The following is a 72,089-nucleotide window of genomic DNA, read 5'->3' as shown; positions in this document are numbered from 1 at the left end:
AAAAAGACCTGCGGGTCAGGGAGCAGCGGCAGGCCACGGAGAGGGAAAAGGGCCTTCGAGCGGAGATGGAGAGTCTGAGAGAAACTGTGACCAACAAGAATCTCATTACAATCAAGGCTCTCCAGAGGGAGAGGGACAGTTTATCGAAAGAGTTACTCGGCCTTAAAATGCATGTTTCCACTATTGGTGACGTAACTGAGGAGGCTGAGACAGCAGGAAAGGAGTCCGTCACAAAGCGAAACGAAGATCTGCAGAAAGAAGTTGAACAACTTAAACTGCAGCTTCATGACGTAAAAGATCTGGGTGCTGAGAGGCGTCTGAGGGACTCTGAGCGGGAAAAACTCCTCCGCAAAGAAATCTGTTACCTCAAAGAGCAGCTGCAGAGGGAGCGGGAAGAGTGCGAGGCTTCATTTGAGCCTAGAGTCAAAGCTTTGGAGAGAGAGAACAAGGCCTTGATTACTCAGATAGAAAAACTTAAACTGAGCCTCACCCACAAAGATTTGTCCGAACAGGACGGGGCCGAGAGCGCAGAGACACTCGCAGTGAAACAGCAAGAAACATCGACCCAAACAGAGAATGAGGTCAGTGCAGATACTGAACAACTGAAACTGCAGCTCAAAGAAGAAAAAGATCGGCGTGCCGCAAGGCAGCTGAGGGATTTTGAGCGAGTACATTCCCTCTACAGAAAAATCCGTGAGCTCAAAGGGCAGTTCCAGAGGGAGTGGACCGAGTGTGGATCTTCAACCGTGTCCGAACTCAAAGCCGTGGAGCTGCTCTGCGACCTCGGAGAGCAGCTCCAGAAGGAGCAGAACGAATGTGCTGCGTCATTTGTGTCTACAATCAATCTCTTGGAGAGGGAGAACAAGGTGTTCGTTAGTCAGATGGAACAAGTAGGAGTGAGCTGCAGAGAGAATAACTCCACCCTCCGAGACTTGTCCGAAAAGGACAAAGCCGAGAGCGCAGAGAAAGTCGCCGTTGAGCATCAAGAGGGCGAAAGTCAGGAGCCCAACACATCGGCACAACAAGAAGATGAAGTTTGCGGACAGGAGGCGCTCGCAAACACCAAGGAGGAAAAGGTCCCAGAACAAGACACGTGCAACTTGGTAAAGAAGCTCAAAACAGATGTTTCGCAGAATCTGGATAAACTTCAAACTCTGGACAGAAAGTCCAAGGTCTTGAGTAATTTCTTAAATCAGCTTAAAATGAGCTTCGAGTGTTTGGCTGAGAAACACAGAGCAGAGAAGGCAGAAAACAAGGCCCTGCTAAATGTAATTGAGGATCTTAACAGCAAGCTCCAAAAAGAAATGGACATGTGTACGCAGCTGCACCTGAAGGACGTGGAGAGGGAGAGGACCATCGTTAAAGAAATGAAAGACTTCCAAGAGACTCTCCATAAAGGGTGTGAGCAGGACGGTAAACTCCAGGCCTGGGAGAAGCAGAAGGCGGCCTACCTCGAAGAGATAGAAGAGCTGAATGTGATCTGTGAGGGAAAAGGCTTGAGAATACAAGAATTGTTGGATAGGTTACAGGACGCAAAAGCTCACAAGGAAGCCATCAAGGAAGAACAGTTCAAGAGAATCCAGGCCCTCAATGTTAAGACTAGAAAACTACAGGATTCAAACGCCCAGCAGAAGCTGCGGGCCTCGGACAGGGAGAATTTCCTTTCCCTCAAAATTCGGGAGCTGGAAGAGAAAATCTCAGACTATGAGAAAAGGGCTCACACAAATGTCAGCGCCTCCCAAGACCTGTCTGATGACGAGCCCGGATGTTCCAACGGAAAGAAAAAGACCAAAAAACGCAAAGGGTGGAAGAAATTTGTTCATAACGTCAAACCATGGAATTGGAGATAAACACAAGTAGATCTTTAGTAATAGTTTGACAATTTGGTAAATGTCTGTGAAGACTCTCGGCCATCCAGGTCATGGTGTTTCTAAGTCTTGACCACGAGGCTTCTTCAAACCTCTTGGTCGAGAGGTGAAACGTCCTCAGGTACCTGTGGCCAAGCCCGGTTGCCCTCGATCCAACCCTTCTTCACAGACAGATACAGGACAGCACGGAGGCTCGGTGGTTAGCACTGAAGCCTCACAGGAAGAAGGTCGTGCTCTTCCACCCCGTCACCAGCTGCCTTCTTCCTGTGTGGAGACCACACCTCCTCCCCGTGCTGGTGGGTTTTCTCTGGATGCTCCAGTTTCCTCCCACTCATCGTTTCAGTACAATAAAAAAAATATAAATAAAACTGAAATTAAATAAAACCAGAAAATATTCGCATTTTAATTTTTCTGCTGCTTTACTGTGTAGAGAATAAGTAAAACAGGTCCTTCACCAGTCTGTCTCCAGTGATTCATTCACCAGGTGGAGACACAGTGTAGAAGGCTCCAACAGGTGGATCCTTTGCGGCCCTTCATATCCCATGATTCATTGCAAACAACGCTGACCGAGAGCATGAGGATTACACTGTTTAAAGTAAGTATCGGGTTTCAGCTCAGTTCAACAGCTAATGGCACAACTGCTAAAACCAAGCGTCTTAAAATCTCAAGATTTTGTGAAAAAAAAAAAAAAGGTACGCGTTGCCAAGGTTGCTAGGCGACAGGAGCTGCGCTTTGCGACCCAACGGTAAGGGCAGGAACAGCTGGTGACGCAAAGCAAAATTCCTCCCCAGGTCAGACCATCTCATTTCGGTTCGGCCTTCACGGTTTGCGGCGGAGACGAAGGTCCACACCTGAGTTGACACATACATATTGATTCATATTTGCCATCTCCGTGGTAACGCTGGCTTTGCCCTGCACAATTATACACCTGTGAGTTGGGCACCTGTACTGGGTCGGTGCAGATTGATCCCCAGAGGAGTGTGTTTTAGTTTGTCATCCCTCCTCTTCACTAAAGTGTCTACGTATCCATAAGTCTATTCCTGCTCCGTCTTCCTGTCTCTCGTCTGAATCTCCTCCGGCTTTGCCAGAGGAATTTAATTAGTTTGGGTTTCAATGACTCTTTGTTTCCCTTAATGTGGTGAGAGAAGGTAATTTGTGGGATGATAAAAGTAAACCATAAAGAAAAGCCACTGGCAGCTTCAGACTTTAAACCAAAAGTTAAAAAAAAAAAAAAAGTAAAAAGTAAAAACCCTCAATGATCAAATCCAGTTTTACTGTTGACTGTTTAGAAACCAAATCAAAAATAGAAGCTCTTACCCTGAACGCTCAGAGGAGAGTTCACCCAGTGATCCTGTGGCCGCTCACTTCCCATCGTCCTCCACCTCAAAACCTAAAGAACAAGAGACTGATCAAACCGAGGCTCAGTTTCTCTGCAGGGAAGCGAAAGGCTCAGGCAAAAGCTCAAGAAAAGCAAAATAAAAACGGCAGAGAAACCGTTCAACCGAGGCCGATAAAAGACATAAAAGTCAAAACAGCTCGAACAAACCTAATAAAAACGAGAAGAATTCAAACAGAGCCGAGAAAAACAGAACCAAAAATAACAATGAAGAAATCAGAGCAATGAAAACCACAAGAGAGAGACGCAGGGAGATTATAACAATGTTTTTATGTGACAGACGGTTTTAAACGCGACTTGATTTGACAGAGATGGCCTTTGAGTTCAAGCGTCAGTGGTGCGTGGTGTTCGTGTCCATGTCAGGAATAAAGTTTGATTTCATGGCAGCAGCTCAGTGGATACAGAGACAGGAAAACAACAAGATCTTTACTCACAATCTGCTGAAGGTAGATGGTGGAAAACGTCTCTGGTGAGCAGATGTGGAGCAGCTGAGCGGGCAGGTGAAGGGGTCAGGCCGTCGGATGATGAGACTCGATGAGGGGCTCCTGGTGGACAGGTGTGGAACCGCAGCAAGTCTGTGGATGAATCACCTCCGCATGTTTCAGCCCCTTTTCTCAACATACTCAACATATAGAATATTACAAAACATTTTTTGTCAGTTTTTTTTAGTTTTTTTTTTTAGGTCTCTGAGCAAAAGACGAAGGTGGAAGGTGTGGTTACTCTGGCCCCGACACAGAGACGATTATTACTCTTTTACTGTGTTTCAGCATTAAAATCTCACTGGAAACATGTTTCGTTTTTCAGAATTAAAGTTTCTCTGCTATGATTCATATTTAGCTTAACATGATTTTCTCACATAAAAACTGGGTCTGAGGCTCATCTCCCCTTACTTCCTGGTTGAGAAGTCTGGATCAGGTCTTATGCACCGCCCACCACCTGCTTGCTCCAACAGCATGTCCAGGTAATCCAACATCTCACTGTGTCCCTGTCTGTACCTGAACGCACCAGTTGCACCAAACACCTGAAGTATGACACTTACGGTTTAATTTCTACATAGCTGAGGGAGTTACTTAAGGAACTAAAGGAATCCTTGAGGAGATTTTGTGCAACACCCTTAAGGAAAAAAGTTAAAAAATTTACAGCAGTGAAAGGGATTTTACAGCGGTAAACTTCTGTTCCCATGGAGACTGTTGATTAGCTGCCATTAGCACTTGTGATAGCTGTGATCTCATCCTCCTGTTTTGACAGGAACTTCACCAGGTGAACTCTGGTCATTAAGGGCTTTTGTGCAACAATTGAACTGTCTTTAAGTGATTCCTTAAGTATAAGACTAAGAGAAGGAGAAAATCTTAAATACTTAAGTGAACGTTTTAAGGAAACCTTAAGGAGAAGACTTCAGGGTGTTTTGTACAACAGTTTTTATTTGAAGGAAACCTTACCTCAGACTTCAAGTAAAATCTTAACTTAAGGTGTTTTGTGGAACCAGGCCGAGGTTCATATACAGGTTCAAGGAATCCAATGAACCATCTCAAACTGCATGAAGTGGATCATGATCACAGACGCAGAGCTGGTTGCAAACGGCCTCCACCAGGTGGCTAACACTGGCCCAGTTTGCAGGGCCCGAGTTCAGTCCAAGAAGAAGATAATCAGAGAACAGTGTGTGTTAATATAGATCTGATATTCATTAGAGGAAACAGTGATATCTGAAGTGAATCTCACCTCTGGAGACTCTCCTTCCCAGGACAGGAGGTGTTCTTCCCCGTTGCTGCCTTGAACTATCACCTGGGCTGCCTCTCCTGGTCTCTGGGAGGGAAGACAACTCGCTCTTCCTCCTGCTCTGTCTGGCAGGTGTTGCCAGGAGCTTGGAAGTACTTGGCACTGGCTTGAGGAAAAAGGTTTTGGATCAAAAATGAATTATATATATATATATATATATTATATTTTATTTTGTGTTTGCATGAAATGATAATACACAATATACTTAACCACAAGCTATGAGAAACACACATGTACCTGGGATGAAGTGGTGAAGGTGGAAACCAGAAGGCTGACCCCGCCCTTCTGTCAGTCTACCAGTCTCTGTACAGCTGCACCTGCTGGGTCCTGAATGCAGCTGGTGGCTCCTCTGTGTCTCCATATGTCCTGGATGCAGAGAGAATCCAGCAAAGAGACGCCTCTATGCCTCAAACAGGCTCCTCCGGGGGTCCACCTCGAAGATGTGGCGTCATCAATCTGGCCGCCACCTTGGAAAGTCAACACACCAACATTGGTAACCCAGGAAACTGTTTCAGAAGCAGCAGCAGCAGCTTCTTTGTCACCTGGAGGGAGAGAGAGAAAGATTTCACATGTTAATGTTAATATTTGTGTGTGAATTTAGGACACACACAGCAGTGGTGTGAAAGCAGCTGTAAGAACATAAACTGCCTGAATGACACCTCATCCTAGAGAAACTCCCTGGTGGGAAGCAGCTGTTGGGAAAGAATACTAGAGATGGCTGNAATACACAATATACTTAACCACAAGCTATGAGAAACACACATGTACCTGGGATGAAGTGGTGAAGGTGGAAACCAGAAGGCTGACCCCGCCCTTCTGTCAGTCTACCAGTCTCTGTACAGCTGCACCTGCTGGGTCCTGAATGCATCTGAGGCGGCTCCTCTGTGTCTCCATATGTCCTGGATGCAGAGAGAATCCAGCAAAGAGACGCCTCTATGCCTCAAACAGGCTCCTCCGGGGGTCCACCTCGAAGATGTGGCGTCATCAATCTGGCCGCCACCTTGGAAAGTCAACACACCAACATTGGTAACCCAGGAAACTGTTTCAGAAGCAGCAGCAGCAGCTTCTTTGTCACCTGGAGGGAGAGAGAGAAAGATTTCACATGTTAATGTTAATATTTGTGTGTGATTTTAGTACACACACAGCAGTGGTGTGAAAGCAGCTGTAAGAACATAAACTGCCTGAATGACACCTCATCCTAGAGAAACTCCCTGGTGGGAAGCAGCTGTTGGGAAAGAATACTAGAGATGGCTGCTGGACAGATCAATCAGTGAGACATACAGTGCATTTAGAAAGTTCTCTCTTTTTTACATTGTACTATTCTGCAATCTTAGAAATCGCTAAGTTCATTCATCAATGAATAATGCCAGCAAGCTAGCTGTTAATGCTAGCATTATAATTGTTATCAATAACCATTATTATATTTGCCATTATTGTCATTATTATATTCAATAACAAACAAAATGTCACTTTATATACACTTTGTCACTTGTCTAAAATGTCTTCTATGTCACCATTTGTCATCAATAAAGAAAAAGAAATGCTAATTCTAGCTATCCCCCCACTTTTTATTTTGTATTCTTATGAAATTGTTAAATTCATTAATCAATTAACAATGCCAGCAAGCTAGCCCCCCTCTGTGTCACTTTCTGTTTGTCCCTGTTTTTTTCACCAATAGAAGGAGAAAGCTAATGCTATCACAAATAAAGATGATAGCTATCATCAATGAACAATGACAGTAAGCCAGCTGCTAATGCTAGAGCTAATGAAAACGGGGGGTTAGGTCTATATACTGTACCCGCACACATATATTGCCGCCATGTATATCCTTGTTAGCATTATAATTGTAATCAATGTCATTATTGTAGACAAGAAGCTAATCCTGATGATGAGTGCTAATGCTAGCAAGCTGCCCCCCCCTCTGTGTCACCTTCTGTTTGTCCCTGTTTTTTTCACCAATAAAAGGAGGAAAAAAAAAAATTCGATATGACGACAACTTAAATGTAATAAACAGAATATCGTTTAAAATGTTAAGACTATGATCTATGTGGAAATGTAACTACACAAAATACAAACTACTTTTAACAATAATTTTAACTCACTTTGTAGTTTAATTCAACCTTTTTAAACCCTTGAAATGAATCTGCATGAAAAATTCAAGTTTGTCCATGTGGGGAAAGAAAAAAAAAAAAAAAAAATTGTGTTTGGTGAAAAGATTTGTATTTGTTCAAGAAGAATATGAATCAAAGCAAATGCTCAGTGGTGAGGTTAAACAAAGACAGGGAAAGAAGAAATGCTTTTGTGGATGTCTATGTGCAGGCACAGCAGAAAACTGTAAAACTCAGCACGCAACACTCCCAGTGTGCGACACCGACAACTGCAAATTTTGACCCTTGTAACTTCAGTGTGTGGAAACTTTTGGGCACAGCGTTTTACAGTTTTCTTCTGTATCAGGACACAGATGTTGACAAAACCATTTCTTCCTTTTACATGTTTTTGTTTAACCTCACCACTGATCAATTGTTCATAGTTTACATTCAGACTTTAACAAACACAAATCTCTTATACACATGCAGAATTTTTCCACATGCAAAAACTTGAATTTGTCATGCAGATTTATTTTACAGGTTAACAAATATTGATTTACAACTACAAACATTGGAATAATTTGTTAAGGTCACGACATTTTGACCCTACATACACGTATGGGGTGGAGTAATGCGCATGACTTACCATTTCTTGCTGGTTTCCGGAAGGTGTGGTTCTGTCCCGAGGTGGATTCTGCCATCCCTATGAAAACACAAAAGGAAAAATAAGGACATGTCAAGCAGCTCCTCTTTAGACTATGAAATGTTTTTGAAGCATTCTAAGGACATAGAAGATGTATCAATCATCCATTTAAACCTCATTTAGCATATACTGTAATAAAAACAAGACTTTATGAACAAATGATACGTGAAGAATTTGTTTTAGAGATTCCTTCATTTTATATACAAACACACACACACACACACACACACACACACACACACACACACACACACAACACAGCACAACACCAGTGGTGAGCCAAAGCAAAGACACTGGAAGAGTTAGAGCTTCTGTCAACGTTTGAACACATGCAAAGCATAAAACTGTAGAATGTAGTGCTCAAAATTCCTGCAAGTGTGTGACACTGAGGTTACAAGTAGAATTTAAATTCAGGCGTGAAAATAGGATCTAAATTCTACTTGTAACCTCAATGTCATACACTTGCAGATTTATGAAGGAAAGGGCACACTGCAGGACACATGGGTGGGCCTGGGCAGGCTATAGCAGTATGAGGAAGGAATGATGACATCATCACAAAGGCCGTTGGTGAGACAGGTGGAGGCGGTACTGCATCTGTACTGGCTCAGGTCCTGATAAAGACAGAGGGATGCTGAAATCTCCTGAGAAATGACCTAGACCTAGTGCACTTTCAATCAAGGCTGATCTCCTAACAGTAATGTAAAGTGGTTACAACATGGTGAACCGATCGACGTGTATTCACTCGGTCTACTGGGTCCATACAATCTCAAGTTACAGTCATCAGTTACAAGATGAGCCTAAAGTTACTGACGTCCTTGAAACCTTGTAATATTAGCTGAAGTTACTGTGTGTAAGCTAACTGTGTGGTGTAACCGCTTGTATTAAAACCATAGACCGAGGGAAAACATGTTATAACGTGTTTTAAAATGAGTTCTGCAAAGCGAAGGTGACGTCACCGACCTTAGTGTTAACAGAGACAGCGGGTTGTCAATGTCGGTAAGTCACGGTCACTAAACGATCCCGTTATTACAGTGAACTGTCGTGTCTGGACGAGCTGTTAAAGAGCAGAGCAGCGGACGTGTGTGTCGTGTTTGTTCATATTAAGTTTGGTTCAGTGTTAGTCGGCTAGTTTTCAGCTCTAGTTCATTTCATTATTGATGACAGGAGTCAAAACATCTGTTGGAATGATTCTGTCTCTGTCAGAATAAAGAACATCACTGAGAGCTGAGAACCATCATGACATGTGCACCTGCACAATGACACCAAACTGAGTATTAGTTTCTATTCTATTGTTATTTCATGTAAAACGGTTCAGCAGACTGTTTATTACAACTAAGCTGAGGGAATAATGTATTTCAGATATCTGTGATCATCTAATCAGAGTGCTGTTTCTTTTGTCTTTTTCTCTGTACTCTACAATATGATATTGATATGATTTCTCTCTATTATAATGTTTTTTTCCATCCAGCCAAGGTCTGGATCTTTGGGGACACCTACAACCTCTTGCAGCAATGATGGAGGCCCTGCACCACCTCCACCTGCAGTGTCCACACATGAAGATCTTCTCTTCCCAAACATACACACAGTGTCTTATATGATAATATAGTATTTTTTAATGTAACACTTGTGGCCATAACATTGTTCAGTCTGATCAGCTGTGCTCTTCCTTGTTCCCTACACCCTCACTGTCGTATTACACTCTCTGCCCCATGTCAGACATACAATCACATGACTTTTGGACTCCACTGTAGCTGTAACAAACTGTCAATAGTTTAAAACATTAGAGTTCATATTTCATAGTCCTCAGCCATTATAGTTAATATCAGTGTGCTGTTCCAACAGCATCACTTATTTAGAGGGAGATTGTTACTGGAGCAAATAAATATTAACTGTCTCACACATTAGGACTCATGATGAATAATGATTATACTTGTTACTAAAGATTCTGTTGCACTGTTGATTCAACTACTTCTTTTTATTAAGCAAACTTACATATGACAGTGAAATTCAGCTTTAACTTCATCCACAACTATTTTTTGATTTTAAATAGTTACAGTTGATTGTAAATTGTACACTACAGTATTTAATTAATCCATTTATTATTCTTTTATACATGTTTCCAGTGTTGTAAATTGTTTAAATTAATGTAGTTTATAATGTCCAATAAAGTTATTTATGAAGCTCTTGCTTTAACTTTGTTGATGGTTTTTATAGAACACATCTGGTATGAATCTTCACAATAGTAACACGTACAGCATTGTGTGACTATTTCTATGTTAGCTTTAATCAACAACATAAATACTAGAAATATTTAAATGTTGTCTGACAACACTGACAATGAAGGATCAAAAAACATGCTGATGTTAATTGGTAAATACTTTCACCTGTGGAGGTGGTGACAGTGCTAGAGATGATCCATCACTTAATCACAGTTTAATATTTATAAATTCTGATCTTAAAAGTGTTGCTACCATCACCTGTCAACAACAGCAGAAATGAAGTTGCAGGTAAGAAACTGAACCTGTGAATCCTGAAGACAGAGAATAATAAACTAACTCATCAGCAGTTAGTCTGTCATTTCATCAGAGGAAGATGAACTGGGAGAGGTTTTCTACCATCATCATCATCACAGCACATTAGAGAACTAAGGATGTCCATGCAGTCTCCCTTCTCCACAACCAGATGAATGGAAACAAATGGGCTGCTCTGTACATGAGGTCCTCCTTCTGTTGGCACAGATCACTCAGTTTTCACAGTGTGGAAACCTTTCAAATGACAATAAAACACAAACACTTGAGTTAAGATGCGGTGGATCACAGTTAATCACAAATATCGATCAGCTGTCAGGATAGGTGCATGAATGTCTGCTTCAGCTGAGGACTGGTTTGAGTATTAAATCAACAATCTTCTATATGACAAATATTTGTCAACACATTTTGTATACGTCACGTTATCTTAACTTGAACTATCACGACATCTTGATGGACAATGTATTAACCAACATTAACGCTGCGCATTACACTAACGCAGATCACTTAAACTGGGTCACATGTGGAGAAACACAAACCAAACGTCGTTAGATTAACGTCGATTAAATTCACCTTTTTATTGGGCTTTGACTGAACACCTCCACGGGCTAACCCAGGTTGACACAGGTTATCAGCCCAGCGGGGCCAGGTACCGTTAGCATAGCAATCACTAAGTTATCAGCTAACGCTAGCACTAGCTGGCTAGCTTGGTTAGCAAGGTGCATCTTCACCTGAACTGTGATATCAACAGGGATGCTAATTTTGGCTAGCAAAGAAACAGGCTCAAAACAAAATGTACTTACTGGAAATAATTCAACCCATGACTCCTCCGAGTGTCTTTTAGAACAACTGAACGCAGAACAAAACATTTTCAGGTAAACAACATGTTGGAGCTAACTTTGATGAACTGAAAACACAATGACAAGTCAAATGTGTGACACGTCGCTCTGACGTCATATCCGGATTAACAGGCAGGTCCCTCTGTGTTTCAATCACGAAGTAGCCACGCCCTAAAGCCACTCTGCTTTAAAGACTATTTTCTTTTAAATAGGACCATAATTTAAAAAAAATTAACATGTTGTTTTGAGGAAAACTTCAAACTAGAGATTCAGAGCATAAACACATAACGAATCAAATTTGAAAATACGTGTTGAGTGGGAGTGCTGCTGCTGGGTGTCTGTACTCCGCACTGCTACTCGGTCTCCTGTTTCCTGGATCATTTTATATCTGATGAATTCTTATTTTGAGTGAATTTGAGTTGTAGGGTTTTAATGGAGAACTGGAATATTAGGAAAGGTCGGACGGAATCTGTTCGGTCACCTAAGAGAAGTTAAGTGAATTTATATCCTGCAAAAATATCAGGTAAGAAAACATTTACTCTATTGTTTTGGTGACGTTGTTTGTGTTCATGTCGTTTATTTCAGATTAAATAATGCTATAGACGGATAAACAAATGTCATTAAGTATGTATGTTTATACTGCGTCATTAACATGTGTTAAAGTGAAAAGCTAACCGCGATTAGCGCGCTAGCCATAACAGCATTTTATTCAATGTAGAAGAAGCTAATTTTACTGTGTGTTGCTAGTATGTGTTAATGTTGTCAGCTGGTTTAAAGCTTAAACGAACTGATGAGAGGTAAATGAGTGAAGTGAATGAGTGAAGTGAAAACTGTCTTGTACACACTTGTGCACTTAGACAGAGAGGACCAGGAAACACATTGAGGAGCAGAAGTCTCCCGCGCAGCTATCGCTTGGTCTGGACTGTTGTCTCCAGCCTACCACTCATGGTTCCCATCGCCGGGCATCACCCAGTTCCTCATTGTTCACCATGTTCCAGATGACGACTCAGGGATTAGTGAGTAATAGCTAACATGCTATCTTGTTTGTAGCTCCGGTTAGCGAGCGGAGCTGTGTGTCCACAGCATGACAGCAGACATCGCTGAAGTTGTAATAAACATCACAATCCAATATTCTGAAGATACAAAAACACAACACTCTTATGAACAAGTTAATTTGTTGGTCCGAGACACACACTGAGCAAGAGAGAGAGAGAAGCCAGAGCTAACTGCTAAGCTAAAGTAACAATCAGTTCTAAACAGCATGTAAACAAATGCTGAATCAGTGAAGTTCGCTATAAGCAGCAGAGAGCTGTGGGTGCTGGAGCAGAACTGGTCAGTTTAAATGTACAGCAGGTAGTTAGTCACTGTAATGAAGAAAACAACAACATTAACTGTGTTCAGATAGAGCAGCAATAAACTCTACCGGAAACAGAAACTCCAGAGACTGGCGATGAGACACTACAGTGACGTCAGCACGTAAACGGTCACTCACTGCTGTTAATGAAAGGTGACGTACTCTGAGTAAACTGTTACTCTGCTTCATTTTTAAAAGGGGAAGAGGAGGGTAAAACATCTTATATGGGGATGATAATAATAATATATGATAAAAGTATTAAACAACATCTTTAGGCTGTTATTTCTTTTCTCCCCAGATGCTCCAAGGATCCAGCTGATTACTGGCAGTTTGAAGGTGGATTTTTCTTCATCTGCTCCGTTGCACCGTCACTTCTGGTAAAGATTCATTGACCTTTGTGGTATGTTTAGATTTGACTTATTAATACACTGTATAGTTGGGATTCTGACATAAAAGATAGTATAATGTTTGTCCACATATGTTGTCAGAACTATATGGAGAATACTGTGGAAAACAAGATAAAACTGAATTGGAAGATACAAGCTAAAAAACAACAGACCACCCCCCCTCAGCTCCACAGCCCCCCCTCTTTCAGAGGTGACATCATCACCTCCTCATTATAGGAACCTTAACAGGCAAGATAGACCAATGGAGAAATGCCAGTTTTAGTTCTTCAGATCATCCCGGGGCTCTGAAGAACTATTTGTGAATAATTGGTTGATATTGTAAATTTACATCTGAATATATTAAATAAAAGTGTTATAAAGTCAATAGTGGTGTGTATATTATTTGTTATTAAGTTTCCAACCCCACTTTAGTTGAAAGACTACATACAGAGACTTAACAGTTTAATTTGCATTTCTTCAGTTTATTATATTTTATGAAAAATGTAAGAAAATTGATCTGAATCAGTAAATATTGTATTTAGATTGTGCTTCTACAGGTTTTAACATTACTTTACAAACTTAAAGATTCAATGTTAACACAAATACTGCAAGTTGAAGTTTGAGATGATTTTAATGTTTTACACAGTATTTTTTACTTTGTCTTCAAAACAAAAGGTTTACTTTACAATATTAAGCTTGTGTTAATATTTCATTGATTGACACTTAATTTTATTATTAGGAAAAAGTTTCTCTGCAGAAACTTTTGTGACGTCACTTTATTGAAGGAGTTTGATCATAATAATTTAGGAAAAATCTGTAAAATAACAGTTTTTCTCTGTAGAAATATTAATGAAACTTTACGTAAATTTATTGTTTTACACTTTATTTGAATTAGGATATTTTACTTTAATTTTACGGTTTTGTTTGGCAGCCATTTGACCGTTTTTTTTACAACTTTCTTTTTTACAGTGTATGTCTGCAGGCCTGGGGATGATCGATGACCCTAATCGTCTGTGTAATGAGAAAAAGTAATTGAATTCTGATTCAGCAAAAAAAGAAAAAAAACACACCTAACACAATCTGCAGAGTAATTATGGAACCTGCAAAGTTATTGATTTGGAGAATAAATCAAATACGGAAAGGTTTTTAGCATTTTTAGCCAAGCTAGCAGCAGCTAGCGCTGCAGACTGTATCTCCCTCTGTCCACCACTTTGGTCCAGACTGAAATATCTCAACATCCTCCAAACTAAACTTTATTTTACAAAGTGAACGCCTCAAGATGTAAGAAAAGCTTTAGAAAACTATTCTGACAGTCAAATCACATCAAAAACAGTTTGTTGCATGGTCAAACTGATGTTAGTCTGGGGGTTTTTAAATGAAACGTACACGTGGATGTGACTGATCTCAGGACAGCAGATTGACATGTTTTCTGTGTGGGTGATTTAATACAGAGAGAATTCATCTGCAGCTGACACACAGTACACAGCTCCCTCTACAGGAAGATCAGGGCACTGCAACACCTCAGGAAAAACACCCAGAACACTGTTTAGTGTAACCGGCCCCAGTTTCTCCTCTAATCATGTCAAACCAGAGCTCTGAAGTGACATGGGAACATAACTCCAGTTTAAAAAACAGGGGGCGAGCGAGGAGGTGGTGAGAGGACGAACAGATCCAAAACACTGCACAGAGGATTTTAATACCATGAGACAGGAAAAATTAGGCGTTTAAAATCACCAAAGAAAAGTTCTCCAGCAGGAATGTTGAGCTTGTGTGTCTTTGATTAGCCAACGCGGCGTTTTGATGGATGACATCTGCTTTTTCGCATCGACACAGCGGCCCCATTAAAATGAATGAGAGGCTGGATTTGTGCTAGCAGCGTTAGCATTGTCTTTCAAGTTAAACATGTTTTAGAATCACACTTTACAGGATGTGATCTGAAGCCATCGTTTTTGACCTCACAGCTGCTGGTGGCTCTTTAAGAACCAGAACATTTACATTATTTATTTATTTTTATACTGTATATAGAATCTATTTTATCTAATTTATTTTAGATTCTGTTTCTATTCTTATTTTATTTCTTATTTTTCCCCTTTGTGCTGCTGTGTCAAATTAATTTCCTCCACAGGGGATCATTAAAGGTTCCTCTTATCTTAACGCCCTGGAGTCTGTCTATTGTTGGGGAATACAATGAACACATTTTATTTACATGAACATAAATTTATTTATATGGTCGTGTCGAGACAAGCTGAGAAAAGCAGCTGAAAATGATGATGTGAGGATTTCAAATATGATCTAATACACATTTATTAAAAGACAGTTTTAGAATAGTGAGTTTATAACATTAAATAATATTTTCAGCTACATTTCTGATGAAAAACTTGAATAAAAATCACTTTACATGTAGGTCTAAACAGACTAACTTTAGAGATTGTTTTCTTCCATTTTCAGCTGTTTTTGTTTGTATAAACATGAAACTATATATTTTTTTCAACCTCAAACTCTTTGATCATATTCTGATGATCATAACTACAGAGTTCTAGTATTTTACAGCCTCCACAACACGAGGATCCAGAGTTCATGTGGAGGAAGAACAGCTGAAAAGATCGACCCTGACTTCAGAGGACATGTTTGCTGTTGTTCTCCTTTGTCCTGTTCGTCCTCATCAGGATCTGGTTCATACTTACGACATCGACGTGACTGAGAAATTAAATACAGACAAAGCAAAACAAGAAAAATCTGAACCACCCTGATGCAGGTTTAAATCAGATGAGAGCAGGAAGTCGTCAGTAAGTTAACGAGGTTCCTGTGAATACACTAGTAGTTTGAGGGAATCTTCCTGTTCACTAACGAGGACATTTTTGTCTTAACTAAATGTAAGAAGAGAATGAGACACGACGAGGCCGTAACAGTCAGTGTGGGTTACCTGCCGTACCTGGTGATTCTTCAGAGCATTTCCAAGTGTAAAAGTAAAGAAAGAAAAGGAGTGACAGTTGTACCCTGGCGGAGCGCTGACCGAGCGCTGGTGGGACAGAGTCTTCTACCTGTGAGAAATAAAACAAACCAAAGTACAATCAAGCAACATCACACGAGAGGGAGTGATTAAGCAACAACAGATGATGATTTGTTTGTTTATTTAATTATTTGTTTGGTGACGTCAACACAAATAGTTCTGCAACTGAACTGTTGCTAAGCAACACAGACACTGTCCTGCACAGTGACACTAGCTGCTACCTCGTCTCCTCGTCTCCTCAGCTGTTCCTGAAGTGTCCAGGCTTCTTCCTTCATCCTCTCCTGACGACCGCACATCGTTTCAATCAAATAAGATTCAAGTTTCTGGAAATATTTTCATCTTTGCTTGTTACAATCTAAGATCGATAACGACATTAATGTGACGCTGATTAATGGTTGATAGAACAGCTGTGAAGAGGAGTGATACATGGAGTTCAACCTCTTGAGCCCTAAGGATGCTGGGAGATGCGCCTCGCCTCCACAGACACACAAAATAGATCAAGAACAGCTCCGCAACCATCAGGTCCATTTGCAACTGCTTGGTCACTGTGGATAGGAAATACTTCATAGAATTTATTCCATGTGTCAGTCACATTGTGACTGTTACTATAGCTGAGTAAATTGTGACAAACCAAAGGAAAGTTTTAATTTCTTTTTTTTCCCTTGCCTAGAATTTACTTTAAATTAGACGGTGGATAACACCATCATGACAACGGCCCCATGCACTGATTTCATTCAGCAACTTCACTACAGCTGGTAGAAATACCACAAAGCACAAACTCTACTAAGGTGTCAGTCGGGACGGGGCCAGGCGGATAGCCAACATACCCAAAGTGTGCCAAGGGGGTTTTTTACCTCTTGAAAGGAAATGTGGTGCTACGTGCACACAATGCAACCGTTGGCCATTTCGTTTACCCTGTGCATCATCAGATTCTGCCTGTGTGCGGAAAAAAAACAACTAAATTGTCTAAATGTCTCCGCTCTGAATCTCTGGCAGGGAATCCAGACCTGGTAGTAACAGAGATCCGATCACAGTGGCCAGCTCCAGGTGCGTCAGTTCACACCTGATGCGTCTCCACGTGCGTCTCCATTGACCACCAGTGATCGGATCTCACTTCCTGCTTCATACGAAAATAAACAGGCATGTGCTGCTGTTCTTAGCCAATCAACAGACGGGTCCGTTGTCAATGTGCTTGTGTGTGCGCAGTGGCAATTCTAGCTTGAATGGTGCCGCCGGCAAAGTTCAAATGTTTTATCCACACACACACACGTGGGGAAATGAGATCCGATCACAGGTGGTCAATCGAGACGCACGTGGAGACGCATTTATATCAGGTGTGAACTGACGTAGAGCTGACCACTGTGATCGATCACCTGAGATGTTAACACCAGGCCTGTATGAACGCCTCTCCTCTAATCAAACGACTCGGTCGGGATTGTTCTATAATTAAAAAAAAAACACCACACTGATGAAAATGTGCGCCACAAAACAAATCATCAAGAGTGAGTGAACTTCCGGCGCCCCGACCGCACGCGGGACTGGAACCCTAAACTTTACAGTCCATCCACTGCAACAGGTCCAGAAAACATGAAATAAAATATCCAAAACTAATAGAAACAAAGCAGTTATAGTTCTGTGGCTCATATTGATAGTTAGGAATGATAAATCAATGTGTTACAAACCGTTTCTTCCTCCAGATGAACTCGTTAATTAGGAAAGATGAAAAGACAGAAGACAACCTTTCATTCATCAAAAAAGCCCGCCAAAATCCGGGAGAGACTGTGTAATATAAAAATGGACATAACAACTAATAAAACGACAGGTTTGTCTCACCGGGCCACAACAGCAACCATAAGTCCCAGCTGTGCGGAGGTAGCCAGCAGTCCACACACCTGCTCATTATCAGCCTCATTATGTTTGTACCTCTCACCTGATTGGCTGTTGCGCCCTGCATACTTCCTGGTGTCCAAGAGTTTTTGTTTGTGGACGAGGGACGAGGTTCAGACTCAGTCCCGCCTTCAGGTCAGCGTCCGTCAGAGGAGCCGCAAAACATCTTCAGTTAAGATTTTCCTTTAATTCTGAGTTAACGTTTCCTTAAAATGTTCACTTAGATATTTAGGGTTTTCTCCTTCTCTTAGTCCCACACTTAAGGAATCACTTAAAGACGGTTAAATTGTTGCACAAAAGCCCTTAGTGACCAGAGTTCACCTGGTGAAGTTCCCGTCAAAACAAGAGGACGACGAGATAACAATCACAAGTGCTAATGGCAGCAAATCAAGTCTCCATGGAAACAGTAGAAGTTTACCGCTGTAAAGTCCCTTTCACTGCTGTAAATTCCTTAACTTTTTTTCCTTAAAAGGAAACCTTTTGAAGAGATTCTGTGCAACACCCTGAGGTAACTCCCTCAGCGAAGGAGAAATTAAACCTTTAGTGTCAAACTTAAGTAGAAAACTTCAGGTGTTTTGTGCAGTGTCTCAGCAGGTACGAAGAGACTTTGTCTTAAAGCTCGTCCACAGATCGGAGCTGGATCTGTCTCCCTCCATGAAACCTGATCTGTAGAAAACAAAGTTACAAGCTGAATTTCACGGTCGGATTTCTGAGTATTCAGAGAGGGAAAATGTTTTCCATTCCTCTCTCGCCCCTCCGACTCTCTCATGAGTTACAGCCCAGCTGTTTGAGCCGAGCCGAGTCCGTCAGCAGCTCCCCGAGGACTCAGACGACCACGATGATGACGTCTGATAACGGACTTCATTTTCTCACCCTGAACTCACAGCGAGGAGAAAGAAGTGGCATTTAAAGGGAGTAAGACCTCCTTCAAAAAGTTCAAAAGGTGACTTAAGGATTTTCCACACATTGACCTCTGACCTCTTCTTCCACTGTTGTTTAAAGCTGCCAATAAGAACCAGACACATTGAGTGACAACATAGAAACACAAGGTTTTCTAGTAGTTTTTAGAAATGATCAAGATTTACTTTTACTCTATAACAATTTCCCAGAATGCCTTTCAGACAGTACAATATATCATGTGCTTTCATCTGGGAATTTAAGGGGTTTAGAAACTTAAAATAAAATTGTTATTGTGGACGATTCATCAGCTGATTCCAGTGATTACAGACACAAGGAGGTTGGGAACTGCTGCATCATAAACTGGAACCAATTTAAAATGTTCATGTTAGAACTGTGATATCAGCTTTAATTACTTCTCTGGGTCAATTGACTGATACTGTTGATTGTTTTATCGGTTTATTGATTGATGTATTTCCTGTAAATCACAACTCAATCATCCACCAAACATTAAATCTGACAGAAGAGAAAACACAAAACACATGGCCCTTTCACCTGCGGTCATGTGAATAATAATTTAATATTGTACATCAGAATGATGAATGATGAATGAACAGTGGATCATTGATCTGTGAATGATAGTCAGTGGTTGCGTTGGTCACAGTCCTCCTGAGTGAACGTCAGTCCAGTCTTTCATCATCAGCTTTCTGTCTGAGCGCCACCTCCGAGCGGACGGCGCTCTTCATGGCTCTCTGCATCAGCCAGGTGGACATGTGGATGGTGAGGAAGGCGCCGCCCGCCGCCCACAGCCAGTTCCTGCGGAGCCAGCTCTGAGGCTTCATGACGCTCTGCGTGGAGGAAGACACAAAAAACTTTATTTATACAGCACACAGTACACAAGATTACCCACTGTACAGCTGGGCCATGTTTTTAAATACAGGACTGGCATCGATCAATCAAAAACTTAATTATTTTCATTATCATTAAATAATTATTAGTAATTTAGTCAATAAAAGACCAGAAAATAATGAAAATGTCAGTGTTTATTTCCTCCTTTTTATCTTCATTTTATTATTTTCATTTTATGCTTCATGTTTTTATTAGTTCTCTGTATTTTCAGTGGCCAGATTTTATTTTATTTTTAGTTTTTTTTTTGTTATTTTTTGTGAATAAATCTGATCAAAAATCCCCATAAGATGTACTGTATGTATTCTGTGAAGTAAAATGATGTCCTGAGAGATGAACTTGTTGTGGGTGAGTGTCCTTACAGCGGCACCTCGTGGCCGTTAGAGGAACTGCAGCTCTGACTTCAACAGTAGGACGCTGGGCTCATACCTGAGTCCGGCCGGTTCACTTGCTCTTGGCGGCGGCAGGAGCGGCGGCAGGAGAATCTGCAGAAGTGGCTTTAGAGTTTAAAACGTAGGTGACGATGCCGGGCTCAGGGATGTACTCCTCCTTCGCTTGGTGCAGCAGAGAACTCGACTGCAGGTTGTACCAGCCCCAGTGCACCAGACCCAGAGTTGTGCCCATCACAATCAAGACTTTGTTGTTCTGCCAGAACTGCCTCAGGCCCATGACTGAACGGCACTGAGCTGAGAAACACAAACACAGATGAGGGTCAGTTCTGCCTTGATGCAGAATAACATGATTCCTCTGTCCAAGGAACAGCTGACTAAAATGATTTAGATTCAGAGTCGATGTCCAGGACAGCTCCTCTGCTTTAATCTTCTCATTACCACGGGGATGATATGTTGTGATTAACTTTCTCTTTATTTTTATCTTGGAATATCCAGGGGTCAAAATCATTTCATTGTGGTCACAGAATTATTTGTCATTAAGTGTTTTTTTCTCCTCAAAGACCTTTTCATTGGCTTTTTAACAAATGCACAGAATGCATATTTGTATAGTGTAGTATAACAGGTGTGCCACTGTAACACTGAATTGTTAAAATATACAATTTGTAATGAATAAACATATATATGTCAACTTTACATAACTTTAACCCCTTCAACCTTCTTCAGCACCAGCCCTCTGTACAGCCCAGAATTACTTATATATAACAGGTTCTTCTCCACTGGAGTTTTACAGAGAGGAGCTGGAAGTCGGGTTTTGCATTTAGAAAAGAAACAGAGGAAATAAATCAACAAAGGAGGGATTTAGACATGGATACATTTCTATAAGCAGTTTTACTGACAAAAATCAACTGAACAACAGAAAAAAAAGAGGAAATTAATCCTTAATTTGACTGAAGATTTCTAAAATATAGTGCGAAGTGGTTTTTGATCTCGATCTGGTCTGACGTGGTCTAGAGGTGAAAAAAGCCGTGAAATCGATCTATTTACAAAAATAAAAGGTGGGTTTCAAACAGCGTTAAAGCTTTTACTGAAATGTCTAAAAACGCTTTCACAACAAAAGACTGACAACCAGTCGCTCAGTGTTGTAAGTCAAGTTTCTCTAAACTTATCTCCTCAATCAGAAGCTGACCTCAGTGTTGTGTAATATGTCGACTACTGTTCACCACAATTATAAACTTTACTTCTTTTTTTAAATAAAAGACTAGAGATTTTTTTTATATAACAAACCTGTTTATTTTAAGACTGAGAAAAAGGGTAGACAAATGAATAACTAGATAGAATAAGTTAATTAATTAATGACAATGCAAATATTTTGATAATCAATTCATCATTTCAAGTTTTTTTTTCCCAAGCAAAAAAAGTGAGAGAATGTGCTTTTCTTTATCTAAAGTGACAGTTAAAAAACATCTTTTATAGTTAAATTAATATTTCAGTTTCCAAAACAAGCAAAACATTTTAAGATGCGACAGAGAAGTTTAGCGATTTGTGACTGTGAGAAATGATTTTCTGACATTATATAAACCAAACGATGATTGAATAAAGATTTTTTACCTGACAACAACATAAACATTAGTTGATGGTGAGAATAATCGTTAGTTGCGGCCCTTGTGAAGATACTTATCTGAGACACACTTGTTCATACTTGTATATTAGGGCAGCAGCTAAAGATTATCTTCATTATCGATTAATCTGCTTATTACTTTCTGGTCGATGTGACAGTTGTATCATGTTTAATAACAGCAGCAGACTCTTATCTAAGCTGCTAACATAGCTAGCTGTGACGCGCTGCTAGCTGACCGTTAGCCGCCCGGTGAGACTCGTTAACTGTCTGTTTCACGACGCTGAGCGACAGAAACTTAAAACTTTACCCACATTAAAAAAACACAAACAAACCGAGTTGAACAGACCTGTGGTGATGTAACTAGAACCGCTCACCTTCACAGACCAGCTGCCTCTCCTGCGCCGACCATACTGTCCAGGTCCGGGTTGAAGGCGAGCGACGAGCTGCCTGAACCGGTTCACCTGCAGCGCTCAGGCCGAAGTGAGATAGCAGTCTTTAAAATAGTCTTTATAAATCATAAAATGTCTTTATTATGATTTAACATAGTTTATTCCACATAAAATATTCAATGACAGGTTTAAAACGAAACTTAAACTGCGGTGGTGATTTTAAAACATGTTTTGTAGTCAGGCAACAATGTAGGGGGCCTATACAGATCACGTGACTCAAGCGGATTTTTGCCCGGGATTTTGCCTTCCAGGCTCGTGGAACGAAGTTTTCTTTATTTTGAAGAAATGAATAAAAAGGTCAATAATGTCCAGGCCAGAGAAAACTTTATAAACTTATCTCTAAATATTATTTATTTTAGTTTTTATACTCTTTATAATTTGTATAATTTGTTAACTGAGAATGTTGTGGTATTGCTTGTATGTATTTTCTTTACTATCATTATTATTATCATTATTATTATTGTATCCAAACAGAATATGGTTTTCCTATAGAAATGAGTAATTGATGTTTATGTAATTAAAGTCTACTGTATTTACTTAAATAACCCTTGAGGAGGTATGTTATATTCTTTAAAATGTCTGTTACTCGATCTGTACAACATCTGAGGTTGTCATTGTTACTGTTCCATGTTTACAAAATTAAACATTCGATTTACAAAAAAAAAAAAAAAAGGAACAGTAACACCTTGACAGAACTTCTTTAAATTTGGCACAAGACTCAAGGATGAACTGATTAGAGTTTGGTGGCTAAAGGTCAAAGGTCAACATCACGGTGACCTCACAAAACACTTTTTAGCCATTACTCAAGACTTCACACAGCAACTATACACAATTTCCCACAAATAGTTCATATTAATATGACTCTAGATAAACAGGGATGTAATCTGGAGCTAGTCTGAGTGGAGGAGGCAGACAACCACGAGGAGGTGAGTCTAGTTTTTCATTGTTTTGGGTTATTATTATGTTCATTCAAAATCTGATTAATGTTCACCTGATATATTTTTATGTGCAACAGCAAATGTAATATATTAGTAGGTTAATTTATGTTTACAATGATTCAAACTCACACAGGCATTCTGGGCATCTTAGGGTGGTCGTTTGGTTGAGACCCAGACAGCCTGCAGTGTGCAGCCATGTTATGATGATGTGCTTGTGTTTCTGTATTTCCAGAAAGAAATTAACTAAATGAATTATTTTAAACTCATGCACACCTGGAAGTCCATTCTGTTTCCAAGTGTGCAACATTTTTTAAATAGTGTGTTGGACTTAACGGCATCTAAAATGGCAATTTTCCTAAAGTCCGTTTGCTCTGCTCCGATTCAGTGATGAGTGTAAACTTGTAGATTCGGTTTATTTTCACACAGAGAAAAATTCAAGGGAACCAAAATGCATCATTACAGACCAGATGAACACGTTCCTTCATCAGATTGTCAGATTGTCTGGAGCAGGAATAAACACAGGAAGAAGGTTACAGGAACCATCAATATGAAACTTGTGGGTTCACCTGCTGGTGGAGTCAGATCCAGTTCAGAGCTCTTTCACACCAAAAATAAACTGCTCCAGAGTTCATCTGGGACCGGACCAAGCCCACCTCCTTGAAAGGGTCTTGGTGCGATTGTGTTGGTCCTCACCTGAGAGCGATTATTGTTTTCACACCTGAACAAACAAATCGTACCGAGGGGGAAAACCAACCAGGGTTCGGTTTAACTGGACTAAAAAGTGCAGGTGGGAGAACGACCTAAATCTTCTTCATTTAAAGGGCATCATGTTAGCTCTGCTGTGGGGCCACCTCAGAGGGCATGTTGCTGCTTTTTCTTTGTCCTGTGAGAACAGACTGACACATTTCCTTGTAATTATGAGCAACTATATTATGACTTACGAAAAGCGTTCGTGTGTGTTTTGTCAGCAGTGTGAGTGTTTTCTTTCCTACAGTGAACACAGGGACACTGAAGAACAATGCAGTGTAAACCTGAACCCAGGGTAAAGAGGTTCAGTGAAGGTGGTGTTGAAGGTGTGGATGTGGATCAGTGCATCAGAGAAGACTCTGTAGAAGGACAGAGTGCCAGCAGGACAGTCCACATACACTGCTACTCGGTTAGAGACGGAGGAGGAGGAGGAGGAAGGAGGGAGGTCTGTTCTTTTGAGGGGGGAGAAGATGCCAGATAAGGAGGAATTGCGAACTGCTCTTTTGTTGTGACTGGCACAGTAACCGTCGGCATCAGTGTAGATCAGACTCCAGGACTGATTGTTTTGTCCAAACGCACAGTCATCACCGTCTCCTTTCCTTCTGATTCCTCTGTAGGTCACTGATAAATAAACTCTTCGATTCAACTCGACCTCCCAGTAGCAGCGTCCAGTCAGAGCATCTCTACACAGCAGCTGAGGCCACAGGTCAAACCTGTCCGGATGATCAGGGTACGGCTGCTCCTTTGACACGATCGACACCGTCCGGTTGTTGTCAGACAGTTTGAGGTTTGTGTTCACTGTGTTTGTGTCCAGTGTGAGTTCACAGGCGTCTGATGGAGAGAACAAGACACAACACAGCAGCAGTTTATCATTAAAACAACTGATGGATCTTCTCTCAAACTGAGATTTGACTGCAGATGCACAAGCTTTGTATTTAAACATCTTTAACATGCGCTGCTTTGTTTTTATGAATCTAAGTGAGGACACACTTACACTTCCTCAGACCAGGTTTCAGCCTCTGCTCTCCACCATGCTCCAACCTGGAAGAGGAAACAAAATCTGAACCTTCAAAAACTTCCTCATCAATAATTTGTTCATTTTTTTCGGGTTTTTACATGCATAATATAATTAAAACAATCAATTACAAAAACTACACAAATTGATAATATCCTACAAGTAGCTGAAGATATACAGATGTTCAGTCTGAAAAGAGACAAAAAGCTACAAATAGTCAGACAATTGAATGAATTGAATTTATATCTGGAGTTAAAGTGATTTCAGTTGGGGATGTGTTCACAGTCCTTCATGGAAAAAGCTGATTGTCTAAATGTAGATCTACGATGTTATATTTTGCAGTTGCCATTCACCACGCTTCTAGTTACTCTTCATAAATTTCACTCTGTTAAATAAACATTAAACACCAAGGAGGCATTTTAGTCTGTTCATACCTGAGAGTCTCCAGTCTACATTGTGGATCCTTCAGTCCAGCAGACAGCTGCTTCACTCCTGAGTCTCCTGGATGATTGTAGCTCAGGTCCAGCTCTATCATATGGGAGGGATTGGATCTTAAAGCTGAGGCCAGAGAAGAACAACCTGCCTCTGTGACAAGACAGCCTGACAACCTGGAGACACACACATACTCTTTGTAAGTGTGAATTATTTCATTAGAATAATTGGTCATCGATTAAAAAAAGGAAGTTGAATCCTGACCTGAGAGTCTCCAGTGTGCACTGTGGACTCTCCAGTCCAGCAGAGAGCAGCTTCACTCCTGAGTCCTGCAGATTGTTGTTACTCAGGTCCAGCTCTTTCAGACTAGAGGACTGGGAGCTGAGAACTGGTGCTAAATTCTGACAGCATTTCTCTGTGAGCATGGTTTGATTCAACCTGAAATAAATGAATAACGAAAAATGTATTGTCTCAGAACAATAGGACATGGTTCAGTATATTTAACAACTTAATTTGTTGATAGTTTCTATAATTTAAATTGCTAACATTTTATGATATGATCATGGCCAAGATTAGGCAGATTATTGAAACTAAAGAAATAGTCCTGTGTAATAAGACAATAATAAAAAAAATAATAATAAAAAAAGTTTTGTTTCAGCTATAGGTTTATCTATGTGGTATGCAAAACAAAAATAGACCATAAAACATTTCATGTTTGAAACACAATACGGTGTTAATTTTGTCACCTGCAGTAATGACTGGTGTTTGTATATTTTAGCTAACTAGTTTAAGCTACGACTATCACATAGCATTACAGTGTGATCTGACCTGAGAGTCTCTATTGCACAATGTGGACTCTCCAGTCCAGCAGAGAGCAGCGCCACTCCTGAGTCCTGCAGGTTGTTGTGACTCAGGTCAAGCGCTCTCAGACTAGATGACTGGGAGCTTAGAACTGATGCAAAGTCCTCACAGCATTTCTCTGTGAGTCCGTTTTGATTTAACCTGATAATAATGAATAAAAATAAAAACATTTTCATCAAGATTCAATGTTATTTTTCATTCAGAATATATACATACACTAATCTAACTGTGGTCAACATTTAAGCAGACCTAAAAATATCAAAAGACTTAAAAGACAATAGAGATTAAATGTTTTAGGTACAATGCAGTATAACAGAAAAGCATCAGAGTGTGATCTGACCATAGAGTCTCCAGTGTACAGTGTGGACTCTCCAGTCCAGCAGAGAGCAGCTTCACTCCTGAATCCCGCAGATCATTGTTATTCAGGTCCAGTTCTCTTAGTCTAGAGGACTGGGAGCTGAGAACTGATGAGATCTGCTCACAGCATTCCATTGTGAGCCTAGTTTGATTCAACCTGATATGAAAAGAAAAAAACACATTTTCCTTTTTGTTTTACTTCAACATCCCAGATATGTTTAGTGTAAGTGAGCTACATTGACCATGAGAGCTCAACACACTGCAACTGCAATATAGAGTATTTAATGTTTGGGGTACAACCCAGTGTTGCACAAAAGTAGGACACTGTGATCTGACCTGAGAGTCTCCAGTGTACAGTGTGGACTCTCCAGTCCAGCAGAGAGCAGCTTCATTCCTGAATCCCGCAGATCATTGTTACTCAGGTCCAGTTCTCTCAGTCTAGAGGACTGGGATCTGAGAACTGATGAGATATGCTCACAGCAATCCTCTGTGAGCCCAGTTTCATTCAACCTGATAAAATTAAACAACACATATTTTCCTTCTTGTTTTACTTCATCGTCCCAGATATCGGTTCAGTAGAAACCAGAGGAATATCCCTCTTTTATACAGTTTCTCAGCAGAGCCCATGTTTGTTTCATCAATAGGGAAACACAATGTCATAGTGTGATCTGACCTGAGAGTCTCCAGTGCACAGTCTGGACTCTTCAGACCAGACAGTAGCTTCACTCCTGAATCCTGCAGGTCGTTGTTACTCAGGTCCAGTTCTCTCAGTCTAGAGGACTGGGAGCTGAGGACTGAGGCCAGAGCTTCACAGCTTTTCTCTGACAGATTACAGCCGCTCAGCCTGAAGGAGAGTTAGTGGTAAATTAATCACATTCATATGGTTGGTCTCACTGTGTTCATGAGTAAAGCAATCGTGCGTTAAGGTCTTGGGTGACAAGAACATGTTTCTCTACCATTACTGTTTTTTATTGTCTACATAATATATAAGTATAATATATATATAATTTATAAAACTTTCAAAAAATACAAAAACCTTTTTTTTTTCGCCTTTGAAAACGACCCACGAGAGGCAAGTGAAAAAATATTTTGGGGGGGTGATCTTTTTTTCTTTTAATCTGTAGAGATACAATCACACTGAAGAAACAATTTGAAAGTTCAATTAATCGACTAATTAATCATCTTGTCAGTTGACTAAGTGTTTCATTAATTGAAAACAACCCTACATGTGATACTGTTAGTATCTACAGTTATCTGTGGACCTACAGAGCTCTGTTAGAGGCTTTGACCACTGGCAGCAGCCTCAGAAGAGCCTCCTCTGAAGCTGAGTATTTGTTCAGGTCAAACACGTCCAGATCTTCTTCTGAGGACAGTAAGATGAAGACCAGAGCTGACCATTGAGCAGGAGACAGTTTATCTGTGGAGAGACGTCCTGATCTCAGGGACTGTTGGATCTGCTCCACTAGAGAACGATCATTCAGTTCATTCAGACAGTGGAACAGGTTGATGCTTCTCTCTGGAGACGGATTCTCATTGATCTCCTTCTTGATGTACTTCACTGTTTCCTGATTGGTCTGTGATCTTCTTTGCTTTTTAAGCAGACCTCGTAGGAGAGTCTGATTGGTCTGCAGCGAAAGACCCAGGAGGAAGCGGAGGAACAGGTCCAGGTGTCCGTTCGGACTCTCCAATGCCTTGTCGATAGCAAACGCGTGGACTTTTGTCATAGATGATCTGCTGAAAATCATTCTCACCTGTTCACCACACGTTTGCCCCAGCTCAGACAAAACATTCTTGTTTCTGTTAAGGAGCCCCGTCTCCACATAGAGAGCTGCCAAAAACTCCTGAACACTTAGATGGATGAAGCTGAACATCTTGTCTGCGTCATTCCTCCTCCCACGTTCCTCTTTAAATATCTCTGTGAACACTCCTGAGCACAACGACGCTCCGCTCACATCAACGCCGCTCTCTATTAGGTCCTTCTCATAGAAGATCAAGTTGCCCTTTTCCAGCTCGTGGAAAGCGAGTTTTGCCAATGAATTAATGTACTGAATGCACTTTTTTTGGTCATGTCTCTGTTTTGTCTGATGAATCTGAAACCCCAGGAACTCTGCATACATCTCAGTCAGGGTCTTGGGCAGCTCTCCTCCCTCTCTGGTTTCCAACACCTCCTCCAGAACTGTAGCAGTGATCCAGCAGAAGACTGGGATGTGGCACATGATGTGGAGGCTTCGTGATGTCTTGATGTGGGAGATGATCCTGCTGGCCTGCTCCTCATCTCTGAACCTCTTCCTGAAGTACTCCTCCTTCTGTGGGTCAGTGAACCCTCTGACCTCTGTCACCACGTCAATGAAGTCAGAGTGGATCTGATTGGCTGCTGCAGGTCGTGTGGTTATCCAGAGGCGAGCGGAGGGAAGCAGATTCCTCTTGATGAGGTTTGTCAGCAGCACGTCCACTGAAGTCGACGCGGTCACATCAAAGTCTGGGTTCTGGTTTTTACTGGTGGAGCAGTCCAGTTCTAGGCGGCTCTCGTCCAGACCATCCAAAACAAACATGAGTTTGAATTTACTCTTGTCGTAGTTGGTGTTTCCTGACGACTGCAGAGTTGTGAAGATGTGATTAAGAGCTTCCTCCTTGATGTCTCTGGTCTCTCTGATACATTCATGAATGAGCTCTGCCAAACAAAACTTTTGTCCCCTCCATAAATTTAATTGGCGGAAAGTAAACAGGAAGATGAGCTGCACGTCTTGATTGGCTCTCCCTTCAACCACGTCCAACACAAACTTGCGCACAAGAAATGTTTTGCCAATTCCCGCAATCCCACTGGTCAGCACTGTTCTGATGGGTTTATATCTTCCAGTGGGGTGTTTGAACATCTCATTAGGTTTGATTGGTTTTTCTATTTCTGCTGGTTTCTCAGCGTTCTCAATTAGCCTGACCTCGTGCTGTGTGTTGATGTGTGTGTCGCCCCCAGCTGTGATGTACACCTGTGTGTAGATATCATCCAGACGCTGCTCATCCTTCTTCTGTGCCCACCCCTCCCGTGCACACATAAACGTATCCTGGAGGTTTGATTGAAGCAGTTGTTGGTAAAATGAAATGGGTTGTGGCTCTGGTACTGGAACAATCACATCTGTGTGAGATAAGTAAATAAATAAATGAGGCTTAGCACGCCTCTTTTCTCGTTGCAAAATGCATAACCGTCTTGTGCTGACGATGAAATTTATTTCCTCATTGAAATGAAACTGATGTAATAGTATAATGTCATCACTTCCCTCATGTTGTCACACAGGATGACAGATTAACATCCTCTTCTTGTTGTTTGTTGTACGAGTTTACTCAAAAAATGTTCAGTAATTTTTCAAAATAAAATACATTTTTGTCGGAATATTTGAAATTTAACTGTCAAATATTATTACTTATTTTTCTTTACTCTCAGAATCTAGTTTTTATTGAGTTGCAGCAGTTCCTAAAGTCATCCCTCATTGTGGATGTGAAGTCCTCACTAACTTTAAGTATTAATCTTTTCTCAGGTAACTCAGTTAGCATTCATACTTCATCTACCTGTTGATAGGTGCAAATTTATTGTAATCACAAAAGATTTACACAAGAACTAGTTTGTTTGCTCTTTGTATTAAAGTGATTTTGACTCATCAAAAGACCTTTATAATGCTACATAGAATGAAATGTTGTACTTTTTTCACTGGTCTAAGAACGACAAGTAGAAATGAGGCCTGCAATTAATTAATATACATTTCTATCACATTTGTCAGCTATATAACTGCTAGTAATAATAATGAATTGATGTAATAATAACACGCCAGAGACCAGAGCAGCTTTACCTTCAGTCTGAGAGGAGGACGATCGTCTGTTCTCTCCGACGTCACTGACATTCACTGAGACACACAGAGATCATCTGTTATATTAGACTTATCACTTCAATGAGAGTTTGTTTCTATTTTTATTGATAAATCACAAAAAACTGGAAAAGCACTAAAACCATGTACTGCTGCGATCAATACAGATGCAGAATATATCGGTGGCTGAAAGTTAAATTATTGTTTTTGTTCCAATGATGAAATTTCAGCCGATAATTATGTTTGATAATGTGATCAGTTCTGGCCCAAAATCAACCATCAAATATTTTCTACAGGTATTTTTGCGAGTTCGATGCGAATTCAGTTTTCACTGGTGCCTCCTGGCAAAAGCCAAATATCAAAGCTTTTTTTAATCAATAATTGTCAAATGACAGTATATTTGTAACCTATACATTCTTTACTTTTACTTTTTTTGCTGTTAGTTTGTACATGTATCATTTCATTTTGAGGATTGTGTTGCACGTGTCAACCCACTCTTGCAGGAAAGAGAGAGTATGACTGACTGACCTTCTGTTGCTGAGCTGGTGTCCGACAGACTCTGCACCAGATCGTTCCTGTTTATCTTCTCTAAAACCTTCCTGGTCACCTCCAGAGCTCCATGAAATCCACAGGTCTGCACCATCAGATCCACTGTGTCCCGCCGCTCTGCCTTCTCCAGCTTGGACACTTTGATGGTGTGGTAACCTCCCATGATGTCCGGCTGCTGCAGATACCATTTGAAGTCCTTGAATTCCTTGTCTCTTAAATCCTCCAGAGACATCAGAAGGTCCTCTGGCAACATTGTGGCTCCCTGCTAAAATCAGGACGTAATGTCAACCTGGAGGAAAACATCTGATTTTCTGTTTGTGCCACAGAATTGATCCAGATGTGGAAGTAGCATCTGACAATCATCATCATGTATAAAAAGACGAAGACTCTTACCTGTCCCTGGAGTTTTGGAGAACATAACACGAGTCCAGCTGCTGCATTTAAATCAGTTAAAGCAAATGGGGAGTAAGGAAATGAGGAAAAAAGTGAAGTTCCCACTTCTGCTTTTCAGGTTCCACTTTTCATGCGAGTTCCTGAAAAAAATGCACAGGACATTGACACATGACATCAACACAACTGCATATTTTGTCTTTGTGTTCAGTTAACTCTTGTTGTTGTTTACCTTTACCAGCTGATGTGGTCTCTCAGATCCAGGTTTTAAACATGTGGTCAGACAAAGATGCAGTCAGCTGATGTAACAGAATTTATCAATCACAGAGTTTCTGTAAATTGAACTGACTTTTAAAAAAACTGCCGGTTGCTGTGGGACTTGAAATTTAGATCTAATTCTGAGATAATTCCGAGACAAGTAACCTCAGATTTAATCCAGGGAGTTAATTTCCTCAGGTTATTAAACAGTATTTTTCTTTTTGTCTTGGGGCCCACTAGTATCATTTCAGTTTTGTTCTCATTTAACTTTGAATTTTTTCCCTCTGTTGTATGTTTTGAACTAGTTTAACACACAAAAAGACCGACCAACCTAGGATGCCGTGTCGTATCGACACTGCACTGAAGACAAGAACCAAGACCTTACTTTCATCAGTTTAGTGTGAGGTTGCTGATTACTTTAGTCAGAGCTGTGTTGAGTTCTGTGGTTTGTTCTAAAGCCTGACTGAAACTAGAATCACTCCGGTAATTGTTTTCTTCAAGAAAGGAGTTTATTTGCACCGAAAGAATCTTTTCTGGTATCTAATAGTAGAAACAGTGATGAATCTCCTGGTGGGACGATGTAATGTAATAATAAACCTGATCATTTTGCTTTCAGTTTGAGAACAAGATGTAAATTCACCCAGCTTGACGTCATTACACACAAACTGTGTAGAGAAAATGGCTGCAGTCCCTCCTCCTTGCCTGTTTGCTGATGTAGTTCTGCTATCAGTCCACTAGATGGAGCACATTACCACACCATCTGCACAGGGTGGAGGAGCACCTGTATTCAGACTCTAAAGGTAACCTACACAGTTTGTGACTTCAGTTTTCTGATTGTCTCACAACAAACTGTTTATCGTTACACTAAACAACCTTTCACTCCCTTCACTGACCTTTAGCAGCTGTTGATGATCCTAAAGATTTTGTGGAGAGCAGGTCAGTTCATCATCATGTGTTTCAGACCAAATCAGAAAAAAGAGGATGGCTGCTGCTCAGACCTGACACAGTAAAATCAGATATTAAATATGACTAAAAATAAAATCACTGAATATGAGTTCCTGTTTAACTATTTAAATTCATCACAGATGTATTTCCTCCCATTTAAAACAAATGTACACAGTGAAATGACTGGAATATTTGTTTAGATATAACCTTGATTTTTACATTTCTACACATAAAGACAGTCACCACACAAATGTTTTTGGCCATCAGGTTGATTTAAATGTGTTTGGAACAGAAACTGTCGAGCAGTTCGAAGTGATTTGTTTTGTAACTATGAAGATGCCTGTGAGAATAAAGGTTTATCTACACAGGAAGTGCTGTCCATCTCACACGGACATCGTGTAGGTTTTTGATTGGTTGAGTTTTTCTAAACAAGAGAACCAGCTTCCTCCGGTGAACACAGAGACACTGACGAACCAAAGCCCCAGAACCCAGATGCAGGATAGACAGGTTGAGTGAAGGTGGTGCTGAAGGTGTGGAGGTGGATCAGCGAGTCAGAGGAGACTCTGTAGAAGGACAGAGAGCCAGTAGGACAGTCCACATACACTGCTACTCTGTTAGAGACAGAGGGGGGGGGGAGGAGGAGGAGGAAGGAGGGAGGTCTGTTCTTCTGTTATTGTGCCACACAGTGTAACGATCACCATCAGAGCAGAGGAGACTCCAGGACCGACCGTTCACTCCAAATTTGCAGTGATCCCTGCATCCTCTCCTTCTGTTGTTTCTATAAGCCACTGCTACATCAACCTTTCCTGTCCACTCCACCTCCCAGTAGTGGCGACCAGTCAGACCATCTTCACGCAGCAGCTGCCAGTTGGCAAACCTGTGCGGATGATCAGGATACGGCTGTTGCTCCTTTACTGTTGTCACCGTCTGGTTGTTGTCAAACAGTTTGAGGTTTTTGTTCACTGTGTTTGTGTCCAGTGTGAGTTCACAGGCGTCTGATGGAGAGAACAAGACGGCAGCAGTTTATCGTCAAGACAACTGATGGATTCATTGTTGGTTACTAAAATAAAAACCTCTCAAGGATTCAACTTTTTGGATCTTTCAAACCGAGAGTTGACTGCAGATACACAAGTTTTTTATTTAGACATATTTAATATGCGCTGTCTTGTTTCCATGAATCAAAGTGAGGACACACTTACACTTTTCAGGACAGCACACACCCCAACCAAAATCTTATCAGCATCACTGAAACAACCCGTTCATGAGAAGAAATGTTGGGCTGATAGAGAAGCAGCGTGAGCTGTTAATGTCTGTTCATACCTGAAAGTCTCTAGTCTACACTGTGGATCCTCCAGTTCTGCAGACAGCAGCTTCACTCCTGAGTCTCCTGGATGATTGTAGCTCAGGTCCAGCTCTCTCAGATGGGAGGGGTTGGACCTTAGAGCCGAGACCAGAGAAGAACAACCTTCCTCAGTGACAAGACAGCCTGACACCCTGTAGACATAGACATAGACACAAACACACTTAGACAACTAACTTTTCTTTCAGCTTGTAACCTATATCATTGTTGAATCACTGGTTAACTGGTTAAATCCTGACCTGAGAGTCTCCAGTGCACAGTGTGGACTCTTCAGACCAGCAGACAGCAGCTTCACCCCTGAATCCTGCAGGTTGTTGTTACTCAGGTCCAGTTCTCTAAGTCTAAAGGACTGGGAGCTGAGAACTGAGGCCAGAGCTTCACAGCTTCTCTCTGACAGATTACAGCCACTCAACCTGGAGGAACGTTAGTGATACAGGACTGTGACACCGTTTCTATGATTCACAAAGCATCACACTTCTTGATTTCACTGAGTCAAGTTAGAAAAGCCATCACTCATTAGGGTTTTGATTGAAGAAACTGAAGCCTGACCTGAGAGTCTCCAGTTTACAGTTTGGACTTTTCAGTCCAGGAAAGAGCAGTTTCAAATCTGAATCCTGCAGGTCGTTATTACTCGGGTCCAGTTCTCTCAGTCTAAAGGACTGGGATCTGAGAACTGATGAGATCTGCTCACAGCCATCATCTGTCAGTCTGGTTTGAGACAACCTACAAGAAAGCCATCGAGTGGTCGAACCTGTGGTCAAACAGCCTGGACATGTCTCAACGTTAAACAGTTTTATTTACACAAACGGTGTGAACACGAACAAAAGGCTGAAACAGTCACATAACACAAGTGATTTCAGAAGAAAAGACAGAAAACTTACATTAAAAACAAACATTCACCATCGTTTTTAGCAGGTGGAATGCGTCACGAAGAGGTTTTGAAAGTGAAAGTTTGACAAGAGAAGTGACAACATCCGTTGGAGCCCCTGCAGATTTGGGGAAGCAGCCCCGTGCAATTCAATTATATCACTGGTTAATTTTCTTCCATTAATAAAAGAATAAAACTGATACATAATAACACAATAAGATGATCGATGGAGTTGAAATAATATTCATATTTACTTTATTTAGTTAGTTAGTTATCTTTTTACATTTTCACACATGCTTTTGGGCAATAAGATCTTACTGAAAATATAGTACTTATTTGTGTAACTGTTTGTTTTTAATTTTTAAAGGAAAAATCTAACTTCATCTAAAACCCATATTCAAAGTTATTTTCAATGTTAAAAAAATGCAAAAAATACCAAAAATAAGTGATATAAAATGTACATGTTACTAGACAGATTTAACTTCATAAAACAATTACAAAAACTTTCTTTTATAATGATTTTTTTTCTAAATCTTAGTCTTCTTCTCTTTTATCAGCACACTGCTGCATCTTTAGGCACATTACCACCACCAGCTACCCATATGTTTTGTAAAGAACATGTGATGCTAAAAATACAAAGATCTGCTCATCAACATATTTCTGTTACAGCCATTTAAATAGTATGAGAAGTTTGTTCAGGTAACCAACATAGATATAAAAATGTAGAAACCTCATTTGCTGCCACTTTGTGTCTCTGTAATATATCTGATTCAATCTGCTCCCAGTAACTGCATTTAATCCTAGCAGCATTTAAACAAGCAGCTAGTATCATGTTCAAGTTCTCTCATGTTCAACTTCTCTCACACACACACACACACACACACACATATATATGTGTACATATATATATATATATATATATATATATATATATAGTCTTTGTGTAGGTTTGTGAGCAGTTTAATGTTTCTTTACACAGGAGGAGACCATCCCTCCAACACTGAACACAGGGACACTGAGGAACCAGATTGCAGCTCAAACCCAGGGTAAAGAGGTTGAGTGAATGTGGTGTTGACGGTGTGGAGGAGGAGCCGTGTGTTAGAGGAGACCCTGTAGAAGGACAGTGTGCCAGCTGGATAGTCCACAAATACTCCTACTCTTCTAGAGACAGAGGAGGAGGACAGGCGGACTCTGTTAGAGACAGAGGAGGAGGAGGAGGACGGGGGAGGGATGTCTGTTTTCACGCCACTGTGCCAGAAAGCGTAACCATAATTGTCAGAGCAGAAGAAACTCCAGGACTGATTATTTCGTCCAAACCTGCAGGCAGCACTGTCTCCTCTCCTTCCGACCTCTCTGTAAGTCAGTGCTATATAAACTCTTCCTTTGCACTCAACCTCCCAGTAACAGCGACCAGTCAGACCATTTCTACACAGCAGTGGCCAGTATCTGTCTCGATGATCAGGATACAGCTGCCCCTCCGTCACTGTCACCGTCCTGTTGTCAGACAGTTTGAAGTTTCTGTTTATTGTGTTTATGTCCAGTGTGAGTTCACAGGCATCTGAGGGAGAGAACGCAATAGATATTTTCATGACAGACATTTTGACTTTTCAAATATGGAACCCCAAACTGTTCAGTATGAAATCAATAAATAAAGAAAAGAGATAAAGATAAGATATAAATAATAATGAATAAATTGTGTTAAATATATAAATGAAACAACAATTTATTAAAATAACTGATTGAAATTATTATTATTATTATTGAAATTAAACTTATTAGCATGAAATATCATTTCATCATTCTTTATCATAATAGAACTTTGTTGGTTATAATTTTTCTATCAAAATAAAAAAATCTATTATTAAATAAAAATAAACAATAAAATACTAGGAAAATAATGATTATGAAATATTTCATAATGATGAGTTGAGTTTCAGTAAATTCTTACATTATTATTCTGATTTTTATATTTCACAAATTTTACCCATGCAATTATCTATTTTATTATTATTTATTTATCTAACACTGAGCACTTTGCGGCTCTATGTCAATGTAAATACTGATCTTGACTGTGGCTCCATTCCATTAAGTCATGTCAGTGAGTGAGTATGCACTATACCTGTGCCCCTGTAATGGCTCATGTAAATGGACCATTCATTAAGCAAATGTGGAGTAATTCTATGCTGAATAATTCACCATTAAATACACTATTTCTTCCTGTTTGCATAACCTTTGATAAAAACTACAGTGAGCAGCTGTTTTAGGAAGTTATCATTCCTTTTGCATTAAATATATCCACACTTACACATTGTCAGACGAGATCTCAACCTCTCCTCTTCATGTTTCTCCCTGAAATCAAGTTAAAGTAAAGTTTATTTGTACAGCCATTAAGAAAAAATATAAAACAAACACAAGGCAATGTATCAAAAAAGACTATAAATAGACAGGAAAACTAAGCCATTAAAAAACTTCACCATTAACAATCTACATAAACCTTGTTTGCGATGTCTCCGTCTGCCCTGTCCCTTCCATTTCAGATCTACACAAGTAACGTAAGTAACGTCAAACAGGTCCACCTTGTTACTTTTTCAGCTGGGTGTAATTTATCAAACTTTATTTATATTGCAACTTTCATACATGTCAGTGTGATTCAAATTGCTTTACGGACAAAAAACTATAGATTTTACATTCCCTGTTTCCCATGCCTCTTGTCCAAAACTACAACAAAGTATCTATGAAAACCTCTACAAAATGGGTAAAATGGTTAATATAAATAATAAATAATGTTTTTATTTATGTATTTATTTATTCTACAGAATCACCTAATTTAATCATATATCATGATTAAAGCCCGACCAATATATGGGTCAGCCGATAAATTCTCTGATATTTGCTGATATTAACACTATTAAGAAGCAATAATGCAGTGGAAATGCTTGGGTCAGTCAAGTTATATAGGCAGCATTTTTTGTATATTTGATCCTTTGTTTTAATTCAAGTTAAATACATTTATACATGTATTTATTCTTATGTTTTTTATTCATAGTTATTTATTTTTATACCTATTTTATTTAATTCCCAGTAAAGTTTACAGTTTTAGTGCACTGATGTCGTTTTGGACAATAAAGTTTATTGTTAAACTGCAATATCCTGCTGTCATTACCTATCTTTTTCACAAGTTATATGAAAAAATTCTGATATAGTATGTCAGAATGTTTTTACTCCTTAATATCGGTATTGGCATCTGCCCCAAAATTCCAATATCGGTCGGGCTCTAATCATGATATAATTTCTTGATCTGTTGAAGCTAATAACAAACACATTTACAGGGATATCATTGTAGAGCTTAGAATGAGCAATGTTGGATGAAAAACTTGTGAATCAAGTTGAGTTACGTTGTGGCACGTTATCTGTGTGCATTAGTATGGGTGCTGTTGTTTATACACATCTGCTATTTTGACACAGTGCATGCTGGACAAAGATTTCAAGTTTACAGCACAATAATGGAGAAAAACAACCAGACTCCTTTTCTAGACACCTTTCACTTTAAATGAGGTTTAGGTTGCACATATTTTCAGTATTCACAGTTAGCAGAAAAACAGTACAAGAAAATGTCTTCCGGTTACATGTAACCAAATTGTATTCAGCAGTGTCCACACCCCAGGGAACACATGGTCAATGTTAAGCACATTGTAGGCATCACAGAAATAATCCTGTATGAATTTTGTAATTCCCTTCTCTAGTAGCTGTATATTTGCTAAGAAAAACTGGTCTACACGGCATTTAACATTTGAAAAACAACAGAGTGTTATGATTAAGCATAACAGTGTCATCTCACCTGAGATCTAGCTGTGTACACCAAGGACTTCTCTGTCCAGCAGAGAGCAGCTTCACTTCTAAATCCTGCAGGGCTCTCAGTGTGGGGTAGATTAAAACTGCAGCCTCGGCTTCACAGCTTCTCTCTGACTGATTAGAGGCACTCCACCTGAAGAAGATTTAGTGATGAATAATAACACAAGTAGTCTCACCTTTTTCGAATTTACATTTCTGTCTGTTCGAACTTCAGGAGGTACCTGTATCTGATACCTGATTGAGTTCAAATAGACAAACGTTGCAAATCAATAAATATTACAGCAGTAAGTGAAGCAGTGTGCAGCAGTTTTCATTTTTTATCAAATTGTGCTTTCCTCTGACACACTTCACATATTGTGATTCTTTCTGATTTTTGGAGAGTTCTGTTTTCTAAAATGTAAAAAGTTCCACATTTTAAGGAATGTCCTCTCTGAGCCAAATACTCAGATAATTACTCATTTGTGTATTGATTACAAAAGCTGATGCTCACCTGGGAATTTCCGTTCCTGAATCCAGCAGGTCTTTGTAACTCACGTCCAGGTCTCTCAGACAAGAGGACTGGGATTTGAGAAACAATGACAACTCCTGAAGGCTTTTCTTTGTGATCCCGGTTTGACGCAACCTGATAAAAATCAATAAATAGTAACAAATAAAAAAAATGTCCTTCCCAGCAGCTGTTTTTGGCTCATTTCCATCTGATTTTCCATATCTCTGACGCTCAATAATATCTACTGTAAACATAACAGAACCACAACACACTTTCTTAAAAGAGACAAATCTGCATAAAATCTGCATAAAATTGGTAGTGATTGTATTTATGTATGGTATGTCCCTGAGGCAGGTAACAGAACAAGATATGACCCAGGATGGATAAGGGAAAGAAAGAAAAAGGCATCACCAAGCACTGTTGAAAAAGTTCTGTTTGATTAATAAGATCTGAACCAGTCTAGGCCAGGGTCTGTGATGCCAACACACTTTTCAAGACAATCCAGTAGAACAGAATGAACAACTGTGTCAAATGCTGAGTTGAGAATAAGAAAATTAGAATCTTATCTCAAAAGGTATCCAAACTTCTCCAGGCAACAATACAAATGACTGTTTGTTTGAGTGACTTGACAACTACAATTGAAATAATTTACGCCTGGCATGGCTGAAACTCTGTTCTCCAGTCCTCTCCCGCCACTCTTAGAGCAGAGATGATCCGGGATTATGTACAAAGTTACATTCCAAGACCTACACTTGAACAATAGCACCAAGAGAGGTGTAAGGAAAACCTCCTCCTCCTCAACAAGATATGGTTAAGTGCTGGACGTGCTATGGCACCATAAAGGAGGCATATATATCTTATGCAATGGCGCCACTACGCTCTTCTGACCATAACTGGGTCTTTCTAGCCCCAGTTAATCAACCGGCAGTCACTATGGGAGAGTGGAGCGCAAAAAGAGCTGTGTGGACAGAAGTCAGCATTTTTGAACTGAATGGCTGTTTCCACAGTTCTAACTGGGATAATTTTGAAAAATGATTTAGATGAACTGGCTTCCAACATGTCAAGCTACATTACCTTACAAATGTTTATCCCCAGGAAGACAATTACATTGTACCCAAATAATAAGCCCTGGGTCAGTAAATCCCTCAAGCATACTCTCAATCACAAAAAGCTGGCTTTTCTCCAGGGGGACATTCAGCAACAAAGAGATGCTAAAAAGTTGGTGAAAAAAGAAATAAAAGTGGCTAAAATGCAGTTTAAAAACAAGTTCTCCGCTTCTTGAGAAAGCTGAGGGATTTTGAGCCTAGCATGGTTCACAAAAATAGGCTGGGAAACATTATTAACCTTTGCCAAAAGATCATTGGCACTAATTTGAATGATCTTGGCTATTTTTATCAAGTCAGAGCAACTCAGAGGGCAAAGGTCAAGTCCAGACTGCCATACTTTGGAATTCGAACTTCACAAGTTCAACTCAGACGACATCTGGACTCTAGAGGACAGGAGGAGTATTTGCAATTGGAACGACAGCTCAGCTCAGCACAGGTTACACTTCAACACACCTGTACCTGACTGAACTGTGACATGAAACTCTAAACTCAAATCTCCACAGGCAGAAAAATGGAATTGACACTTCATATTCAATCTGTAATATATATTCAAAATCTAACCACATTTAGTATGAAGCACACTGCCTCTGTTCGTCTTCATATATACATATTTATTTTTATTGAAATGTGGTGGTATATTTGTACACAGAAGCTCACAGAGGCAGAGCTGCTGTTAAAGTGTCCAGCAAATCAAATACTTTGTTTCATCTTCTCACACTAACGAGCAGCAACAAATATTATATTTCAACTCAGATCACATTTCATCTTCCAAAAGGATTTTTATCAGATATCAAAACACTATAGAGAACAGATCCATCGGTAAATTACCAAAGGGCTTGCAGAAATAACACTTTTTCTACCGGGGTGACAGCCCTCACTGACCGGCCCCTTATCTCCCCCAGCAAGACGGTTCTCACATCTCTGAAAACGCTCAAGCAAATTTCCAAACAGGCGTTATTTGGATAAACTGATCACATATTTGAAGTCTTAACTGTTTCTTTGGAGTCCACACAAGTCACATACCAATGTATCCTCAATATAAGGGGGGGGGGGGGGGCATGAGCACTTTCATATATTTGATCTGCACTTGGAAAGCTGCAAACTTTGAATTGGAACAATACTGGTGACATTTCACAAGTCCACGAGAACACAAGTACAGATAGAACGCAGATTGAGAAAGGGCTCATATTTAATGAAGCAAGAACAACATAGTGTTACAGAAATGTATCACAGTGTGATTAGTGTGATCTAACCTGAGAACTTCCAGTTTACAGTATGAGTGCTTAAGTCCAGCAGAGAGCAGCTTCACCCCTGAATCCTGCAAGCTGTTCTTACTCAGGTCCAGTTCTCTCAGTCTAGAGGACTGGGAGCCGAGAACTGACGACAGAGCTTCACTGCTTCTCTCTGACAGATTACAGCCGCTCAGCCTGAAGGAGAGTTAGTGGTAAATTAATCACATTCATATGGTTGGTCTCACTGTGTTCATGAGTCAAGCAATCATGCGTTAAGGTCCTGGGTGACAAGAACATGTTCTCTCTGATAGATTACAGCCATTCAACCTGAAGGAGAATTAGTGGTAAAACACTGACATAGTTTACTTTGAACAATGAAAAAAGTAACTTTCATGGGATGCCTCTGAGCTAAGTACTAGTGACTGATTAAAGAAAAAGCTAAACCCTGACCTGAGAGTCTCCAGCGTGCAATGTGAACTCTCCAGTCCAGTAGATAGCAGCTTCAAGCCTGAATCTTGCAGTTTGTTGTTACTCAGGTCCAGCTCCCTCAGACTAGAGGACTTGGAGCTGAGAACTGCTGAGAGACCCTGACAGCATTTCTTTGTGAGCCCAGTTTGACTTAATCTGATAAATAAACAAACAATAAATATTATTTCTTTTCATGGCTTAAGTATTTAGCCATCCAGATAAATTGCATGAGAGGGTTCATCATCATCTTTGGTTCACCCAGATACAAGCACAGCGCAAGGGCTGGGACAACGTGGTGACATAATTGAAGTCATAGACTACGTGAATGATTTGCGTCTGTGTGATCTATTTGAACAACATGGTGGCGTCTACCAGCAGTACGACGGAGCGTGTGGAGCAACACGCAGCAAAAAAGGCTCGCACACGGTCCTCCAAAGTTTGGGAATACTTTAATCTTGACACCAACAGTGCGGTATCCTAAAGGAGTTTTAAATCAAAATGTAACTGGACTTGATTATTTGTCTGGGAAGACGTTTCACCTCTCATCCAAGAGGCTTCATCAGTTCGTGTACGCATCTGACCAGGCTGGGACTGGTCTGATGCGTACAACAGTGCGGTATTCTGCAGACTCTGCAAAGTGCATGTGGCATATCACTCTAGCACGACAGTCATGCACGAGCACATAAAGAGGAAACACCCTGGTGCAGCGAAATTACTGTTAGGTTAATGAAAAAAAAAATCGTTAGATTAGTCGAATAATCGAAAAAATAATCGCTAGATTAATCGTTTAAAGAATAATCGTTTAGGACAGCCCTACTGGTGAAAGTTAAAGGAATGAGTGTGGTGTATGATATGAAAAATAAACATAGTTATCATTGACTGTCACCTATCTCTCATTGAGATGGTATAGGGGGATGCTGATCTAACATAGCACACTGGTATGCTCTTATTGCAGACAGGCACACAAAGAGCACACACAGCTCCAGTAAAAATTTAATGGATTTCATAGGTTACTTTTTCCCCACAATATGAAAGTATCCATACTGTCACAACCCTATTTTAAACACTGGAGAAACTATAAAACGTATGACAAAAATCACTGGCTAACATTTAAGGAACAACACTTTTAAACAAAAATATTTAAGTATTATCTGACCTGACAGTCTTTAGTGTACAGTTTGTACTCTTCAGTCCAGCAGAGAGCAGCTTCATTCCTGAATCCTGCAGGTTGTTGTTACTCAGGTCCAGTTCTCTCAGTCTAGAGGACTGGGAGCTGAGAACTGAGCTCAGAGCTCCACAGCTTCTCTCTGACAGATTACAGCCACTCAGCCTGAAGGAGAGTTAGTGATAGAGAAAAAACTTTGTTGTTTTCAGTGTAAAACATTTTTTTCCCTTCTCTCTGATGATGAATCTATTAAGTATATGAAGAATTTAAGATGAGTGATTCTTTGTAAAAAGGAGGTAAGATTACACAAGGCAACAACTTATTACTTGCAAAATTATAATCACAGACCTCAGATCACAATAATTTAAACAAATGACGTGGTCATCAAAAGAATCTACTGTATATTGTGGGGCGCCCAAAAACTGTCCATATTATACTAAAAATAAACTAGTTATTTTCAGTTAATTTTACATGGCTACATTAATCTGCGGTAGTTGAATAACACTAAAGAAAGATTATTTCTGTAAATATAAAACTATACTGGACCTGTTTTTTGATTGTTTTTGTTTCTTATGGCTACATGTTTATGTGTGAACAGCGGATGATAATGATGACACAACTAAATAAATTGTTCAGTTGATGAACAGATCAATAAGTTCACTAAATCTGATGAATATCAGTTATGTAAGACTTTCATTCACTGACAACCCTACACATGATACACATGATACTGTTAATGTCTACACTTACACAGCTTTGTTGGAGGCTTTGACCACTGGCAGCAGCCTCAGAAGAGCCTCCTCTGAACCAGAGTATTTGTTCAGGTCAAACACGTCCAGATCTTCTTCCGAGGACAGTAAGATGAAGACCAGAGCTGACCATTGAGCAGGAGACAGTTTATCTGTGGAGAGACGTCCTGATCTCAGGGACTGTTGGATCTGCTCCACTAGAGAACGATCATTCAGTTCATTCAGACAGTGGAACAGGTTGATGCTTCTCTCTGGAAACGGATTCTCATTGATCTCCTTCTTGATGTAGTTCACTGTTTCCTGATTGGTCTGTGAGCCACTTCCTGTCTGTGTCATCAGACCTCGTAGGAGAGTCTGATTGGTCTGCAGTGAAAGACCCAGGAGGAAGCGAAGGAACAAGTCCAGGTGTCCATTTGGACTCTGTAAGGCCTCGTCCACAGCTCTCTGGTAGAAGAGTGTTGGTTCAGGTTTGTTTCTGAACAGTTTAGACCACCAGGAGGTTGATTGTTCTTCTGACAGCAGATTGACTCCAGAGTTGATGAAGGTCAGATGGACATGAAGAGCAGCCAGAAACTCCTGAACACTCAGATGGACGAAGCAGAACACCTTGTCCTGGTACAGGCCTCTCTCCTCTTTAAAGATCTGTGTGAACACTCCTGAGTACTCTGAGGCTGCTCTGATATCGATGCCACACTCTGTCAGGTCTGATTCATAGAAGATCAGGTTTCCTTTCTGCAGCTGCTCAAAAGCCAGTTTTCCCAGAGACTCAATCATCTTCCTGCTCTCTGGACTCCAGTGTGGATCTGTCTCAGATCCTCCATCATACTTGACCTTCTTCAGTTTGGACTGAACCACCAGGAAGTGGATGTACATCTCAGTCAGGGTCTTGGGCAGCTCTCCTCCCTCTCTGGTTTTCAACACCTCCTCCAGAACTGTAGCAGTGATCCAGCAGAAGACTGGGATGTGGCACATGATGTGGAGGCTTCGTGATGTCTTGATGTGGGAGATGATGCTGCTGGCCTGCTCCTCATCTCTGAACCTCTTCCTGAAGTACTCCTCCTTCTGTGGGTCAGTGAACCCTCTGACCTCTGTCACCATGTCAACACACTCAGGAGGGATCTGATTGGCTGCTGCAGGTCGTGTGGTTATCCAGAGGCGAGCAGAGGGAAGCAGTTTCCCCCTGATGAGGTTTGTCAGCAGCACGTCCACTGAGGTGGACTCTGTAACATCAGTCAGGATCTCAGTGTTGTGGAAGTCCAGAGGAAGTCGACACTCATCCAGACCGTCAAAGATGAACACGACCTGGAACTGATCAAACCTGCAGATTCCTGCTTCTTTGGTTTCAGTAAAGAAGTGATGAACAAGTTCCACCAAGCTGAACTTTCTCTCTTTCAGCAAATTCAGCTCTCTGAAGGTGAATGGAAATGTGAACTGTATGTCCTGGTTGGCTTTGTCTTCAGCCCAGTCCAGAGTGAACTTCTGTGTTAAGACTGTTTTCCCAATGCCAGCCACTCCCTTTGTCATCACTGTTCTGATTGGTCCGTCTCTTCCAGGTGAGGCTTTAAAGATGTCTTCTTGTCTGATGGTTGTTTCTGGTCTGACTGGTTTCCTGGATGCTGTTTCAATCTGTCTGACCTCATGTTCATCATTGACCTCTCCAGTCCCTCCCTCTGTGATGTAGAGCTCTGTGTAGATCTGGTTCAGAAGGGTTGGGTTTCCTGCTTTAGCGATCCCCTCAAACACACACTGGAACTTCTTCTTCAGGCTAGATTTGAGTTGACGTTGACAAACTGCAGCAGTAGTTCCTGAATTAACAAAACAAACAACAGCAGTGAGTGGATGTTAGTGTAAATGTGAGAAAGCTGATGGTGGAACGACTCTTACTGCTCTGCAGACTTTCAGCCAGATCATCCTGCTTCATTCTCCTCAGGAAGTATAAGGTGATCTCCAGAAATGCTTCTCTGGTGCTCTGCTCTCCCTCTTCCTTATCCCCATTCTGCCTCCTCCAGCATTCTGGGTAATCTGGACTCAGAACCTTCTGGAACTTCTTCAGCTCAGTCTTCATAAAAGTGACAATGTTCTCCTCAAGATGCTGGAAAAGAATAACAGTCCTGAGCATGGAAACACCCCTCTCATGTTGTGAAAGCTACATTTGTCTGAAGATTGCAGTACACAGGCAACTGTGACCAAAATGAATCAAGTATAAGTTGCTGTTGGACATTTACACACCATAAATACAGAGTCCAGGTCTGCCAGATGCTGCTGTGCAGACTGACCATGGAGAAACTCTAAGCTTTGCTGCTGAACTCTGCGGAGAAAACAGAAAGATGTCTCAAAAAATTTAACATATACTGCATTTATGGTTACAAGTTCCTCTTAGGAACGTTTTCATGGATTAGATGTTATAGTTATGTTCTGACATCAGTCAAGACACTATTGAAGGTTGTATATATATATATATATATGTATGTATATTATTATTACTTTTATTTATTTATTTTGCATTTATGCCTTTATTTATGTATGTGAATCTGTGAATACATATGTTTACTTACATTTATTTTTGTATGGATGTCTGCTGGTAAGTTTACACACAAGTAGGAGGAAGGGCATTTTGAGGGGGTGGACTTAACTGTACCATGTTCAAGTTGCATGTTTTTTGTGATATGTTTGAAAATAAAAAAGCCTTGATCAAAAAAAATAAATGAATAAATGTGGGCCAACGGTTCAACAGGAAGGACTCACATGCAAAACATGCACACTTAGGTGCACTAACATACACTCCAGGTTTATGACCTGCTGTATCAAAGGGAGCCTAAGGCCAAGTTCAGACAGACTTAAGCCCTGCATGAAAAACACAGACCTCATATTCCTTTGAACAGAACCAGTCCATCAAAGAAGCGCAAAGCTTGCTTCTCCAAAACAACGCAGGGTCGTCCGTCAAAAAAACAGGCTCAACTCTTGCTGCAAGGTAACGCAAAGTCATCTGGCAAGGGACACTGTTGCAATACATGCAAGCAGACACCCATGGGGATTACTTTGTAACATGAAAATTGTATTTCCACCATTAAAATCAAGACTGATGAATATGAAATAGTTGGCAACTATGAACTATACCACAGATCAACTGGAATTCGAGGATCTTTTTTCTTGTCTCACTGGTTCCTTAAAGACAATGGTCCCACCAAAGCAATCCAAAATTCCACACATGCAAAACAGCGTGGCACCCAGAATGAGCAGTGCTGGGAGCCGAGGTAAAGAATGGACATGCACACATCATAAATCAAAAATTACCCATATCCACTGGCAGGTGGTGTTACAATAATCAAGTTTACTTTTTGGCAATTAGAAAACGGCTTGGTCTAGAGTCTTCATGTCAGTCTCTCCATTCATTAGCATGTTTGCTCCATTGGACCTCTACTCTAAAAATACCTTCTTTGTTGTAGTTGGAGGTTGTTCGTTCCATTTTCACGAAATTTGGGATACATCTACAGAAAATGCTGGTTTCAATACATCAGTCTGTTTTGAAACATACATTTTTTAACCATTGTTTAATTTTACATAAACACTCAAAAAGAAATCAAAATCGGCCAAAACGATTGTAACCAAACTCAGTACAAGTGTTTGGAAGCTAAGTCCTAGCTTCCAAACACTTGTGCGTAGCTTCACTATGCAGTCTATGCACTATTCTGCCTCTACGGGGCGCCATAAATGAAAACAGTTTGTACTGTATCTCTTTCCTAACACTGCTTAAGTTAGCTACAAGTTAAAGGAAAACTTTTGATACTGAGCAACCGCCTGTGTGTTTTTAACACCACTTACTGGTATGAAACTGTGTTAGACATTATACTCAAAGCCTTGAAATCTTTATTCTACTTGTGAGAACACAAAAAGGGAAACTTCCCATTTGGCCACATCAGACCATAAACCACTGCACTTAAAACTTGTCAAATCCTGGAAGAATAACCCACTGATAACTGTGTAAACTGTGCTTAAAACATTTTAATATTTATTCTAATTTTGAAAACACAAAAACAAACATCAAAACCCACTATACTTAGTTTGTCAAATGTGGACTAGATTATCAGGGAGGATGTAAGGGTTTCAGATTTGTGAAAACTTTATTTTATTCATGATAACACAAAAACCTCTGTTTTAACGTTTCCTCTCTCTTGATCACCCACACGTGCACTTTCTATTTCTCTTTCTCTTTTTTCAGTGGGTCAGTAAAATGACATTTAATGTCCGTACCATTTCATAAATTTCAGTTCCTGGTAGTAACGCCAGTTCAAAAAAGCCATTCAGTGTCGGACCCGTACACAGTCTCAAAAGGAAGTTGCCCTTTAAAATCTAATCGATAGTACATGTTTGTTGTTCCAAGAAGAGCTGCAGAATAAAAAATTCATCTGGTGTAAATTCTTACCGTTCTTCAGTAGAGTGGTGATCATCTCTGAAGTTAAGAGATTTCGACATGGACCTCTCACTCTTCATGGACACACAGCTGGGTACAGGAGAGTCTGGTCTCTGCTGAAGAACGCTGATAGAAACAGACGAACCGATGCACCTCTCAAACCGTAAGATAATGTATTTTGGTAGAATATAAAAAAGCTGAACTTAAGTCAAAATGGACCAGTCCAGAAAACTGTGTACGATTTAAATCACTTGTTGCACTATACTTTCTGCCATTTTATTACGGTTTCACAATTCTTAGTCAAGTATATGCTTTTTATAGCAGTGTTTCCCCTATTTGTACCTTACAGCGGTTTTACACCCCTGCTTAAATGTGACCACCACTGCTGCATTTTTTTTTTAATACAAGAGAGGAGGAGAAGGAGGAGAGCCACATCTTATCTCTTTACAATTTAATGTTAAATTATTTTGCACTATGGATGCTTCAAGTCAAGGTCAATTTACACACCTGTGAGTTAAGCATCTCAACAAGATAGTTTGCACTTACCTGATGATAAAATATAGCAAGCACCGGTTAGACGTCAACAATGAAGGAAGCAAAGCTGATCAAAAATTCATGATTATCATTCACCAAAGGGGAAACAGCAGGGTCCGACACAATCGATGGCCCGTGGGCAATTATTGAGCTAACACTAACGTTACATAATATCAACTTTTACTGTGGCCATCTGTCTGAGGTTGAGTGCAGCTTCATAGTGTCAACACTTAGATAGTGTCAAGTTTTATATGAATAACACGGACAGCAGTCGAAACAAGAGATGTGACCTCCATGGATTATGACTGTTTTTTTTGTTTGTTTGTTTGTTTTTTTTTTTTACAATTTTTTGTGTAGTTTACAACTGAAACTACAAACGATTTTGGGCCATAAAAGGAAGGGAATTGTTGATTAATTCTATTTTACAACTTCTCTGTAATTGAACCGTCTTTGACCAGCACAGGCAAAGCATTAATCCAGCAGTCACCACCACACACTTGACCTATGTGTAATGCGTGTGCAAAACCCAAGGGCTTTACACTCACCTGGTGTAAATTCTTACCGTTCTCCAGTAGAGTGGTGATCATCTCTGAAGTCAAGAGATTTCGACATGGACCTCTCACTCTTCATGGACACACAGCTGGGTACAGGAGAGTCTGGTCTCTGCTGAAGAACGCTGATAGAAACAGACGAACCGATGCACCTCTCAAACCATAAGATAATGTCTTTTGGTAGAATATAAAAAAGCTGAACTTAAGTCAAAATGGACCAGTCCAGAAAACTGTGCACGATTTAAATCACTTGTTTGCTAGCTAGTGCACTATAATTACTTTCTGCCATTTTCTTACAGTTTCAGAATGCTCTGCTGAGTTTACGCTCTTTATAGCAGTGTTTCCCCTGTTTGTACCTGATTGTACACCACTGCTGATTTTCTTTATTTTTTCAATAAGAGAGGAGAGGGAGGACAGAGTTGTCTTATCTCTTTACAAATTAATGTTATAATATTTTGCAATATGGACACTTCTTATCCAGGTCAATTCATACACCTGTGAGTTAAGCATATAAACAAGACACTTTGCACTTACCTGGGGCCTCATGGAACAAATATTATGTATGCACACAAACGTTGCGTACGCCATCTTTCACACTCACGGTCGGATGTGAACGAGAGAATCGCGCTCCTCTATTGTTATAATGGTGTTATCCACCGTCTAATTTAAAATCAACTCTAGGTGAGGATAAAAAAATTACATTTTTCCTTTGGTTCATCACAATTTACTCAGCTATAGTAACAGTCACAATGTTACTGACACATGGAATAACTTCTCTGAGGTCATACCTATCCATAGTGACCTAATAGTTTGGGTATGTCTGTCTAGGTGAGGTATACTCCCAGCATCCCTAGGGCTTAACAGGTTAAATCAATTTAAAATCAACTCCCCTGACACACACAGAAGTGCACATTCACAGAAATCTATCAGTGTCTCTAGATTGTTATTAGTCCTCAATGGCTTGAGCTAGAGACATGTTGTTTTTTCCTGTTAAACTAGTGAATCGGTGCTTTCTGACAAGCCCATTTGTCTGTTTGAGTCATTTACTTCTGCCGATAAACTAATGCATAAAGTTGGAAAGATTTGGATAGTCACGGTCTCATGGTTTGCCTGGCACATCTCTGTATTCTATGCAGTGTCTTTTGAAAACAGTGCATGGTGGATGTAATAATACTACTGCAAACCTTTTTTTCTCATTTCAATCAAGAGAAAGTTTGTAAACTGGTTCTGGTGCAAGACATTTCACCTCACGGCATTAAAAGCCTTCACCACACTCCTCCTTAATTTATTAGTATTGATGCCAGAGGACTCGCACTCGCTGAATTGCCTCTTTTTGGCCGACTTATCGCTTGGTTTTTCCATTTTCCCAATTCTGAAGTGAGGGGTAGTGCAGGCATTTATATTCATTAGCATATTGAATTCAGGTCAGAGAGAGGGTGGAGTGTTGTGTTTGTGCATGTGTGCTCAAATCCACGACAATTGGGATGTACAAAGAATGTAATGTGTGTGGACTCCTGTGTGCTCACAGTTTCATACATCTGAAATTTTTGGTGCGATGCATCCTTGCAGCTTAGTGTGTAAGGCTTTGTATAACAACAAGTGCCAGGTAGATTTCAACAATCAAGGAAGCAATGCTGATCAAGAATTCAGGATTATCATTCACAGAAGGCGAAACAGCAGGGTCCGACTGAATCAGTGGCCCTTGGGCAATTATTGAGCTAACACTAACGTTATATAACATCAACTTCTACTGTAGCAGACTGTCTAATGTTGAGTGCTGCTCCATAGAGGTAAGTTTTATTGAAATAACATGACCAGCAGTCCAAACAAGAGATATGACTTCCATGGGTTGTAAGTGGCATCAGATGATGCTGTTGTTGCAAAAGAATCGTTCTGCGAACCATAGCAGTAATAGAACTTGTACAGAACATGATGCAGTGTTATGGGAACATTACTGTGACATGGGACTATGTTGACTTACTGAGTTTCAGAGGGAAGTTCTCCTTCAGACAGCAAAGATGGATCCATGGACTGGTGGCTCTTGATGGACACACAGCTGGGTTCAGGTCCAGGTCCAGGAGAGTCTGGTCTCTGCTGCTGCTCTGGCCTTCAACACAACACACACAGAGGTTTGAGTGTGAATAATGATGGAGCAGTGATCTGAGTCATGGACCGTTAGAGATCCTCATCTCACCTCTGAGCTTTGGTCTGAGTCTCATGTTCCCCACACAGGGGGGCTCCCTCCTCCGTCTCCTCCCACTGATCCATGGCAGAGCCCCCACCTTCACACAACAACATGATGTCAGAGCTCACACATTATCATCACAGGCTGCAGGATTTCTGCTGCTGTCTTCAACCCTGACAGGAAAATTATATTTGTGACCCAATTTCCGGTATGTTTCATATTAGGATTTTCTTTTACTCTTCTACACTATTGACAATAGAAAAATAAAATCCAATAAAGTGTTAATCTGGGTCATCATTCTTCTTGTCAACTACATACAAGTAAACATTTCCATAGATATAAAGGAAGATGTTAACAGCACCATTTACATTCCATTTTGGTGAGTCATGTGCTCAAATTTAAATAAAATAATTTATTTGTCCAAGTCTAAAGCTGAAACAAATTCTGCTTTCTCATCTTGGTGAAACAAGTCTGTACTTATTTAGTGACGAATAGACCATGACAGAGTATGTATAATTTTAAGAAGTAAGATTTTATTTTATTTTTTAATCAGTAAGCAAAGGATGAAGGAAACAGATAAATATGATTTTTTTGTATTTGTTTTATTGTAAGGCAAGTTTTATTCATATAGCACCATTCAGACACAAGTAGGGGTGTAACGGTACGCAAAGATCACATTACATAACATTTCATAACATAAACATACATTTCTTTAATCTATAATGAATTTAATTTGTAAACATAAACATGTAATTGTAAACTTGTAACCGAGTGGCCATAATTTCCATTGGATGACTTGTTATTTGTTGAAAACAAGAAATGAACATAAAGGCACATTTCTTAAAAAAAAGTAAAAAACCCAAGTCTTCTAGGTATTATTGATATGGCTGCGATCCAGACTGAAAGTGCTTCAGAAGGTTATCAAATAAATAAGAAATAAATCATACAAAAATAAAATAAAAGCATGTAGAAAATGATTGATACATTCACTCTATTCTCATGTTTTTAGTTCAGAAAGATGAATATATCAACATTATCTGCAGAAAGGGCACATCTGTTTTTTACCTTTATTTTGATAGCCACAGTCAGATAGAGACAGGAAGGTACGGGAGAGAGAGGGAGAGGTTGACATGAAGCAAAGGGCCTGGGGTCGGATTCAATGGCCCACAGTCCTACCAACAGTGGCCCGGGGCAGGACTAAACCTTTATGGAACAGTTCTACCAGGTGAGCGACCCAAGAAAGGACAGATCTACTGGTGCTAACAATGTCTCCTGTGACACACATGGGTAAAGCTAGATTTTATTCATTTGGATTTGAACCAAACAGCACGGCACAAATACATGAACCATTAACATCCCTACATGCAAGGCAATTCACAAAATAGCTGAAAAGCCAAGCAATTGAAATACTATTATTGTCCTCTTCTCACATCATATTACAAACTAAATTATCTACATAATGAGCTGAAGCAAGAGTGGGACTCTTACCTGTTTCCTGTCTGGAGGTCTGGAGAATATCTGAACCTGTCACAAGCATCAAAGTCCAGTTGCCCTAGCATCAATGAGGAAGTGAAATTCCATCTTCAGCTCTTTCAGCTTCCTCTTCATGTCATGTGAAGATTCATTGTGGTATCTCACTGTAACAAAATCACAAGATGAAGACAGGTTAAGTACAGCTGTGCCCATCTACACAGTACATACATTCTCATCAGCACAACTTCATATTACACTCAATATTACTTTTGTATTCGTTTGACTGTTGTCCACAAAGTCCCTACTTTAGCTAATCTAGCTAAAGCTGGCAGCCAAAAATGGACCCATCGTACAGCCATGGGTCACAGTCAGCCTGACTCAGCTGGATATCTTGGTTATTGGTTTTTAAATTATGCTGACATTAACACGTTAAACTCTGCTGGATCTCATGTGACTTCTCATACAAACATGTTGTTCAGCCAAACCATGTTCAAGGTCACAGAATGTCACTGAAAAAGCCAAAATGTATGTAATGTATTTTTAAAGTTAATGGTGGCTTTAATCAGATGATGATATTAGGCTTCTATAGTAAAATGTTCAGTCTTTATAGTACAAGATTCCCTCTTCATGCTACAATCCCTCCACTGCAGCTCAGCAAAACACACAGAGGGAATTTCATATAACTGGGAAACAAATGAAGCCTTCTGATCCCTAATTCATAAAAATACTACATACACAAACCTGACAGTTTACACAACAGGTTGTTTTCTGAGTTTTTGTTTTCACATTAACATTTGAGAAAAGGTATTCTGAACCTGAACCTTTGTGTGCTGTGTTAAAGGCTACACCAACATATTATTTTTGTCTCCACAAAGCTCTTAAGGATACAGGTTCAATTGTGCCTGGATAGAAAAAAATACAAGCATCCATTTGAAGTTGTAACTTTCTGTCCTCTACCTGGTTCCACGGCTCGGGCACAGATGGAGTGGAGCAGGACGGAAATCTTGGTTTTGCTTCAAGGCTGAGCCAGATGTTCCCCAGGCATGCAATGCATGCAGAGGTTAGGTCACCACCAGCTGCCCTTGAGCCTGACAATGGAAGAGTTGTATTATCATTACCACAAACACCCCAGGATCAACTTATCCTTAAGTTTTCATTTTTAGGCTAGCAATGTCCAATTAAGAAATTACATGACTCTCATTAACAATCAAAGGTGGTCATTTTACAAATCCTATCTGTACTGAGGGACCGGTTTTGGAAATTATCTTCAGCTTCAAAGACATGTACAGAACATTGAACACCCCTCCTGCACTTTTACATGTGTTTCTGTGCCTGTCCCTTACGAATAAACCAAATAAATAAAAAAGAATAAAACGATAACAGATCATATTTCTGTTAGAAACAAGTGTCTTGTGTCGATGTGCGCGCTTCACACTAGCTATTTCGACTGCATTAGCACGTTCGGCAACATGCAGTGCCCTGTACGTACCCGGATGCTGCAGCCGAGTGTAGAACAAGAGACACTTCTCACCCGCCATCTTGGCTACAGAGCAGAAATGGAGGGACCGCCAACGCGTCTTCCCTCCTTTGAAGCCAAGGCGGGAGTGCACTTGTATTTCACTGTTCCGTTACTGTAAGCTAGCTCCGAACTTTGCTAACAACACATCAGGTCAGCTAACATCAAATAAAAGTCAAGTCTAATGCTTTAAGAAGGATATTTACCAATTAAACCACCGCGTTACCTATTTAACCTGAGCTTACCGTGGTTTTCACCTCATTTATTTCACCTCATTACACTAATTTTTTAAAACGAAAACTCAGATATGACCAGAGCTCAACAGCCGTTGACGTTTCTGTCAAGATACCGTCGTTGTCTGTTGAGACCAACTTCCTTTCAATATAAAGTACTGCTGTGCAGACGGGAAATACCAAATTAAAACTTGTAGAAAAAAAAACTTTACACATATTTATCACAAAACAAACAATATATGAAATGTAATTTAAATGTAAGAAATAAAGATGATTTTCTTTTTATACGTTTACACTGGCACCGAGAGTAAATCATCATCAAACTAACAGATCAGATGCAATGGGTAAAAAAGTGAAGAAGAGAGAATTAGAAAACAATGTTCAGGTTTAAGAAAACAGGAAATGAAAATAACCTCAGACGAGACAAACATTAATAACCACGTGACTTTTCAAGTTAATGTGAGGATTGGTTTCCAGTTCCCATAACTTGATTCTCCTCTGTTGGGAAGGTTTATTCCTCCACTGAGGACTCACATTACCCTGAGATTTAGCAGGTTACCCTCATAGTCAACAGCTGTTTGTGGTGCAGAGTAAAGTTCATTACCCCTTAAGATGGCATTTTTTTATTATACAACGTGAGCAGCTGCAGAAGAATTATACATTTTCCCTTTAATTCTGAAAACGTAAAAAAATAAGATGGAGGACGACTAATGCAGCGGATGAACAAGATAAGGAAATAAATTGCAAAGACTGCGAGTAACTGGGGCAGTTTAAGTACTGTGAGACTAATTAGGGAATGGGAAACAGGGACTAAGGACTAAACTAACTATAACCAACTGTAACTGCTGCATGAACAGCTAATGAATTATTGATAATGCAGTATAACATGGCTGTAATTATATTTAATTGATTACACATAGGGCTTTAAACTGTTCATACACCTGAACAGATGGCTTCATCTGTTTTAAATAAATTCAATACTTGACTTTTGGAATATTCACATAAAAAAATTAATAACTCAAGGTCCACTTACTAGATTTTTATTAGAGCTTTCAGTCTCACTAGTGGCTGTCATCAGCAGATGGAAATTGCTCAGCTGTTGACATAGAAGTATAGAAATATTTTAAAATAGTTTTTTTAATTAAATTATATAATGTGCTTAAATACATACACATATTCACATTCCTAAAATAATACAAGGCTGTATTGTCTGATTACAGTGTTGGTTGCAGGTGAAGTTATTTCCAGATATATTCGTAGACTGTGTGTTGCGGTGACACCTTGTGTGTTTGTTGCTGGGAAGGCGTCAGGTGCTGCAGACGTGTGAAGGTGGGAAGGCCGGCGGCTGCCAGATAAGGAGAACACACTAACATCAAGGCTACGCCGACACGTAGAACTGTGTTCACTAGAAAGTGAAGTTAATGAATGACTGAAGACACTGAAGTCCAAGTTTAAAACCTTTCAATTCCAACATAAAACTACATCTATCTATCTATCTATCTATCTGTCTGTCTGTCTGTCTATCTATCTATCTATCTATCTGTCTGTCTGTCTGTCTATCTATCTGTCTGTCTGTCTGTCTGTCTGTCTGTCTGTCTATCTATCTATCTATCTATCTAGATTTAATTTTAGATGGATTAAATTGCCATTTTGCTCATCAGTCTTCACTCAATGATCCATAATGTTTTTAGATTTTTTTTTAATTTGTTAAAAATCAAAAACTAAAACTTTTCATTTACAAAAGCTCCTTTAGCAGCAGTTACAGCTTCCAGTTGACTTGGTTTAGTCAGTACAAGCTTTCACACCTGGATTTGTGCAGATTTGTGTCTCGTTCTTCCTGTCAGATCCTCTGAAGCTCCGTCTGGATGTGAAGAGTCTGTGAACCGTCGTCAGGTCTCTCCACAGATGTTCTATCTACAGTGTCTATGGCTCCACGTTATATATAACAGCTGTCTATGAGCAATGCTCCAGATCTATAAAGACAATCAGACTGAACAACTGAACTGGATGAGGCAGAAAAACAGAGGCTCGGATGATCACATATGTTGTTTTTCCACCACAAAAATAAAGAAATAATGTACTATTAAATTGTTTTTCTAAATCATTATCACCATATAAACAAATGTAAAATTCTGCTGTTCTGTTTTTAAGTAAAAATCTTTTTATGGGATTAAAGAGAAATATCTTTAAAAATTTTAAAATTTAAAATTTTAAATTCTTCAGCCCTGACTGTTGAGGGTGAGGTCTTGGGGTGGGGGAGCAATGGCAGGGACGGGTGTGTGTGTGTGTGTGTGTGTGTGTGTGTGTGTGTGTGTGTGTGTGTGTGTCTCAGGGGTCAGCGTGGTGCTACAGTACTGACTCTCACATCTCTCCTCAGCCTGGCAGCCTCCATGTGTGTGTTCATCTCACAGAGGTAAGGAAAAAAACTTTAATTTTGAAATAATGTTAATAATGCAGGTGTGTGTAATTCTGAGGGTCTGGGTGACGCTGAGTGACTGTGTGTTGTGTTTCTGAGCTGAACCGCAGCGCCACATGTTCACAGCTTCAAATTCACATGTTGAAAATCACATGAACTGAAATAACTGTGGAGAATTTTTCACTCTTATGTCATACGTGTTGAGACGAGGAGACGTGTCTTTAACGTGTTGGATATTTGGAAACAATTTAAAAGCACAAAACTGGATATTGAAGTCTTTCAATCTGGTTGATGTACGGAGACAACAGCTCCTGTCAGACGAGGAATATTCTTTTTTCTTTTAGTTAAACTTTTTCTTTTAGCTTCAATCAAAATGTCATAAATGAGCCTTAATATGGGGATTTTACAGTGAATTACTAAAGATATCTCCTCAGGAGCCTTTATGTGTGTGGGTAGACCAGAAAACAACTTTTTTATGCATCAAGAAATATTATTTCTGTGATAAGAGAAGTGATTATGGATGTTTCTAATGTTTATTTGACATTTTCATCACTTAATAAGCAGAAAAAAATCTGCCTCCAAAATCCAGACAAATGTCAGACTATTGATTATTTTATTGTTTGTTATCTTTCACAACTTCTTGTTCTTGCTTGTGTTACACTGCACAGATGAAATGTTTCTGTTCCCACACTGAACTGTTATTTGGTTGATTATTGATGGACATACTGGAAACTTGTTGCTGTGATGTTGACGCTGTTTGAGCAGGAACGGTTTCTGATGAGAAGTGTATGTGGAGCACAGCGAGGGGCCGACGTGCGGGAACACATCTGCCGGCTGCAGACCGAGAGGTCGACGACGCTTTGAAGACGACAGGGAGCGCTTTTTAACTCGCAGACGCTGTGGAGCCTTTTGGAGTGCACCTCAGCAGAATCAAATCACATTGTCTTTATTTTTCTGTTTTCCGAGGCGGGACAATGGAGCAGCCGAGGGGGTCCGTGTTCAGTGTCCACTGTGCGCCGCTCCGACACCCCGCAGCTCTAATTGATGCTTTGTCTGTCCACGTCTCGCCTCGTTAGCGACCTCGGAGCCCGCAGGCCGGAACAAATCCAACATGTCATCTGCACTCAGGTCTGTCAGTGTGTGTGTGTGAAGGGGTGTATTGTGGTTGTTTCTCCATTATTGTACATTTCTAAGTCACGTTCACTCTCATACATGTTCCACTCCAAGTGACATATGGGTCCTTTAATTTCCAAATAATCTCCTGAGAATTACTCTCTAGATTAACTAAAGAGTAATGTGTTTGTTACATTATTGCTAAATGCTAAGCTAATACAACCTTGAGACTTTAATAGAGGATAGCAGGTGAGTTGAACATGCAAAATGTGAAATGTGTCAACAAACAAACAAATAAACAAACAAAAAATTCAACATAAATGAAGAATAAAGTTTTCAGTAATGAATAAATGAAGGTGTTTAAATGGCGCCAATTCTTTCACCTGGAGGCAACAATAATAAACTCAACAAACCAAGTGAACCAACTAAAATCACAGTCTGTGTGAGATTGTGATGTTTTAATCTTTCCTCCAAATCTCCTCTCTCTCTCCTCCCTTCCTTCGGTTCATCAGAGCGTCCTCTGCCGGCTGTGAGAAACCAGACAAGACCAATCTCCATGGTAACATCTGTGTGTGTGTGTGTGTGTGTGTGTGTGTGTGTGTGTGTGTTTTTCCAGCTCCTCAGGTCGACTTGTTAATCTCTGCAGGCAACTGTGACGTCACACGTTTCCTCACAATGACCTGCAGAGATGATCCAGTCACTGCTGATCACTCTGCTCTGATCAACACTTGGCGGCCCCCTGGTGGCAGCTGGAGGTAACTGTTCATGTTCACACACCTGCCATCAGAGGGTTAAAGGACTAATGAAATACAAAAAGATAGAATCCAGAGGAAACAGCTGTGATTCAGTTTAATCTCAGCTGGCAACTGTGAGTTTTGAGCATCTCGCAGCTCCGGTCGAGGTTCACCTGAACGCAGCACCATCACCAAAAATATATCAACAGGGTTTATTTTGTTGTTAAAGTTTCTCCGTGTCTCATGGTCATTAATATAAAGTCAGTAAACAGCCACTCAAAGGGTCTTTTTTCATTTTTTTTTTTTATTCAGAGGTTTCAGGTGCAATAAAGGGAGAGTTCATCCAAACTAAGAATAAAACATGACTGTTGTTGTTTTGTTTTTGTGATTTGAGTGGACTGAGCCTTGATGTGATGTTTACAACTTTTAAAATATATTTTATAGTTTTTCTGACATATTTTCTCTCATGTCTGAGGTCAGTGGTTCATCAAGTTTTTTTGGTTCAAGAAGTCGAGTCAGTTTCTGTTTCACTGTTTGTCATCATGGAAAAAAAAAACACATTTTGACTTATTTTCTGATAATTTATTAAGGATTTTTAGACAAAACTAACTTTTGTAGATAAGCATGTTATGTTTAACTTGCACTTCAGTTGTATTGTCATATTCATATTGTGCATTTCCTGTATTATTCCTGTTGTTGGGGCATAAATCTGTTCACACAGTCACACTGATGGGACAAAAAACAACTCCTTTTAATGTAACTCATTCAGTTTTTGGGTGGAGACTCTGTGCATGTAGAGGTGAGTATAACTGTGTATCTGTGGAGTCAGAATGACAAGTCCAGGGTCCAGAGTCCAGAGCTTTCTGATGTTGATGATACTGCATCAGGAACTGATTGGAAAACAATGAGAGGCCATCAGTTCCTAATGCACTGCCTTCAGCATTGAAAGACGCTCCACACCGTGAACACATGAAGGACACGAAGGCCTCATCATCAGCCTGCTTCATCACAACCAGCCAATCAGAGCCAGGAATGTATTTTGAATTGTACTTTGTATCCATGCTAGCAGCACAGCTGTGGACGCCACCGTCAGTCCTCTGCTCAGGCTGAAATATCTCAACAACTAATGGAGAGTTTGTGATAAAATTAGGTGCAGATGTTCATGTTCCCCTCAGGATGAACTGTAATAACTTTGTTCATTCTCAGGTCACATTTTAAATTGCTCAGTACTTTAGTTTATGACCACATACCTGCAGAACTAGTGACATTCCCATCAGCCTCAGGTACACTCAGGGTTTGAATTACGGGGTGGGGTGGGGGGTTGACTCCGCCGGTAAAGACATGGACGCCCCAAAGGAGGTAAAAACAACAGTCCGGGGGAGTTGAAACATGTATATATTTTTCTTACCTGTAATTATAACTATTATAATATATTTCCCATATTCATGCTTGGAAGAATCTTGTGATAGGATTTCAGACACCCCTCAAGTGGACCGTACCATTTCCTAACCCTGACGTTAAGTCTTGTTTACGTCCCGCTCCTTGTGCTGCGTTTGGGCTCCCGTGCGATAGTGACGGTAAATGTAAGTTTCAGTATCAAACTATCCAGTCGGTTTAAAACACTTTACTGTCTTACCCACAGTTTCTGAATGAGATTGTTTGAAGTATCTACAGATGAACACTGAAGTCATCTTGTTTCTAACATTAGCCTTCAGTTACAGTTTAGCTAACTAATGTTAGCTAGTTTCTAACCTTAGGCTGCAGTTTAGCTAACTAATGTTAGCTAGCTGAGAGCGCCCATTCATTTCCAGTGTTAGCTTGTCATTTCATTACCAACATCTAATGTTAGCAAACACTGGTGCTCAGTCATGAGCAGTGGGATGATGGAGGGTTAGTTGTTGTAGAGGTAAGTTTTAACATCAATATAGAGTTTATTAATCACGTCAATAGTCTTTTGTGTGTCTGGCGGTTTTCTTTTACCTTTTTGGTTTTAGGTTTTTAAGAAACTCCCTCTTTATTTTCACTCAGGAATTCAGGAGTTTTATCTGGTTTGATCGTCGAACAATATTAAAATACATGTATGATGAAGGCTCAGTAATTGTATTAGCCATGAGGGAAAGTAATTAGGTATATTTCAACTTTTCGGCTTCTTACATCTTACAAAAAGCAGTGTTTAATCAGATGTCTGAGTTGTTCACACTCCAACAAATAGTGATGTTTCCCTCTAAACTTCTCACATGGTTTAATTTCCATGAATGTTGAAGTGATCAAATATCTCACCAAGAATCAAAGATTAGAAAGTCTAAAAACTGAAAACACATTTGTGAACCAGGACCTTGTTTTTTCTTCTTTCCTCTCTGATGAATCATGTGATGACCCCTTAGATTTATCTGCTGACATGGTCTACTTTTGTCTGATGTGCTGGCAGTTTTGCTCTTGATTACTTTGTCGGTGAGCCCTGACTACAGAAGTTGTTGTGTGGAACATGCTTCATGAGCTGCTGTTATGGATTTGATTCATCATCATCATCTACTGTCTGTAGATGATGATGATTACAATTGCATAATTTGCGCTCTGGCTATATCGTGTGTTTACTACCAATTACTAAATGAGATGACAGCATGCTAATACGCATAAGATGAACATAGCTAATTTTTTTCTGCTAAACCTCAACATGTTAGCATTGTCATTTTGTGCATGTTTGGCAAATAGCACAACAGCCTCATAGAACTGAAGGTGTATAGAGCGTATTGTTTATTATCTAGTTGTTGTGATGGAACATATTTTGTTTTCTAAATGAATATTGTTTAACATTTTATAAATCCCTTTCTTTCCATGGTTGGACCACAATTCTGAGTGCATCTAACATTTGTTTTCTTACTTTTATTTTCAACTTGTAGAATTGAACATTGATACTATAAAGTATTTGAGTTTGATTCTTGCCAGACTCTTTCTTTTCCTTTTTTGCTGTATTTTTGTAAAATGGTGATTTCATTGTTGTTTTTATTCTAATGGCAGTATTGTCAGAAACTTCAGTGAAGAAGAAATTAATGTGATGTAAAAGGAGATTAGTTTCTTAGGTGAGAAAATGGCAGATAAAAAATGTAAAGAAGACAAATATGCATAAAACATTTTATTTGCATAGTCTTCATTTGATATCAGAAGATATTGTACAAGTCAGGTCAGTTATGTATCACCTAACTCAGAACTTAGTCAGGTTATTGACAGCTGAACATCAGCAGCAGGTATTTGACAGTATTAAAAAAACAGTCTTTAATGACGACTCCCACCTGTGTCAGGTGTGTCATGAGCACACGATAAAGATATTTCTACTCTACAGTTGAGGTTTAAATGAAATCAGAAAGCACCAATCCACCCTCGTCAGTCTGCAGCCTCCCCACAGGCTGCAGCCACAACTCATGTCTTAACCAACGAGGAAGAAAACCTGATCAGTCCTGTGACATTGTTGCTTCGTCTTCATGGTTCATTTTCTTCAGCTCAATATTTGCGTCTCCGTCTGCGTCACTCTGCCTGTGTCTGAACAGGAAGTAAGAAAAGGAGAAATTTAATGAAACTATTTACTGTTATTGTTGATGTTGTTAGACCAGCTGATACAAAAGGATCCATCTTGAATTTGTAACCAGTCCTCCAATCCAATCAGTCGTTTTTTTCAACCCTCTGATACGACCCTCAGTACCCATGGATACAATAATAAACACGTGGACTGTTCCTACAGCGGCATAACTACCTTTGTTGTTATTGGTTACTATAGTACATATATATATATATATTCCCTCAACATTAGACGATCTTTGTTGGTTACAGTAATAACAATGAACGGTCATGGATAATAATAACAACATGGGAATCGAACACACCGCTTTCCTGTGTCATGTTCATCCATCCACCACCACCTCCTCCTGACGTGGACTCTGTCCCTCTTCATACCACGTCACCAACACTTTTCCCTACGCTCCTGTCATCATCACTACAACCACTAGATGTCGCCTAGCAACAAAACCTAATTATGATGTCATAATAACCTGCTGCAGACGACCTGTGGGCTCGTGTCTTTACAGGAGGACAGTCTCTGAATTTTAGTGAAGTCAGCACGTAAGCATCAGCAAACTCTTATTTTCCAGACATATATCATATTCATTATGTGCCCCCCAGTTTGAGAACCACTGAAATAGAAGTACAGAATGGAGGTACAGTAGAAGTACCTCCATTCTGTCGTTGCTGCTTTTTCAGAACTTCTCTTTACAATACTGACCTGGGTTTGGACCTAAATCCGCCTTTTTTTATACATCACATGTTACTGTAATGGGCATGTTGACTGCATGTGTTAGTAATTGTGTTGTATTTGTGTTCATAAGGACAGAACAGAAGATGCCTGAGTGGCTGTACCTTCCCTCCTCGATGTCGAAAATGTTTTCGGGCAGACGGATGTTGAGCGTCTCCGGCAGCAGGAAGACCAGGCTGCCGCTCACTATCCCTGTCCCGGCGAAGATCAGCGGCGGCAGAAAGAGCCAGACATCCTCCAACAGCATGATCATCGGAGCCAGGGAGCTCCCGATCCGACAGAGGCAGGAGGTGTAGCCCAGACCGCACTGCCTGTCCAACAACAACACAACCTCTCATTCACTGTCTGAGGACCTGAGCACAGAAAGGTGGGCCCAACACCTTGGTGCAGAGCAAGAACCTTTCACCTTTCCTGAACACCCCTCCTATGAAATTTCCTGATTGGCATTCGTGCCAATATTAAAGCAATACTTTCACATTAATGCATCAGTAATAATAATCCAAATGGTCCGTGTACTTTAATTTTTTTGTTTTAAACCAAAAAAGTCTTAATGTTTTTGTAATCAAACACCATGGTTTTTCATTTCTTTGGTTTTTGGTTTGAACCAAAAACAAACTGAGCTGACTGAATGTAATTTTCCTGTCAGGGTTAAAAATGTTCTGTGAGTAAAAGCAACGTTGGTCCTTTATGTTGACTCTCCTGGTTTAAGGTTCGGGTTTTACCTGAGGATGGTTGGGTAGAGTTCTGCTGAGTAGAGGAACGCAGTGGTGAACGCCGCCTCAGAGAAACCCTTCGCCACCACGGCGATGCACGTTCGAAGCACAGAGTAGTCTGAAAGAGAAGCAGATCGATCAGGTGTGAGGGTCTGGCGACGTCGACGCACATCGGACAGACAGGTAAGATAGAGCTCATCGCAATGTAAGGAAGTGAAGTGACCTAAAGGTATGGCCGTGTTTATTCCAATCAGGGCTCCGGTTGTGATCAGGAACCACGCCTGGCCGTTTCTCCGGCCGATCCAGTCTAGGACGAAGAAGGTGAGGATTTTGGCGGGAACTTCGATGGCCCCGTAGATGAACTGTGTGAGGTAGATGCTGACGCCGAAACCTGAGATCTTGAAGCTGATTCCATAGTACAGGAAGGCAACAGCAAACCTGGAGGTGCAGCAACACAGTCAGTATGAACACACACGGCAGACAAACAACGTTTTCATCGACGTGATGAGGTACCAGAACAATCCGGAGCAGAGGGTGATCTTCCTCAGCTGAGGCGTTTTGACCAGATCCAGGTAGGAGTGATTCTTCTCGGCCACCTCAGACACCGTCACCTTCCCCAGAGCCTGAAACAATCAACACTGAGACTACAGCACGTTACAGTTCAACTGAGGAGTCATCCCTGGAATAATGTCGCTGTGTTTTTTAATGGTTTTTATAATTAAAACAGAGATAAAGATCAGAAATGCTTTTCATCTCAGCAGGTGTTTGATTGACAGCAGATGGAGGGGCGTGTCAGTGTGATTGACAGCAGGTGGAGGGGTGTGTCTGTACGATTGACAGCAGGTGGAGGGGCGTGTCTGTGTATGATTGACAGCAGGTGGAGGGGTGTGTCTGTGTTTGATTGACAGCAAGTGGAGGGGCGTGTCTGTATGATTGACAGCAAGTGGAGGGGCGTGTCTGTGTATGATTGACAGCAGGGGGAGGGGTGTGTCTGTGTTTGATTGACAGCTGGGGGAGGGGTGTGTCTGTGTTTGATTGACAGCTGGGGGAGGGGTGTGTCTGTGTTTGATTGACAGCTGGGGGAGGGGTGTGTCTGTGTTTGATTGACAGCTGGGGGAGGGGTGTGTCTGTGTTTGATTGACAGCTGGGGGAGGGGTGTGTCTGTGTTTGATTGACAGCTGGGGGAGGGGTGTGTCTGTGTTTGATTGACAGCAGGTGGAGGGGTGTGTCTGTACGATTGACAGCAGGTGGAGGGGCATGTCTGTGTATGATTAACAGCAGGTAGAGGGGTGTGTCTGTGTTTGATTGACAGCTGGTGGAGGGGTGTGTCTGTGTTTGATTGACAGCAGGTGGTGGGGTGTGTCTGTCACCTGCCAAGATGTCTACAGTGGAACAGCTCACTCTGAGCTTCTAAACCGTATGAAGTATTGATTTGAGATTTAACTGATTGCTAATGTTTACGAGTGCTGGATGTTGATTGAGTCAGTCGTCAGCTGTACCTCAGTGTCCAGTTTGGATGTGTATTCGTTCTTCCTGTTCATCTCGGCGCACTGAACCAGATACTTCTGAGCTTCCTCCACTTTGCCATTGGCCAGCAGCCAGCGGGCCGACTCTGGCAGCCACCTGAAAACACATGGAGGAATCTGGCTCTTGAAAAACCCAGACACGAAGATATTCACTGACAATGTGGAAGACTTACCACCAGGAGATGATGGCGGCGATGCAGGGCGCCGTCACCGCCAGCATCAGGTGTCTCCAGTCTCGTATGAAGTAGGCCATCAGGGCCAGGAACATGTTCCCCACGCTCCATGACAAACTCATGACGGTACCAGTGAAGGTCCGGTGCTTCACGTCCGTCCACTCGATACCTGCAGGAAGACGGTGGCGACACCAAACAGTCTTCAGTGAGATGAAATATCCATCGCAGTCGAATGGTTGTTGATATGATGCTGTTGTGATCGTTATCTCAGTGTCGACTGTGTGGTTTAATAAAATATTAATTAAGCTGTAATCTCAATAAACTGAGGTGTCATCTTATCTACACAGTAACGGAGGTCGCTCTCTGCGTCTGTGTTCTCCATCCTTCTGCAAAATTTTCATTGTAAAATCACACCAGTGTCGCCACGGTGCAGACAGTCAATTCGAGATGTGTCATTGAGCTCTTACCGAGGACCACGCCGATGATGGAGAGTCCACTGAGGGCCACGCCACAGAGCGCTCTGCAGATGGCGAACATGACGTAGGAGGTGGAGAAGGCCGAGGTGAAACCAAGCATGGTGGCGGCAATTAAAGCAACGAGAAGCATCGACTTACGACCAAACCTGCCGCACAAAAACACATGTCAGTTTTGTAGTTTTCTAACAAATTACATGATCTTCTTCTGCACGTGGAGTTCGCTCATTTATGACAGAACTGATGACCTTAAGATTTCCATTTTTCACTCTGGAGCTTCAAGGTTCAGTTAAGTTTTGCTCAGTGTGACACGATCAAAAGCTCCAGGACGGCTGCTGACTTTTAAACAGGCGTGGATTAGAAGTCTTTAATGTGGTCAGAAGCTTTAATATCTGCAACTGCAGAACAAATGGGCGAACTCTATCTGCTGATGGAGATCATGTGATATGATCAAAATCTCCAGCACAGTCGACCTTAAACTGATTTCCTCATTTTGAAAAATAAAAAAATAATGGCATTTGTGGACATAAACAAGGAGCGTTCAGGAGACTGTGTTTGATTGACAGGTTGTTAGTACTTGATAAACTTAGTCCAGAGTCATCGTGATCTCATTTAGCTGTCTGAAGCTCCACGGGTCAGAACGAGCCGTCTGGAGCCAGAATTAAACCAAACACAACCACATCAGAGCAAGAGGTGTGTGTGTGTGTGTGTGTGTGTGTGTGTTTGTGTTTGTGTGCAGAGATGCAATCTTCTGGAGACAGTATTCTGTGTTTAATCAATTGACTCATTAGGTAACTGACATTTTGGGCTCATTCAATATAGAGTCACGTGGAGACTAGTTGTTACCCACACACACACACAAACAGCAGAGCAGCAGCTGACTTTGACTGAACAAAAGTTGCAAGTTGCTAACAGCGGATCAGTTTTACTGTTGAAGATTGTTGCTGCACAGAAGCACCCGTGAGGAGAAATGTTGTTTTTCTGCCGCTCATGTTTTCATGTTTTCCATCAACCGTCTAAAGGAAGAAGCAAAGACTGTAAATAAAGATGGACGTTGACTCTGTGACATCACCCACAGGTTTCTGAAGCTCAGAGTGAGCTCCTCTGCCGTTGCCATCTTGGCAGTAATTGGTGATGTTTTGGTCAAATGCTGTAGGTAAAACATTTTGATGGACAATGGTAAAGTAAATATGCATCACCTTGTGGCTTTAATGAATATTAGAAATACATTAAGAGACCATTGGTCAGATTATGACTTTGGTTGTGAGAGGGTTTTTAACCTCTTTTGCTCCAGTCACACTGGAGAAAAATATTTTAATAGACTTATCTGATATGAGAAGATTAATCTCCTCATCATATTATAATTGATTCTTTCCTTGCTTTTCCTATTTATTAAACTGGTTTTGTGCATAAGAGACTGAACATTACCATCATGACTGTTAAAAGTGTTTATTCAGATTTTACATTGTAAACCGCCATCGGACTAACATTTCCTGTGTCTGATCCTTCACATTAAAATACTTGAACTGGACTGACACAGAGCGACTGCCACAGGAAACACAAAGTATTAGTCACTGATGTTAGCTAGCGCCACGATTGTAAATCAAACGTGCATCCACAAAACAACACAGCGGTCAAGCTCCATAACCAGCTGCTTTCACTGTGTCCTGCAGCTGTGTGTAAAGGTACCGACTCTGCGTGCAGCAGGAATTCAGATCAAGGTTGCTCATGATGCGAAAATGGTGATTAGTTACTTACTTTGTTAATTAAACAAGTTTGTTTGGCTGCACTGTAAACACATACACGACATTGTAAAAAGTCACACTTTATAAAAGAGCCCCCGATTTACAGGGTAATTTTATTCTATTTTGGCCATTTTATGCTTTTATTAGGTAGTGTCAGTGGAGACAGACAGGTAAATCAGGGAGAGAGAAAGGGAATGACAGGCAGCAAAAGGTCTTGTCAGCCAGGAGTCAAACCCGGGGCTCATTGCTCAGGGTACTTGAACCCATGTGGTATGCACCCTAACCATTTGGCTATCAGGTCACCCCTTTTAGATAAAACACTGAACCGTTGTAACTGATACTCAAAGTAAGAAACAAGTTCTCCCACAGGTTTTTGACATATAATGGACTGTATGTCTTTTAAAAGTTACATTTGCATAATTCATCTGTCATTTCAAGTCATAGACAGACCTATCAAGACCTTATGTTTGCCAAGGGCTCGTCCGGGATTTGAACCCGGGACCTCTCGCACCCAAAGCGAGAATCATACCCCTAGACCAACGAGCCATGAGGAAAAGAACACAGAAACACAAATACCAACCATCAATAGTGTCAACCACAGACTGTAAATAAAGATGGACGTTGCCACTGTGACGTCAACCACAGGTTTCTGAAGCTCAGAATGAGCTGCCTCACTGTTGCCATCTTGGCAGTATCTGACTCCGCCCCTAACTCCTTGCTAATCCAAAAAGGGTGTGTGGACCTGAGACTTCAGTGTGTGGCGGTTTGTGGCAAGCATACACTCACCCACCTGTCACTCAAAAAGGCCACGCCCTCAGTTCTCCATAACTTTAGTCCTTAATAAGGAGGTGATATCAGTAATAATGACCTCTGCTCGTCCCTGTTCAGGGTCACAGCGGGATCAGAAGAACTCACTTGTCGGAGAGCTGTCCGAACAGGATGGCTCCAAACGTGACCCCGAGGAAGAAGTATGTGGCAAGAGCTTGATTCAGCTGTTTGTCGTCACACACCAGATCCCACTGTAGAGACACACACAGGTTAGACCACAGACTGTATCACACCTGCCTGTGATGTCATCCACAGGTTTCTGAATCACACCTTTCTCTGAACTTTAATATTTGATTAAATGACAGTTATTTTCTCCTTCTGCACTCAGAGGACGGGACGTTATCTCCTGAGAGCTGAAATTCTAAAAACTTCATCGGCTCTGTATTTGAAGAGAGAAGTTGGGTGTTTTCCTGGAGCAGCACCTGGTGGACATTAGAGGGACTGCAGCTCAAGAAGCTTTAGCTTGGTCCAGGTTAGAGAAAGATCCTGGTCTGGTTTAATACAGAAAAAGTTCAAAACCTGTTTTACATACATTAAACCAGAACCACCAACCTTAACCAAAGAGCTAAACCAGTAATACCATAAATAAGTAATACAATGAGAGAATGTAAATTATGATTATTTTGGTTATTGGTTTAAACACTTTCTGTAATAAAAACATCTAAAAACAGTTTCAGGTCTTTGATGTGAAAAGGTTTGAGAACCACTNGGTCTCAAAGTGGGGTTCAGGAACTCCCAGGAGTCCTTGAGGGGGTTCCTGGGGGTCCCCGGCAAAAAGGGGAATCATTTATTTCCGCTGTAATACCATAGATAAGTAACACAATGAGAGAATGTATATTATGACTATTTTGGTTATTGGTTTAAACAGTTTCAGGTCTTTGATGTGAAAAGGTTTGAGAACCACTGGACAGAGATGACATGTGTCACCACTATGTAATTGGAAAAAACACATTTGTCATATCTAAACGTGATTTTTAGGAGACACAGTGTGAAACAACAAATCTTTGTACTAAAACCACAGACTGTAACAACCAATTGACAACTGATAAAAATGTTCCTAGACTGAGAGAAATAAAAATCTAATTCAGTGAGAATGAAAATAAAGGAAACAGATTTATTTAAGTTTGTGTTGTTTTATCTCAGTACAAACAGTTAACAGAAATTCAACCTTTTCTTTCACATGGTTTCATTCACCTGTTTGGGCTTTTAATAAAAAACGAAACTTATAAAAATTCTTGAATAAATTTAAATATTTATACATTAACTTGAGCTTCGTCTTTGTTTCTGCCTCTCTTTACCTCGGTAGCTGTTGTGGAGCTGAACTGTGATCGGTCGTATATCCAGCCATGAGGACAAGGTGCTGTCCTGTTTCCCGGGCTGAGGTCAAAGGTCAGCAGCGGGTCATAGAGTCGGCAGGAGCTGAGGGAGCCGTCATCCTGACGGGGGATCCTGAGGGCCAGCACCTCGGGGTTGGCGGCCCTGTCCTCCGGGATCCTGAGGGCGCAGCGGTGAGGAGGGGTGGCAGACACGAAGTTGTGCAGGAGGAAGTGGAGGGGCAGGATGGCGCGGGGGAGGCACAGGATGAACAGCAGGAGGAACTGGAACTTGGAGAAGCCACCAACTTCGTCCAGGATCTCCTCGAACCGCATGGTGATGAGATGGAAGAGCTGAGATCTGTGAGTCCTGAGTTACGAAGTGTGACACGACTGAACTGTCCCTGCTCGATGTTTGTCTCATTCTGTCTGCAGCTGCTTACACAGTGGGAGAAAACACACTGAGAGGGAGGGGCTTGGCTGTGTGTGTGTACATGTCTTAACTAATGTTGTGAGGACATTTTGGCCAGTCCTCACAACTTCAAAGGGCTTTCATACTTGGTTTTAGGGCTCAGGTTAGAATCAGGTTTAGGTTAAACCCTCTGAGGTCAAAAGTTATTTTCTTGAGTTCTACGTTATTTCTTAAGGTACTGGCTTAACCTAATACCCAAGTGTATTATATCACAGTTTTCAGAGCAATCTGAGCGCTTTCTATTATGACACCCCTTTCTGACCGTCCCAAATGCTGAAAAATCTAAGCCCAGTTTTTTTGAAATTCTTCAAATCTCTTGTGAAAACAAATCTTTACTGATGTGGATGAATTGTTTTTGTGCTTCACTTTGGTTTACCAAAGTCTTAGGTTCATAAAAACAGTGCAACATGTGAATAAAATAGTAGATAATCTCTTCCTTATGGAGACAGAAAGCGCGTCCTCATAACATAAATCATTAGATTTTATGGTGAGGGACCTCAGAACTCTATAGGACAAAACAAATCAGCAACATAAATGTTTTATTTAATCTCTTTCATGTAATAGGTTTTCTCTTCTAATTCTAATTTTAGTGTCATTTCTATAGTTACTGTCCTAAACCATGGAAACAGAGTTATCCAATCAGATTTTTGTTGTTGTTAGTTGGGGGGGGGGGGCAGTGTTGAGTTGAAGGCTGAGCTCTAATACTCAAGGTTCTCCAGGTAAGGTTAGGGTTAAGTTAAAGTTAGGGTTAGATAAGTAGTAGTTTTCCTTCCTGCTGATTATTCTCCTCAGTCAACAAAACCATCATGAACCACAGTTTCTGTTTTTTGGCTGGATCACAACAGCAGGACCAGCCCCATCAACGCAAATGTGTGTTGCTGACTGACTGAGTGATGAAGTTACACCATTGGTCAGTGTGGTATGAATCACAGCCAGCATTTATTATAACATGGTGCAGGACACGCTACTTTAGTTACAGATAAATATTCGTATGCCTCCGCGCCGGTGACAGTCAGAGCGGGAGGTTTATTGTTTGTTATTTGAGCCTTGTGAATGCAATATCTCGAGAACCTCTCACGGGAATCTCTTCAAATTATGAGTCAAAATGTCCGGAAAAAAATGTGATGATTGTTGGTGATTTGAGTATTTTAGAAACTGCATAAAGATGAACGTTTTGCCCAAGATAATGTACTTATTTCAGTCGCTCCCTATCCCTCTCCCCAATAGCATCTTTAAAACACTTAATAAAAGCATAAGTACATTTATCTGGAACCATAAAGTACCTAGGGTGAGTTTGGAGAAATTATCATGGGATTATGGGATGGGTGGCCTCCGACTCCCCAATTTCAAATTTTACTATTGGGCAGCACAGATGAGATTTCTCCTACCCTTGTTTGAATGGGACTCTGCTCCCTCTTGGGCACAAATTGAACTACATGACTTTGAAGAAGGGATGAGAAGCCACTTTGTTTATAAATGGAACCCAAAAAGTATCATTTGTAAAACCAAAAACCCACTTACCATTCACTTGGTTAGATCGTGGTTTGAGGTTCATAAAATTATTGGAGTGAAGATTGACTTGTCGCCCAAAACACCTCTGTGGGAAAACAAACTCATACCAATGTTCTCTGATAACAAAATCTTTAAG

At 40.5% G+C, this 72,089-nt stretch overlaps 3 protein-coding genes and 1 non-coding gene across 4 annotated transcripts; all 4 read right to left on the bottom strand.

Annotated features, from left to right (window-relative positions):
- Positions 1-23,504: 23,504 nt before the first annotated feature.
- On the bottom strand, positions 23,505-31,043 carry LOC111232937 (NACHT, LRR and PYD domains-containing protein 12-like). Its single transcript, XM_022760644.1, has 10 exons — positions 30,829-31,043; positions 30,286-30,339; positions 27,713-29,576; positions 27,120-27,290; positions 26,783-26,956; positions 26,430-26,603; positions 25,493-25,666; positions 25,231-25,404; positions 24,776-24,822; positions 23,505-24,612 (listed from the first exon to the last, which is right to left on the bottom strand). The coding sequence occupies exons 1-10, from the start codon at positions 31,010-31,012 to the stop codon at positions 24,023-24,025; spliced, it is 3,606 nt and encodes a 1,201-aa protein (XP_022616365.1). The 5' UTR covers positions 31,013-31,043; the 3' UTR covers positions 23,505-24,022.
- Positions 31,044-32,866: 1,823 nt separating this feature from the next.
- Positions 32,867-52,928, bottom strand: LOC111232936 (NACHT, LRR and PYD domains-containing protein 12-like). Its single transcript, XM_022760643.1, is given in 21 exon segments — positions 32,867-33,076; positions 33,079-33,437; positions 33,550-33,559; positions 33,744-33,936; positions 34,042-34,215; positions 34,352-34,525; positions 35,712-35,831; positions 39,013-39,144; positions 41,369-41,527; positions 41,660-41,674; positions 41,798-41,971; positions 42,972-43,145; positions 43,731-45,534; positions 45,617-45,788; positions 45,823-45,840; positions 45,959-46,037; positions 48,153-48,266; positions 49,237-49,350; positions 51,207-51,332; positions 51,420-51,507; positions 52,899-52,928. Coding segments are annotated over 20 exon segments (4,395 nt in total). The 5' UTR covers positions 51,494-51,507; positions 52,899-52,928.
- A 9,416-nt stretch (positions 52,929-62,344) lies between these two features.
- On the bottom strand, positions 62,345-70,305 carry slc22a7 (solute carrier family 22 member 7). The gene is made up of 10 exons (XM_022760642.1): positions 69,955-70,305; positions 68,744-68,847; positions 66,078-66,232; positions 65,611-65,779; positions 65,411-65,534; positions 64,425-64,534; positions 64,135-64,349; positions 63,921-64,029; positions 63,303-63,509; positions 62,345-62,432 (listed from the first exon to the last, which is right to left on the bottom strand). Exons 1-10 carry the CDS (start codon positions 70,303-70,305, stop codon positions 62,345-62,347), a joined length of 1,632 nt encoding a protein of 543 aa, XP_022616363.1.
- Positions 68,303-68,374, bottom strand: trnap-ugg. The gene has a single exon. It is a non-coding gene; the product is annotated as a tRNA-Pro (tRNA).
- Positions 70,306-72,089: the final 1,784 nt, after the last annotated feature.

Source organism: Seriola dumerili, unplaced genomic scaffold, assembly GCF_002260705.1.
Source record: "Seriola dumerili isolate Sdu_G_001 unplaced genomic scaffold, Sdu_1.0 BDQW01000349.1, whole genome shotgun sequence".
In the NCBI taxonomy this organism is placed as follows: Eukaryota; Metazoa; Chordata; class Actinopteri; order Carangiformes; family Carangidae; genus Seriola; species Seriola dumerili.
Note: the sequence above shows the minus strand (reverse complement) of the source record. Positions and strands in the feature narration are given on the sequence as shown.

Excerpts from the sequence above, each read along its gene's own strand:
- LOC111232937 (XM_022760644.1), bottom strand. The coding sequence starts at position 31,012 with ATGGGAGGTTACCACACCATCAAAGTGTCCAAGCTGGAGAAGGCAGAG. Across the intron at positions 29,577-30,285 it reads GTCCTCCTCTCAGACTGAAG|ATGTGATTGTTCCAGTACCA; the intron begins GTAAAGCTGCTC and ends TATCTCACACAG. Across the intron at positions 26,604-26,782 it reads TGTACACTGGAGACTCTCAG|GTTGAATCAAACTAGGCTCA; the intron begins GTCAGATCACAG and ends TTTTCATATCAG.
- slc22a7 (XM_022760642.1), bottom strand. The coding sequence starts at position 70,305 with ATGCGGTTCGAGGAGATCCTGGACGAAGTTGGTGGCTTCTCCAAGTTC. Across the intron at positions 65,535-65,610 it reads GCCGCCATCATCTCCTGGTG|GTGGCTGCCAGAGTCGGCCC; the intron begins GTAAGTCTTCCA and ends ATGTGTTTTCAG. Across the intron at positions 64,030-64,134 it reads AAACACGGCCATACCTTTAG|ACTACTCTGTGCTTCGAACG; the intron begins GTCACTTCACTT and ends CTTCTCTTTCAG.